Source organism: Balaenoptera physalus (assembly GCF_965194825.1).
Source record: "Balaenoptera physalus genome assembly, chromosome: 20".
Taxonomy (NCBI): domain Eukaryota; kingdom Metazoa; phylum Chordata; class Mammalia; order Artiodactyla; family Balaenopteridae; genus Balaenoptera; species Balaenoptera physalus.
Genome location: NC_138901.1, coordinates 19,752,852 through 19,824,389, shown reverse-complemented (window position 1 = coordinate 19,824,389; position 71,538 = coordinate 19,752,852). Strand labels below are relative to the sequence as shown.

Genomic DNA, 71,538 nt, shown 5'->3' with positions numbered 1-71,538 from the left:
AAATGGTCCACATCAAAAAAAAAGAAAATCTTAAAAAAAAAAAAAAAGAAAAAAAAGATCCAACAGAACATGCTCCCTCGCCTTTTGTCTGGTAGAGGAGATGTCTATACAAATGGTCAGAGCCCAGTGGGTGAGCACTTGCATCAATGAAAAACTTTGCAAAAATGTGCCCTGGAAATGCCTTTTCCCTGCAGAGCAGTGGATGGGGAGCTCCTTTTTGTGGGCACCTGAACATGGCAGGAACCGACTGGCAAGAGTCAGGCCCAGGAAAGGGGGGCGGCACAAAAGGGATCATTAGAGCCATTTGAACTCTGCTCTGAAGCTAGCCCACTTCCTCTGCCTGGCCCCCAAGGACTGACAGAGCCCAGAAAATTTCCAGCCAGAGGAGGCTGATTAAATAAATTATGATACTTAAGCTATTTTGTGAGTTAATGTTGGTAAGAAAGGATAAGTAGCAAGATGGGGCAATACATACACCCTCAGATTAGGTTCTTTCAAAAAGTGAATGTATATTGCTGGACTTCCCTGGTGGCACAGTGGTTAAGAATCCGCCTGCCAATGCAGGGGACGTGGGTTGGAGCCCTGGTCCAGAATGATCCCACATGCTGAGGACCACCTAAGCCCGAGTGCCACAGCTACTGATCCTGTGCTCTAGAGCCTGCGAGCCACAACTACTGAGCCCACGTGCCACAACTACTGAAGCCTGTACGCCTAGAGCCCGTGCTCCGCAACAAGAGAAGCCACCGCAATGAGAAGCCTGCGCACCGCAACGAAGAGTAGCCCACGCTCACCGCAACTAGAGAAAGCCGCGTGCAGCAACGAAGACCTAACGCAGCCAAAAATAAATAAATGTTTTTAAAAAGTAAATGTATATCGGGATCATACTCATGTATAATTAAATATGCATCCAGACAAAAACTGGAAGGGAAAACACAGAAACTGGATCCAGTGGGTTTGTGGTAAGATTAGGGGTGATCTTTTATCCCTCTCTTTGCAAAACTGGGTTTCCTATAGTTAAAACATTTTCAGGGCTTCCCTGGTGGCGCAGTGGTTGAGAATCTGCCTGCCAATGCAGGGGACACGGGTTCGAGCCTTGGTCTGGGAAGATCCCACATGCCGCGGAGCAACTGGGCCCGTGAGCCACAATTACTGAGCCTGCGCGTCTGGAGCCTGTGCTCCGCAACAAGAGAGGCCACTATAGTGAGAGGCCCGCGCACCACGATGAAGAGTGGCCCCCAGTTGCCGCAACTAGAGAAAGCCCTCGCACAGAAACGGAGACCCAACACAGCCATAAGTAAATAAATAAATTAATTTTAAAAAAAAAATTTTCATAATAAACAAGGAAAATATCTTTAGTGTTATAAAGTTCACATGGACTACATTCTAATGAAAAAAATATGGTTAAAAAACCCCAAAACAATGCTGCTATAAATTAGACCTGTTACAAAAGGAAAAAAAGAACAGTCCTGGATTAACACATCTGAAGTTACCCAGAAAGAGAAGAAATAAAAGTTTGTACAGGGGAATTAATTCTCCTTTCAACTCATGGGGCTTAATTATTTTGCCCATCTTCCCACCCGACTGGTGCCAGAGGTGGCGTCAGAATACCCAGGCCAGAAGCTAATCCAGCAGCCAAAGATGCCAGATTAGCTGAACAGCCTCCAGGCAAGCTGGGAGATGTAATAAGAGCTGGTGCGCTTCCAAGAGATGATCTGTGAAGGATAACAATTCCAGGCTGCCATCGAAATGAAGAGATGGAGACAGATTCAGCTGCCAGGCTGGGCTGAGCGGCGGCTTGCTATATAGCCTTGGGGGTGTGTGCAGATGACTAAGGAGGGACAGAGGCCACCAGGACAGGTTCCCAGCTGTGAGGGCCCAGCTCTCCAGTCCCAAGGAGAAGCATCCACCCAGCGTCCGGTCCGTCCCTCACAGCCCTCCACACGGCACCACAGACTCCAGCCACCCCTCCGTGGTACTTCAGAAAAGGCCTTAGATCGTTTAAGTTTTAAACAGGATGCTGCCTGTTCATCCAGTTTCAAGACTCCAGGGATGCAGTAAAATTTTCTAGTGAAAACTTATATGCAGGACAACAAAATGATGAAAGATATCCAGATACCAGATAATCCACCAGGAAGGCTTTTGTTTAGGAATTTGTTTCAAGAGGAACAAGGGATGAGGGAGAAAAATCAGTTTTATCCATCAGAGTCAGTAATGTAACATTGCCTATTAGGGTAAAAAGAAAATGTGAAGACGATTAGTGTACAAAGCATGTACCCAGATGGCTTAGGGGGGTCTGACACCAGCCTAAGAACAGGGATAGTTGAGCCCATTGTAAGTATCATTGAAAACAGACAGCGTGCCAGGCAGATGTCACAGAAGATGGACGAAGGACAGCGAGAAGGGGATCCAGAGATTTTGTTGACCTTCATGGGTTTACAGCCTCTGTCTCTAAACAAAGTATGGAAACAGTAGAGCTTTTATTTTGCTTTTGTTTTTCTTTTATTTTGTTTTGTTTTCCCCCCACTAAGTAGAAATGAGCATTCTTAGTCTGTTTCTGGCAATCTGTTAATTTATTAGGATAGTTGTCTTTCGTTTGCTTTCCAATAGGCATAGTAAATTTAGTTGAAGAGCACATCTGTATGCTACAACTTGATTACATCTTTTTTTTCTAGCTATTTTGCATTTTTTCTTTTACAATGTTTCAGTTTCTGCATGTAGAATTAAATAAGAAACAAAACTTGTAAAGTTGTAACATTTCACATGGAAATGCTGCCCGATCTTCACCAGCTTCAGAAATCTGACCTTTGCCGATGCTGCAATAAAGTGTTGTAATTAAAAAAAAAAAAAAAAAAAAAAGACTCCAGGGATGCCAACGAAGCCCCATCACATTAAATCTCCACCCAGCGCCTATCCCAGGACCCAAGACCTCCCCCTGGATTGAGGAGAAGGAAGTATAGATATTAGCTTGTAAGAAATTTGAATAGTGGTTGAATCAAGTCTGTCCCTGTGCTTTATCCATTTGGAAACATGGTTCTGGGGTCAAAGGGGGCCACCAGGGAAGTTGCCCAGCACCTTGGCTCCTTGCATTCACCCCGCTGTCTGTGCCCTAGAAAGCCATAATAAGCTGGAATACACCTGGGTAGAACCTCCTTGGCCTTACCTGGAAACTGCCTCCCCCACCACCCTCCCACACAAGCCCGGACCCTGTTGGTGAGGATTTCTGCCCCCTTCCTCCTGCCCAGATCAGCAAACAGCTCTGTCATTCTCAATCAACCTGCCTGGGTACACTTGACCCAAGCCCTGATGAGATTCCAGCCCTCCTAGATCCTGGGACAGAGGGTGGGGGGCAGGATTTGCTATGAATGTTTTTTTCCTGGCTCTCTCCCCAACCTCCTACACAGAACCAGATGAACAAACTGCCTCTTCTAAAGAAAAGAAGATGGTAGACAGAGGCGGAGGAGCCAGTGACGGATCTTCTCCATGGGTCCATTCAATGCTTACTGATAGTTTAATAGAGTCTTGTGATGGGACACACTCAGAGATGAGGATGGGCCTGGGCCCTCGGAGAAAGAGGAGAGAAATGTACTGACTGCCTCTGGCAGGAGCCAAATGCATGGTCCCTGGAGCTCGTGGTCCCACGAGCCAGAGGAGGGAAACAAACATTCCTGTTTGTTTCCAGGGAAGGCTTCAGAAGTGTGGTGTCTGAGCTGGCTCTGAAAAGGGCAGTGGGAGATGGAGAGAGGGCACTGTGGGAGGAAAGGAAGGCCCTGGTGGAAAATGCAGAGAGGAGATGGAAATGAGCAGCAATTGAAAGCGAGTCCCCCTAAAACTGAGTTCCTCTGCCGAGCTTATGATTAACCTCTCCATTCAAAACTTTACTCCCTTTCTTGTCCTGCACCTGTTTCCCCTCCAGATTGAGGAGTATCAAAGAAAAGGGGGGGATTATAATGGAGCAGGACTCTACGGGGTCTTCCCGGGACAGACCTCCCCACCCCCACCCCACACCCTGTTCTCCATCTGCCTCTTGTTTGTAGAAAAACTTCAGCCTCCTAGACCTTCCCCAAGTTCCAAAGAACAAATTTAATCAGAGAAGTGAGAAAATGCAGAAACCAAAGAAAACAGTCAAGCAGGACAAAATAATAATAGCTTAGCCATTGAACAAAGTCAAGGACATTTAGTTCCTCCTCAAGGGCTATTGATAATATTCTGAGCCATATCCTTGAGCTGTTTTGCAGATACTGAAACCCCCACCAGGTGGAAGAAGTTAACTGCATGCTGACCACAAGCACATAACCCCAGACCAGTTGGAACCAGAAGGTCGATGATGTTGACTCCTGATTACCTCACCACCAACCAATCAGAAGAATGTCCACGAGCTGATCATGTACCACGCCACACTCTCCCTCACCCTACCGTTAAAAACCTTTCCCTGAAAGCCATTGAGGAGTTTGGGTCTTTTGAGCATTAGCCACCTGTACTCCTTGCTTGGCACCCTGCAATAAACATCGCACTTTCCTTCACCACAACTCGGTATCAATAGATTGGCTTTACTGCTCACAGCAGACCCAAGTTTGCATTTGGTAACACAATAAGCCAGTTGCTTAAGTGGAGGGAGGATGCTCTTTGGAGGGTTCTGATTCCCAGCGCAGACTGAATCTCAGCCTCCACTCACTCCTCCTAGCTGGGAGGCATAGGAACGAGCTGTCATGGAAGACTATTAAAGCAACAGGAGAGGTTGAGACATGCCTACTGGACTCTGGGAAGACACCCCTCTCTCGGTAGCAGAGACCGCAATCGAAGCCTCTCAGAGGCCCTGGGCTTTGGGGTAGGGGATCCCCAGCGCCCAGGAGAGTCCCACGGCTGGGAGAGGTCAGCTGATGGTGGTTACTCAGCACTGGGGAAACCAGCGCCTCCATCTTCCTTGGCCGAAGGGCTCCAGCCAGAGGACTGTCGGCTCAGATGCCTGTTCACACGGACCTTTCCCCACCGGATATGGATCAGCGTCCACGGAGAAATTCAGAAACACCAAGCACCGCTCCAGAATGGCTCTGAAGAACTCGTCCTGGAATAGCCAGTCCCCAGCGCTCGCCTCCCACCCCAGGAGTGCATCCCGTCTGCAAATGAGAGCGAAATCAGGGCAGCTCAGAATCCTGCCTCCCACCTGGGGGAGCTCTGAGAACCAAATGAGGCAATCCATGGATGCAGACAAGCTATAGAAAGTACAAGGCTCTGTTCAAAACCCAGGGGGGTTTTGGTTGTTGTCTACAAGGTGAGAGGTGCTGTACGAAAATTCTCCCCCTGCTGTTTTCACTTCCTCTTCTCTCGCTTTACCCTGGGAAGGGGAAAATCCTGCAAAGGTTAGCAGCTGATGTGTAAAAGTACCAAAACAACATTCTTCTAGTGGCATTTTAATAGCATCTTCTGGTAGCAGCCACGTGACTGGGTTCTGACATTTCAGACACAAGTCCTGAAGAATGGCTAGATCAGAACAAACCAAGGGGGTAGAAAGGCCCACGGGTCCAATGTGCCACCATGTTGCCCTATCAGAGGGTCTCCAGCCTGGGCTTGGATGCCTCCAAATGAAGAGCAGGTGCTGTCACCGTATTAAGGCAGCCCTGCTGACACTGGCTCTGTGTTATGCTAAACGACGTGGGCCCACCATCCACTGGTCCTCGGTGGGGCCTGGTGGGATTTCTGTGGTACGGAGAACCCAGGGATGTCCTAACCCTGCCCAGCCTCCTCCCCCTCCTACAACAAGTTCCCAAGGGAGCCAGACCAATGAATAGCAGTTCAATGGGGGTCACAGTCCCCAAGCCATACCAGCACCAATAATGTCACCAAGCTCTGGGAACAGTTCTTACATTTACTGGGATGAATAATAACACACATCATAACCTATATGGGAAAACAATCTGAAAAAGAATAGATATATGTATATGTATAACTGAATCACTTTGCTATACACCTGAAACTAACACGACACTGTAAATCAACTATACTCCAACATAATGTAAAATTTTCAATAGATAAATAATAATAATAACACATCTGTACTGTACATTTGTTATGGAGCCAGACCCTGGGATGAGCCAAGCTGGGAGTGAACGATGAAGGACAAGAGAAAAGGAAAGACACTTTCAGTGGGTTTGTGTAGTGGGGAAGCTGGGAGTGAGGAGGTGTGGCTGGAGCATGGCCCCAGCATGACTTTGAGATGCCAGACCTTGACACATGCAGCCTGAATGCTCCCCCTGGCCCCACCCCAGCCTCACAAATGCCTACCCTGCCATCAAGACGAAGCCCACACATGCCGTCCTCTGAGAAGCTTTTCCCAGCACCTCTACTTCCAGATGGAGTGAGATGCTCCCCATCTGTGTCTCCTACCAAGAATGTGGTCCCAACCTGAGTCACCATGGTATTCCCAGAACCCCACTTGTGGGGGGTATTAAAGAATATTGATTAACATTCATCTTTGTACCCCAGTGACTATTACACAACACACTATACTGCCGAAGAGGGGCAGGTAAATGTTCCATGGAATGAATGAGTGAATGAATGAATACCAAGGGGTTATAGAGCTAGCGTACGGCCAGACCTCGGGACAGGCGCCCAACCTTACACCACTTTTGCTCCCCACAGGGCTTCAAGACAAAGCAACCACCTCATTGGAAGGACTAGCTCAACTCAACATTTGAGAATCACACATTTCACAAATATTTACTGAGCTCAGATGATGTGCCAGGCTCAGTTCTGGGTGCTGGGGACGCATCAGTGAACAAGACACAAAACCCTCTGCCCTCGAGAAATTTTCATTCAACAGGGAATGAGACACACTGTCCTTTGTGTCATAGACGCACTTATCCCTTCCCCTCACACCTCCTCCTTGCCCACCCAGGTCCCCCAACTTTAGCACTTTAAGGGACAAGTGATGCCCTACTTCCTTCCGAGAGAACCTGTGTTTTTGGGATGGCAACTCATGAAGCGTAACGAGAAGAGTGACATGGTGCCATCAGTGACAGATTCAGGAGAGGTGGCACTTTTGCTTCCTGGTCCCCAAATCTCACTCTGCATCCACTGGCAGTGACTTCCGCCCTGGGGTGGAACTGGCCCTCTTAACTAAAGTGAATTAAATAGAGTCAGCTTTTCATAACTGGATGACGCAGAAATGCTCTGATGGCCACTCTCGCCCTGGGCATCTTGCCAGCGTCGGACCTTTGGTGCATCACTGTCCTGGGCTTCCTCCTCAGGTGCATCACTTGCTTCCCTGGCCACCTGGTTTCCAGCAGAGAGTCTGTTAGACCCTGGCTCGTGCTGTTTTGCAGGCATTTGGAGAGGGGTTGCCAGCCTCAGGGATGACTGTCTGCTGAAATGTGGGTGTTTTTCCTAGGCAGAATTTCCCACTTTCCTGGGTGGCACGTCTCTCTCACTAGCACTGGAGGTGGGTGCTGAAAGACACACAAAACTCACTTGCACAGAATGAGGGGGCGGGTGACCACCTTGGAGACCTGGCGTGTGTGGTTTTCCTAAAGAGCTAGGCATGCAGTGCCATCTCAACGAAGACTCATCCTTGAAAAAAAAATAAGATATAAAATGCACGAGAAGAACCATCTATTTCAAGTCATCACATGGTGAATTGTTGCAAAGTGATCAGTCCTTTTTTATAGCAGATGATCTCAACTGGGTTTTCATGATGTGGATTTGGGAAAGGTTTGAAGTGAATTGCATCCTTCCTAGATTCACTTTTCCTACATCCTCGTTAATGTGGAGGGGCTGCCAGCTCCTAAAAGTAGCAATCATTTACATAACCCTTTTCACACCCACGGCACGAGGGAGGGGTGTCGGTATAATCCGTCACCAGAAGAAAACCTTACAATTTCAACGATCAAAGGAATTCAAAGGATGGCAAACAAAAAACAACGTACGCTCTGCATTGCACAGTTAATAAGTATTATCCTCTTTATTCTTTTCCTGTTTCTGCCAGTAAAACTGAGCTCAGTGGGCCTGCTTTCTTCCTTGTAATGCCAACTGATAAAGTCACCCCCAAAATGCAGGCCAGCATCACAAACACAACATCTTAGAAGGAACTGCAGACGATGGCCTCTCTGCCCTGAAGCTGGGAAGGGAGAGGTGCCACTCTATATCCAAACAATACTTCAAAGACTCAGATTTGATAAGGTGTCAGGTTGAAGATTTTCGCAAGAATATAAATCTTGTTCCCTGGGGTGATGTTCGGACTCGTGTGATTCTTCATCACTCTTTCAGGCTGGACTTGGTTAGAATAAGCATGTCCCTGGACACGTCCCATCAACAAAAGGGTCTGGTGAGATGCCTAAGGCTTGAGAAATGGTTGCCACATCCTACAAAAAGAGCCCCCAAAGATACCTGTAAGTCTGACTGGTTTTCTCACTTGAGGATGGGTTGTCTTAGCAATCACATTGGAGCCGACATCTCTGCCTCCCTCAGCTGTTCTGGGGGCTTTCTCTATCAAATCACAAGAAGGTCATTGGAACTTTCCTCTTCGCCCACTTGCACAAAAGAGCAAATGAAACCTAAGCATGTTTCCCCCCACTGAAGTGCCCTTTGGGTTATTTGAAATCCACAAGGGTGGCATCCTCTCCCTGCCTCTTCCCCCTGCCTCCTCTGTCCCCTAGAAGCCCTCCTGGTCCAACTTGAACTTCCCTTCTGGATCCTTCAGAGTCTTCAGTGTGAAACAAGACAAATAAATCTCTATCACTAACTAAGTCCCTGACTCTTGGCTTTGTTTTACAAAAGATTTCTCCTCATCGGGAATTCACAGTGCAGAAGGAAAGAGGGGACTGAGGGATGGGGAAAGTAATCATCACTAGTCCCTGAGTCACTTATAAAAAAGCAGCAACTCGATTAAAACGATTAAGTGTTCATCAAGTTCAGTCTCACACTGTAGAGTCAAATATTGAATTTCAGTTGCCCTGTAAGTTCTAACGGAGATTCTAATTAGTCAGATATAAATTGTACAGGTGGTTCATTCTTGGGACCCTTCAGGGCTTCTCAGAAGCAGCAGAGCCCTCCCACCCACAGTGTATCCCCACCAAAAAAAAAAGTATACGTTCTTACAAGTGTAATCTACCTGATTCCGAGAACTCTTTTGACTCAGTCTGCTGAAGTGTATGTAACCAACGACTATGCCCTTGGAGCTCATACCATTCCCTCCCATAAGGCTACTTCTTCTCTATCCCAATCTTGGCCAATCAAAATCCCACCACCCATTGGTTGACTACGTTGAATATATCCTTCGAATGGGCCACGACGCAGCCATTAAAAGTGATGTTGTGGAAGAATACTTAACGACAAGGAGGAAAGTTCATGAGATATTTGTCAAGTGAAAATTTCAGGTTACAAAACAACAGGTGCCATAAAGTAGAAGCCCATTTTGAAATGGGCTTATTATTATTTTTTTAATTGCACAGATATGGTCATCTCTTAGTGTTTTTATTTTCCTTCTTGTGCTTTTGTGCTTTTTTTTTTTTTTTTTTGGCAGCACCAAGCAGCATGCGGGATCCTAATTCCCCGACGAGGGATTGAACCTGTGCTCCCTGAAGTGGAAGCACGGACTCTTAACCTCTGGATGTCCAGGGAAGTCACCCTCCTTGTGCTTTTCAACACTTCACTACATTTTATGAGGGTTTTTTTTTTTTTTCTTTTTGGCCACACAGCATGTGGGATCTTAGTTCCCTGACCTGGGATCAAACCCGCACCTCCTGCAGTGGAAGTGCAGAGTCTTAACCACTGGACCACCAGCGAACTCCAAAAACATTCTACTTGTTATAGGCTAATTGTGTTCCACCTATCCCTGTTAATATGTTGAAGTCCTAGTCTCCAGACCTCAGAATGTATTTGGAGATAGGGCCTTTAAAGAGATAATTAAGGTCAGGGACTTCCCTGGTGGTCCAGTGGTTAAGAATCTGCCTTCCAATGCAGGGGACATGGGGTTCTATCCCTGGTCAGGGAACTAAGATCCCATATGCCATGGGGCAACTAAGTCTGCATGCCGCAAGTACTGAGCCCGCACGCCACAACAAAGAGCCTGTGTGCCACAACAAAGACCTGATGCAGCCAAATAAAAATTTTTTTTTAAATTTTTATAGAGATAATTAAGGTCAAATTAGGTCACATGAAGAGGCCCTATTCCAATATGACTAGTATCTCTATAAGAAGACGGTGTTAGAAATGAGAAATTGACAGTAACACAATAATAGTGGAGGACTTTAATACCCCACTTACACCAATGACAGATCATCCAGACAGAAAATAAGTGAGGAAACACAAGCTTTAAATGACACAATAGACCAGGTAGACTTAATTGATATTTTTAGGACATTCCACCAGAAAATGGAAGAATACACTTTCTTCTCAAGTGCACACAGAACATTCTCCAGAATAGGTCACACTTTGGGTCACAAATCAAACCTTGGAAAATTTAAGAAAATTGAAATCATATCAATCATCTTTTCCGACCACAATGCTATGAGATTAGAAATCAATTACAGGAAAAAAAAACCAGTAAAAAAAACACAAATACATGGAGGCCAAACAGTGAGCTGCTAAATAACCAAGAAATCACTGAAGAAATCAAAGAGAAAATCTAAAAATACCTAGAAACAAATGACAATGAAAACACAACAATCCAAAACCTATGGGATGCAGCAAAAGCAGTTCTAAGAGGGAAGATCATAGCAATTCAAGCTCACCTCAAGAAACAAGAAAAATCTCAAATAAACAATCTAACCCTACACCTAAAGCAACTAGAGAAAGAAGAACAAAGAAAACCGAAAATTAGTAGAAGGAAAGAAATCATAAAGGTCAGAGCAGAAATAAATGAAATAGAAACAAAGAAAACAATAGCAAAGATCAATAAAACTAAAAGCTGGTTCTTTGAGAAGATAAGCAAAATTGATAAACCATTAGCCAGACTCATCAAGTAAAAAAGGGAGAAGACTCAAATCAATGGAATTAGAAATGAAAAAGGAGAAGTAACAACTGACACTGCAGAAATACAAAGGATCATGAGACATTACTACAAGCAACTATATGCCAATAAAATGGACAACCTGGAAGAAATGGACAAATTCTTAGAAAAGCACAACGTTCTGAGACTGAACCAGGAAGAATTAGAGAATATAAACAGACCAAACACAGGTAATGAAATTGAAACTGTAATTAAAAATCTTCCAAAAAACAGAAGTCCAGGACCAGATGGCCTCATAGTAGAATTCTATCAAACATTTAGAGAAGAGTTAACACTTATCTTTCTCAAACTCTTCCAAAAAATTGCAGAGGGAGGAACACTCCCAAGTCATTCTACCAAAGTCGTTCTCCCAAAGCCACAATCACCCTGATACCAAAATGAGACAAAGATATCACAAAGAAGGAAAACTACAGGCCAATATCACTGATGAATATAGATGCAAAAATTCTCAACAAAATACTAGCAAACAGAATCTAACAACACATTAAAAGGTTCATACACCATGATCAAATGGGATTTATCCCAGGGATGCAAGGATTCTTCAATATACGCAAAACAATCAATGTGGTACACCATATTAACAAATTAAAGAATAAAAACCATATGATCATCTCAGTAGATGCAGAAAAAGCTTTTGACAAAATTCAACACACATTTATGATAAAAACTCTCCAGAAAGTGGGCATAGAGGGAACCTACCTCAACATAATAAAGGCCATATATGACAAACCCACAGCAAACATCATTCTTGATGGTGAAAAACTGAAAGCATTTCCTCTAAGATCAGGAACAAGACAAGGATGTCCACTATCGCCACTATTATTCAACATACTATTGGAAGTCCTAGCCACAGCAATCGGAGAAGAAAAAGAAATAAATGGAATACAAATTGGAAAAGAAGAAGTAAAATTGTCACTGTTTGCAGATGACATGATACTATACACAGAAAATCCTAAAGATGCCACCAGAAAACTACTAGAACTAATCAATGAATTTGGTAAGGTTGCAGGATACAAAATTAATGCACAGAAATTTCTTGCATTCCTATACACTAACAACGAAAAATCAGAAAGAGAAATTAAGGAAACAATCCCATTTACCATAGTAACAAAAAGAAGAAAATACCTAGGAATAAACGTACCTAAGGAGGCAAAAGACCTGTACTCAGAAAACTATAAAACACTGATGAAAGAAATCAAAGATAACAAACAGATGGAGAGATATACCATGCTCCGGGATTGGAAGAATCAATATTGTGAAAATGACTGTATTACCCAAAGCAATCTTCACATTCAGTGCAATCCCTATCAAATTACCAATGGCATTTTCCACAGAACTAAAACAAGAAATTTTACAATTTGTATGGAAACACAAAAGACCCCGAATAGCCAAAGCAATCTTGAGAAAGAAAAACGGAGCTGGAGGAATCAGGCTCCCTAACTTCAGACTATACTACAAAGCTACAGTAAACAAGACACTATGGTACTGGCACAAAAACAGAAATCTAGATCAATGGAACAGGATAGAAAGCCCAGAGATAAACCCACGCACATATGGTCACCTTATCTTTGATAAAGAAGGCAAGAATATACAATGGAGAAAAGACAGCCTCTTCAGTAAGTGCTGCTGGGAAAAATGGACAGCTACATGTAAAAGAATGAAATTAGAACACACCCTAACACCATACACAAAAATAAACTCAAAATGGATTAAAGACCTAAATGTAAGTCCAGACACTATCAAACTCTTAGAGGAAAACATAGGAAGAACACTCTTTGACATAAATCACAGCAAGATCTTTTTTGATCCACCTCCTAGAGAAATAGAAATAAAAACAAAAATAAACAAATGGGACCTAATGAAACTTAAAAGCTTTTGCACAGCACGGGAAACCATAAACAAGATGAAAAGATGAACCTCAGAATGGGAGAAAATATTTGCAACTGACAAAGGATAAATCTCCAAAATATACAAGCAGCTCATGAAGCTCAATATCAAAAAAACAAACAACCCAATCCTAAAATGGGCAGAAGACCTAAATAGACATTTCTCCAGAGAAGACATACAGATGGCCAACAAATGCATGAAAAGATGCTCAACATCACTTATCATTAGAGAAATGCAAATCAAAACCACAATGAGGTATCACCTCACACCGGTCAGAATGGCCATCATCAAAAAATCTACAAACAATAAATGCTGGAGAGGGGGTGGACAAAAGGGAACCCTCCTGCACTGTTGGTGGGAATGTAGATTGATACAGCCACTATGGAGAACAGTATGGAGGGTCCTTAAAAAACTAAAAATAGAACTACCATATGACCCAGCAATCCCACTACTGGGCATATACCCTGAGAAAACCATAATTCAAAAAGAGTCATGTTGGGCTTCCCTGGTGGTGCAGCGGTTGAGAATCTGCCTGCCAATGCAGGGGACATGGCTTCGAGCCCTGGTCTGGGAAGATCCCACATGCTGCGGAGCGACTAGGCCCGTGAGCCACAAGTGCTGAGCCTGCGCATCTGGAGCCTGTGCTCCACAACAAGAGAGGCCGCGATAGTGAGAGGCCCGCGCACTGCGATGAAGAGTGGCCCCCACTTGCCGCAACTAGAGAAAGCCCTCACATAGAAACGAAGACCCAACACAGCCAAAAATGAATAAATATTAAAAAAAAAAAAAGAGTCATGTACCAAAATGTTCATTGCAGCTCTATTTACAATAGCCAGGACATGGAAGCAACCTAAATGTCCATCGACAGATGAATGGATAAAAAAGATGTGGCACATATATACAATGGAATATTACTCAGCCATAAAAAGGAACAAAATTGAGTTATTTGTAGTGAGGCGGATGGACCTAGAATCTGTCATACAGAGTGAAGTAAGTCAGAAAGAGAAAAACAAATACCGTATGCTAGTGCATATATATGGGATTTTAAAAAGCGATACTGATGAACCTAGTGGCACGGCAGGAATAAAGACGCAGACGTAGAGAACAGACTTGAGGGCACAGCGGGAAGGGTAAGCTGGGACGAAGTGAGAGAGTGGCATGGACATATATACACTACCAAATGTAAAATGGATGGCTAGTGGGAAGCAGCCGCATAGCACAGGGAGATCAGCTCGGTGCTTTGTGACCACCTAGAGGGGTGGGATAGGGAGGATGGGAGGGAGGCTCAAGAGGGAGGGGATATATGTATACATATAGCTGATTCACTTTGTTGTACAGGAGAAACTAACACAACATTGTAAAGCATTTATACTCCAATAACGATGTGGAAAAAAAAAAAAAGAAAGTGGTGTTAGGATACAGACCAGGGGATGAACATGTGAGGACACAGCAAGAAGGCGTCCATCTGCAAGCCAAGGAGAGAGGTCTCTGAAGAAACGAATCCTGCCGAATCCTTGATCTCGGACCTCTAGCCTCTAGAACTGTGAAAAAAATAAATATCCATCGTGTACGTGACCCAATTTGTGGTATTTTGTTTTGGCAACCGGAGCAAACTAATACACTACCCATCCACCAAAGACCAGCCCCAAGGCCAGCCCTGCCATGAATCCACCTCTCACCCCCAAACTTCCCCTCCCTCTGCCTTTCCTTTGCTACTGCTTTCGTGTCACTTGGCCTTGTTTAGAATAACATTTGCTCACACTCCCCTGCTGCTGCATTGTAAGCTTCCTGAGGATGAAGTCCACGTGTCATTCATCTTTTTCTATCTCACCCCTGCTGTTTCAGAAGACCTGGGGGTTCTCAATGAATGGCCACTGAAATAACCAAAGAGCAAGGATGTCAGTGGGGGTCAGACCACCCAGATATTTCCTGGTGGTGCTGCTGTGTGTGTGTGTGTGTGTGTGTGTGTGTGTGTGTGTGTGTGTGTGTGTGTGTTCGGGTGGGTGTGGTTATTCCAGGAGGGCGCCACCTCTTACCAGCTGTGTGATCTTGGGGGCGGTCACACTTCACACCCAAACCTTAAGAGTTTACAAAGCATTTTCGTATGTCGCCTCTCATTTGGTTGTCATAACAATCCACCAAGATTGCCCATTATTTCCTCCTGTTCCCAGGCAAGGTAACCAAGCTCAACAAAGGCAGAAAAACAAAACATTTAGTTGTGAAAACTTACAATAATAGAGAGAATGTATTGAGTGCCTGGCACCGCACTAAACACTTTGTGTGGCTTGTCTCAGTTAATCCCCGTGAGGAGCCTGTCAGGGAGGAATTGTTACTAGAGCTATTTTACAGGGAGGGAAACTGAGGCTCAGAGGAGTTACCTGAGATCACACGCCACAGCTAAAAATGGTGGAACAGGACTCAAACTCAGGTTGTATAGCCACAGCCCACACTTAGAACCAATACTGCCTCCTCCCAACATAAATTAGTATATACAGGGTCCTAAATGAGAGGGGCAGACAGGAATTGCTTCAAAATTCAGAGACTGAGTTGGTCTAGAGAGTCGTTTTAAATAAGGTGAGATCCGAGCTAAGACTTTACAGACAGCTGTGTGGAGAGGATGGGGTGCGGCCCAGCTGCCTCACTTAGGCTGTTTACGCTCTGTATCACAAGTCAAATTAAACCACCCACCTCAACTCCCCACACTCCTCTGGAGCCCCCAAGATGTGCCGGCCAAGGGGCTGGGACGTGCAGGGATGTAGAGAGGATAAAGAAGAGGTCCGTGCCCATGAGGAGCTCAGTCTCCTGGGGAAGGCAGACTGTGCAGAATAATAGGACCCAAGAAGACGTGAATCAGTCACATTGCCATGGCTTCAAGGTTCTATCCAGGGCCTTGAGGGGAAAACCCTGGTCCAAATTCTGCCGCTAAATTTCTGTAAGACTTTAGGTAACTCCCAACCCATCTCATGGCTTCAACTTCTGCACCTGGAAACAGAATCACTGAACATGTATTAGAGAATGACTCCCATAGGCTAACTTCTATTATTTACATGCAGTTTCTCCTCTCTCTCTCTTCCTCTCTCTTTTTGTTAAAAATATGAGTTAATGTTAGAGAAAGAGGTCAAAGCAAAGACAACGTTTTGAAAGTAAACAACATACAGATAAAAGTCACCAGAGCCACTGGACACTCAAGAAAGATGTCTGTTAAACACAAGATTAATTAATCCATTCTCCCAGGCCCACCTCATAGTTCCACACAATCAAAAACTCTAACCCTGGCAATTAAACTTAGGAAAGGCAGCTATTTCTTGAAGAAGGGGATATAAACGGCGCCAATTGCAATTTACATCCCCCTGGGATGAAGGATGCTTTCAGAAGAGATGCTGTAAATGGATTAACCATTTCCTGGGGAAGCCAGAGAAAGAAGCTGGGGTCTACAGCAATACGTGATGCCAAGAGCAGCGCCCATCTGACTCCAGCGCTAGAACTTGTGGGGGCCTCTCCTAACTTCTGCCCCTTGTGCCTGAACCTCTCCCACCAGAATAGGCACCTCAGCAGTGGCGGCATATTTCTCATTGGCTTATTTCTTGTAAGACTCAAGAGACAAGAGGGATTCTTAAGGAGTTGTCTGGGCAACATTTTCTTATTAAGGACACAAGTTGAATAAATGGAAACAGGGCTTCCCTGGTGGCGCAGTGGTTGAGAGTCCGCCTGCCAATGCAGGGGACATGGGTTCGAGCCCTGGTTTGGGAAGATCCCACATGCCGCGGAGCAACTAGGCCCGTGAGCCACAACTGCTGAGCCCGCGCATCTGGAGCCTGTGCTCCGCAACGGGAGAGGCCGCGATAGTGAGAGGCCCGCGCACCGCGATGAAGAGTGGCACCCGCTTGCCACAACTAGAGAAAGCCCTCGCACAGAAACGAAGACCCAACGCAGCCATAAATAAATAAAATTTTAAAAAATAAAAATTGACAAAGCTAAATTATGAGGTTTAAAAATAAATAAATAAATAAAAATAAATGGAAACATTCCCCTGGTGGGTCCAGTTGACCAACACAAGGTCTCTTTGGATTCTTCTTTTTTATTTTATCGGAGTATAGTTGATTTACAACGTTGTGTTAGTTTCAGGTGTACAGCAAAGTGATTCAGTTATACATATACGTATATTCATTCTTTTTCAGATTCTTTTCCCGTATAGGTTATTACAGAATATTGAGTAGAGTTCCCGTGCTATACAGTAGGTCCTTGTTGGCTCTCTATTTTTTATATAGTAGTGTGTGTATGTGTGTGTTAATCCCAAGCTCCTAATTTATCCCTCCCCCAACCCCACATTTCCCCTTTGGTAACCATAAATTTGTTTTCGAAATATGAGTCTGTTTATATAGTATAGCTTTGTGCCATGCAGCATTTGAAGACTCAGTTTTTAAAATTGTTAACCTGTTGCTGACTTTATTGTGTTAATTTCCAGTTCAACAGCTATTTCCCTTAATTCAGGATACAACTTGTTGTGTATGACAGTTTTCCTTCACACACCATTTTTGTGGATGTTTATATATCTAACTTGGGGAGAATTGGGGGAAAAAACACAGCTTTTTAATTTGTTTAAAAGACACTTTCTACCTGTTACATTTTGTGCTCTTAACCAATTAAAGAAACCAATAGCATTTTTAGTTTTACCTTGACTATGTTTTCCACTAGTATATCCCTGTTGATTTGTTTGTGCCCTTTATTAACTGTCATTTTCTAAAATTTTTTTCAATAAAAGGAAAGAAGATGTGAAAAAAAGAAATCTATGAATCTGTTTCTGCTTTGTAAATAAGTTCATTTATATCATTTTTTTTGATTCCACATATGAGAGATATCACATATGAGTGATATCATATGATATTTGTCTTTCTCTGAGTCTCTTTAGATTCTTGAGCCCATTTAGCATCTTGGTGCATATTTGATTTCTTTCCTTTGTATTTTCTTTCTTACTTCTTTTTTAATGACAGGAGAAAAACTATCTGCAGAGCAAAATTCTTCCATGTGAGTTGAACCCTTCACCTTTTTCATCCCAGTTTTAAGAAATATCCACTACAGTAAGATGAGCCCTTCTCTGGAAGGTAAAGAAGAGAGGGGTCTCCCCCTTCCCTGGGTCCCCTCATTCTGCAATCCCGGGGCCACCTAAAGGGTAGTGGGTCCCTTCTGATTGCTCTCCAAGTTGGCTTTCTACAACTCACCCAGCGAATCAAGGGGTTGGGCTCTGTAAGAAAACCTCCCCTTCCTGAGCTGTTACAGAAGCTGAGAAGATATGGTGAAAATGAAAGATTTCCCAGTAACTGTGCCCACAGGGTTTCGGGGACTTCACAAGCTGAAGTCTGTGCCAGTGACTCCCGCCTGAGGGCCAAGTAGGACATGCCATCAGGGTGACCATTCATTTGGTGCATCAGAACATGCACCCGCGTCACCTTCATCCACTCATCTGATAGACATCAGTGTGCATCTGTCTGCCCAGCACCATATTCTATACTGGGGATACAAAAAGGAGAAGACAAAGCCCCTGTCTCCAGGAACTCAAGACCTAATGGGGGCACAAGGAGGCCTCCATGCTTGCTTTCTCACCCACTACCCCACCCCACAACCCTGATATCAGGAAGTGAGACAAGATGGGTTGAGTGAAGTTGGAAAAATTGTTGGGTTCGGCTGTTGACTACCATTTTGGCCAAGAGTCCAGTGGAATCTGAGATGTTTAGAATTTGCAGCAATCATGGCAGCTTCAGATGATCTTCCATGCAGCACTATTTGGGGGTGAAGGGTAATATTCTAGGCTCTGAGTAAGGGACAAGCCTACAAAAAAGAAGATAAAACAATCACAAAGCTGGACACACTGCCTGCTCCCCTGGAGAAAAGGAAATGATACAAGTAGTAAAAGATGGAGGCAGCAGAGATTTATGTTGAGGAAGGCAGCCAAGTGGGAAAAAGTATGAACCTATGTGTCAGGTAAATGCCCTAAAGCCTGGGTCCATGGCCTGGGGATGGAAAACTGTTACCATCTGCCCTGTTCTGATGGGGGTGGTGTGGCGTTTATGGAAGGTAAGTGGAGAGGTTGCTTAAGTAGACTAAACTATGCAAACCCCATCCCACCTGTCTCCCCACCAAAAATAAATTGGCGCCAAGAAGCTGGGTCTGGTTGAGTCTCTTTGGGTCTGATTGAGTCTGGTTGAGTCTGGTTGCAACTGGTTAGGTCTGGTTGAGTCCGGTTGAGTCTGGTTGGGTCTGGTTGGGCATGCAGCTAAAATACTGCCCGTGACCTCTATGGACCAGTGGTCAACACATAGATGTGAGTCCAAGTCCCAGAACTGCTCCTTGCTTGGAAAAGTCTCTGATTTCCTTTAAGCTTCAGCTTCCTCATGTGTAAACTGGGGGACCTGATCAGTACTTACCATGCTGTTGTTGTGAGGATTAAATGAGACAACTGTGTAAAGCACTTGAACAGTGCCCAGCAGAAGTGGAGCCTCAATACTTGTTAACTGTTGTTATCTGCTACACAGAGTCTTTCCTGATCCTTCCAGTAAAAATGGCCTCTGCCCCACCTTGAACTCATGTCACAGTCTGGCTTTATCTGTCATTTTCTGCCCTTGAAGGGAAGATCCCTGTTTGATTCATATCCACAACATCTAGTCAGAACTCAAATGGTGAGAATTTAGACAATTCTCATGTGAGAGGGAAGAAAAAAGAACATAGAAGAATGATGTCTATGGGCAGAAATATGCAACTACTGCCAACTACAAAAAAAAAAACAAAAAAACAGACTGAATTGTTGGAGCTTGGAATTCAGCTTCCTGGACGTTAAAGATAGACTTGCTATGACTCAAGATGTGGCCCATGGGGATCACCTGGGAGCTTGGGAGAAATGCAGACTCTCAGCCCTGTGCCAGGCCTGAATCTGAATTTTGACTCCCAAGCATGATACACTCGAGAAGCTGCATAGACCAGAGGTTCTTAAGCTTGTCTACACATTAGAATCATCTAAGGAGCTTTTAAAAATCCTGATGCCCAGGCTGTATCCCAGAATAATGAGAGTCTCATTTATTTTTGCAGCTCACCAGGTTATTCCATCATATAGCCTGAGTTGAGAACCATTGGTCTAGACCAACCCTACAGTTTACTGGTCAAGAAACTAAGGTCCAGAGGGGTAAACTGACCTGCCCAAGGTCACACGGCAAGTAAGTGCCAGCACTTGGGACTTGAGCCAAGTCCTCCAACCCCAGGGCTCTCTTCACTCTATTCACTTCCCTATGGCAGAGTCTAGGGAATGGGGGGAGGGGAAGGGAGCACCGGGCTTCCCCTTCTGGCTTGGCATCTTCATGGTTGAGTCCTGAAAGAGGAGTTTCCTGGACACAGGTGGCCTATGCATGGGAATTCCCTGACGGACCATGTCCGTCTCCATCCATCCGTTTCCCAGGAGGTAGGTCCCAGGAGCCAGGCCAGGGGGGATTCTGCTTCTAACCGGTGGCTAGTCTTAGGCTAAAACAGCCCCCAGGCTCTCAGCCAGCCAGCCTGACCCTGCCATTCCCACACACCTTGTCTTCCCAGAGACACGGAGCACTCAGGGACTGTCCCATCACCAGGCCGTACAGTTCTCAGAACGCAGGTGAGGTTTCTGAGCCCCCATGGCCTCAGCTCCCAGCTCCTCTCAGAACTGGCTGGGACAGGCCCCGTTCTCAAAGTCAGCAACCGCGACGGTCTCGAAACTAGAAGGTCTAGAAGCTCTCCCTTGACTTGTTTTTGCTCTCTTGTCAGGGTTTTCAGGGGGTGTGTGTGTCTCAAACCTCTGATTGTCTCTGCTCTCTGACTTTTTCTGGTGTGTTTTTGAAGTGGCTTTTTGTTATTCTGCCTCGGCTCACTCACCTTTCTCAGCAGCTGTGGAAAACACTCGGCCCCGCTCTGCTCTCCACTGAGCGCTTGGATTCCGTGTAAACAGCTCGCCTGCTGGCCTGCTCAGGAGGGCCTGGGCCTGTGGAGACTTTGAGAACAGTCATGTGGCAGAAAACCTCCCCATCCTCACGGAGGAGGATGGGGGAGACCTGACAAAGCAGAAGGAACTTTCTAGGCACACAGGTACCGATGGCCTAGGCAGATCTGGAGAGGACAAGGCTAGGGACCTCTCCTTTTACAAGCATCAGGGCTGCTAGAAGGAGGGTGCCAGGAACCTCTGCCAGGAACCTCTCCGGTCTCCTCTGCTGAAATTTGAGTAGATCTAGAACTGCGTTGCCCAAGATGGTAGCCACTCATCATATGTGGCTAGTGAGCACTTAAAATGTGGCTAGTGTGACTAAGGAACTGAATTTTAAATTTTACTTAATTTTATTTAATTTCAGTGAAATTTAAATAACTACATGTGGCTCGTGGCCGCTGTGTTAGATAGAGCACCTCACCAGCAGTGGTTCTCACAGTTGGCTGCACAGCAGAATCACCCAGGGAGATGTAACACTTGGATGCCTGCATCCAACCTGGTGATTCTGATTCACTGGCATAGGGTGTGGACTGAGCTGCAGAGTTTGGGAAGCTCCATGGGTGACTCCAGTGTGTAGCCAAATTTGAGAACCTCTGGCCCAAAGGACTCCCAACTGCTCTTCCAACCCCAACTCCCTATATTTTGATTTGATTTCCAGGGTTTTCAGAATTTGAGGACCACAAAGCAATGTGATACACCACATCAAAAAAAGAAAAAACAAAAACCATGTGATCATCTCAATAGATACAGAAAAAGCATTTGATATAATTCAGCATCCATTCATGATCAAAATGCTTATGAAAGCGGGTATAGAAGGAACACATCTCAACATAATAAAAGCTATTTATGACAAACCCACAGCCAATGTAATACTCAATGGTGAAAAGCTGAAAGCCTTCCCACTAAAATCAGGAACAAGACAAGGATGTCCACTCTCGCCACTTTTATTCAATGTAATATTGGAAGCCCTAGCCACAGCAATCAGACAAGAAGAAGAAGTAAAAAGTATCCAAATTGGTAAGGAAGAGGTAAAATTGTCATATAATGCAGAATTTTTTTAAATATCTTTATTGGAGTATAATTGCTTTACAATGGTGTGTTAGTTTCTGCTTTATAACAAAGTGAATCAGCTATACATATACATATATCCCCATATCTCCTCCCTCTTGCGTCTCCCTCCCACCCTCCCTACCCCACCCCTCTAGGTGGTCACAAAGCACCGAGCTGATCTCCCTGTGCTATGCGGCTGCTTCCCACTAGCTATCTATTTTACATTTGGTAGTGTATATATGTCCATGCCACTCTCTCACTTCATCCCAGCTTACCCTTCACCCTCCCCATGTCTCAAGTCCATTCTCTATGTTTGCGTCTTTATTCCTGTCCTGCTCCTAGGTTCTTCAGAAACTTTTTTTTTTTTAATATTCCATATATATGTGTTAGCATACGGTATTTGTTTTTCTCTTTCTGACTTACTTCACTCTGTATGACAGTCTATAGGTCCATCCACCTCACCTCACTACAAATAACTCAATTTCATTTCTTTCTATGGCTGAGTAATATTCCATTGTATATATGTGCCACATCTTCTTTATCCATTCATCTGTCAATGGACACTTAGGTTGCTTCCATTTCCTGGCTATTGTAAATAGAGCTGCAATGAATATTTTGGCACATGACTCTTTTTGAATTATGGTTTTCTCAGGGTATATGCCCAGTAGTGGGATTGCTGGGTCATATGCTAGTTCTATTTTTAGTTTTTTAAGGAACCTCCATACTGTTCTCCAGAGTGGCTGTATCAACTTACATTCCCACCAGCAGTGCAAGAGGGTTCCCTTTTCTCCACACCCTCTCCAGGATTTATTGTTTGTACATTTTTTGATAATGGCCATTCTGACCAGTGTGACGTGATACCTCATTATAGTTTTGACTTGCATTTCTCTAATGATTAGTGATGTTGAGCATCCTTTCATGTGTTTGTTGACAATCTGTATATCTTCTTTGGAAAAATGTCTGTTTAGGTCTTCTGCCCATTTTTGGATTGGCTTGTTTGATTTTTTGATATTGAGCTGCATGAGTTGCTTGTAAATTTTGGAGATTAATCATTTGTCAGTTGCTTCATTTGCAAATATTTTCTCCCATTCTGAGGGTTGTCTTTTCGTCTTCTTTATGGTTTCCTTTGCTGTGCAAAAGCTTTTAAGTTTCATTAGGTCCCATTTGTTTATTTTTGGTTTTATTTCCATTTCTCTAGGAGGTGGGTCAAAAAGGATCTTGCTGTGATTTACGTCATAGAGTGTTCTGCCTATGTTTTCCTCTAAGAGTTTGATAGTGTCTGGCCTTACATTTAGGTCTTTAATCCATTTTGAGTTTATTTTTGTGTATGGTGTTAGGGAGTGTTCTAATTTCATTCTTTTACATGTAGCTGCCCATTTTTCCCAGCACCACTTACTGAAGAGACTGTCTTTTCTCCATTGTATATTCTTGCCTCCTTTATCAAAAATAAGGTGACCATGTGTGCGTGGGTTTATCTCTGGGCTTTCTATCCTGTTCCATTGATCTATATTTCTATTTTTGTGCCAGTACCATACTATCTTGATTACTGCATCTTTGTAGTATAGTCTGAAGTCCAGGAGCCTGATTCCTCCAGCTCTATTTTCCTTTCTCAAGATCGCTTTGGCTATTTGGGGTCTTTTGTGTTTCCGTACAAATTGTGAAAGTTTTTGTTCTCGTTCTGTGAAAAATGCCATTGGTAGTTTGATAGGGATTGCACTGAATGTGTAGATTGCTTTGGGTAGTATAGTCATTTTCACAATGTTGATTCTTCCAATCCAAGAACATGGTATATCTCTCCATCTGTTTGTATCATCTTTAATTTCTTTTACAGTTCTTTTGTCTCCTTAGGTAGGTTTATTCCTAGGTATTTTATTCTTTTTGTTGCAATGGTAAATACGAGTGTTTCCTTAATTTCTCTTTCAGATTTTTCATCATTAGTGTATAGGAATGCAAGAGATTTCTGTGCATTAATTTTGTATCCTGCTACTCTACCAAATTCATTGATCAGCTCTAGTAGTTTTCTGGTAGCATCTTTAGGATTCTCTGTGTATAGTAGCATGTCATCTGCAAGCAATGACAGCTTTACTTCTTCTTTTCCGATTTGGATTCCTTTTGTTTCTTCTTCTTCTATGATTGCTGTGGCTAAAACTTCCAAAACTATGTTGAATAATAGTGTTGAGAGTGGACAACCTTGTCTTATTCCTGATCTTAGAGGAAATGGTTTCAATTTTTCACCATTGAGAATGATGTTGGCTGTGGGTTTGTCATATATGGCCTTTATTATGTTGAGGTAAGTTCCCTCTATGCCTAGTTTCTGAAATGGTTTCAGGTTTTCACCATTGAGAATGATGTTGGCTGTGGGTTTGTCATATATGGCCTTTATTATGTTGAGGTAAGTTCCCTCTATGCTTAGTTTCTGGAGGGTTTTTATCATAAATGGGTGTTGAATTTTGTCAAAAGCTTTTTCTACATCTATTGAGATGATCATATGGTTTTTCTCCTTCAATTTGTTAATATGGTTTATCACATTGATTGATTTGCATATATTGAAGAATTCTTGCATTCCTGGGATAAACCCCACTTGATCAAGGTGTATGATCCTTTTAATGTGCTGTTGGATTCTGTTTGCTAGTATTTTGTTGAGGATTTTTGCATCTATGTTCATCAGTGATATTGGCCTGTAGTTTCCTTTCTTTGTGACATCTTTGTCTGGTTTTGGTATCAGGGTGATGGTGGCCTCATAGAATGAGTTTGGGAGTGTTCCTCCCTCTGCTATATTTTGGAAGAGTTTGAGAAGGATAGGTGTTAGCTCTTCTCTAAATGTTTGATAGAATTCTACTGTGAAGCTATCTGGTCCTGGGCTTTTGTTTGTTGGAAGATTTTTAGTCACAGTCTCAATTTCAGTGCTTGTGTTTGGTCTGTTTATATTTTCTATTTCTTCCTGGTTCAGTCTCAGAAGGTTGTGCTTTTCTAAGAATTTGTCCATTTCTTCCAGGTTGTCCATTTTATTGGCATATAGTTGCTTGTAGTAATCTCTCGTGATCCTTTGTATTTCTGCAGTGTCAGCTGATACTTCTTCTTTTTCATTTCTAATTCTATTTATTTGAGTCTTCTCCTTTTTTTTCTTGATGAGTCTGGCTAATGGTTTACCAATTTTGTGTATCTTCTCAAAGAACCAGCTTTTAGTTATAATGCAGAAGTTGAGGACCAAGGAGTTTACTCAGAGAATCCACTCAAGACACTGAAAACTATTTTTCCATGTTCTAAACATAATACACATTCATGGTAGAAAACTGAGAAAATTCAGAGAAATAAAAAGAAAGTTAAAATGCCCTAAAATCCCACCACCCAAATAAAGGGTTAGAACGTTTAGGTATAAATCCTCCCAGACATTTTCCCATGGATATATCCTTCTGTTTTTTCAAAATTGGAATCATACCGTGAGTCCTGTTTTGTAATTAGCTTTTGTCACTGTGTTTATGTGATTAACAAATAATCATATATCATCAATTGTAATGGTTACACGGTATTTTATCATAAATATAAACTACAGTTTATTCAAATCCATATTAATTTTAACCCCATTTTTTGCTAGTGTTTTAAAAAACATTACTGTGAATATAACAATAGCAATACTTGATGAAAAGCCATTCAATAACCGCTTGGGAGGAGAGGAGAGGAAAGAAGAGGGATGGGAGGGGAAGGATGCGAAGGATGAAGAGAGAAAACAAAAATAATTAGGCCAAGAGGAATACAAAATTCTAAGCAATTCAAATTACTCCCCAGAAAAGTTGAACCAGTTTACACTCGTACCAACAGAGTGTGACAGTACCTATTTTTATGCATGCTGGCATTGCACAGAATGCATTTGATAAGCTTTATCAATTATGCTTGCCAAATTTAATGAGGTATAAAAAAAAAAACCACTACCCACAGGCAATAACTCATTGTTGTGAAGTTCAGCGTACATTTAATAAGCACTGACTCTGTGTGAGGTGCTGCCTTAGGTATGGGTGATAAAGATAAACAGAACCCATCCCTGCCCTCTGAGAGCTCAGGGAAGGGGGGAACTCAAGGGCTTGGCTGTAAGTCAGGGAGAACGACATGGGTGCTAAATAGAGGTACCAGAGTCACAGTGCTGAGTAGAAAAGAAAAGCCCATGATGCTTCACAGCAATGCTGGGAAGTCTGGGGGGTGGGGGAGGGTGCATTGGAGCTGGATCCCGAAGGATGAATACAGGCACTGGCGAGCATTAGGAGGTGGTGCTTTGGCCAACAGCAAAAGGTGCTAGAGGCTCAGCGGACTGGAAAGCTGTCCCTTCTATCTTCCAGAGGCTCCTGCATTTATCAATCCCCTGCAGTCAGGAAGCTTGCCTTGGATCTATCCCACAGCCTCTTTTTGCCACTTAACTCCCTTCTCTCTGGTTATTTGTGGTGGGAACAGGAGACAGCTTGGTCGCCTTCTCCATAAAGTCACCTTCAGAGACTTCTAGATCAGCGCAAATACCAGACATAGTACAGTATGTTCTTATTTGGATTATTCATTCCTTTTCTAAAAGACATTGACATACAATGTCAGTATGTCCATTTTTAAAAAAGAGTTGCAAGGAATTCCCTGGTGGTCCAGTGGTTAGGACTTGGCGCTTTCACTGCTGGGATCTGGGTTCAGTCCCTGGTCAGGGAACTAAGATCTCACAAGCTGCATGATGCGGCCAAGAAATAAATTAAAAAATAAAAATAAAAATATTTGAATAAATTAAAATTTAAAAGAGCTGCAGAAGTCAAGGTCATAGGGCAAATTTAGGGAGACTTGGATTCCCCAAGCCTCAGGTCCCAAGCCCAACTTGCACACCATTATTAGGATGGCCAATGCCAGACTTGTATAAAGAAGGAGGCAGCCAATTCAAGCCCTGGCTCTCCCACTTAGGACTTGTGGGGCAGTTTGCTTCATCTCACTGAGCCTATAAAACATGGATTGCAGGAATAGTGAAAAATTAGATTTGAAGGGTGGGAAAGCATTTTGTTAAAAGTAACAAGAATAAGAATAAGCCGTGACTCCCATCGATGTGGGCCATGGTCAGGTTAGCCAGTCTCTTGCTTTCCCTCTTCATGAGTCCGTTTCCCAAACACACACACACACACACACACACAGACGCACACACACACACACACACACACACACACACACCCTTTAAACCAAGACTCTGACGTACGTCTTAGCATTTCAGGAATAAGACAAGTCCCTAGAGATGGCCTTTCTTCAGAAGCTCACTGAAAATGAATCAAGGGACTTGCCCAACCGTGATTCGGAGCGTGATGTTGGAAGGGCATGACAGCCACGGGACCTTTGAGTGTCGGGTCCCCTTTTCCACCCATTGACCAACACGCCCCCTTCCCCCAGTCCTGCCCTATTACGTCAGGGACAGAATTAAATTCCCCCCCTTCCCTGCCTTCACCTCCCCGATCCTGCTCTGTGACACACATCCCTGGAGAGTCCCACACATCATCACAGAACAAAAACAAAACAACAGAGAAAAAAAACACCAAACCTTCCCCCTTGCCACCCACCCCTCCACTATGAGTCGCCCACACAGTAGGGGTTCTTTAACTTGGGTTTTAAATACTAGAAATGAAATAGCCTTTTTTTTTTTTTTTCACTTCTGCTATTTACACAGAAGTGCCTGCCAGGGCACGTCGGGCGCTAAACCCACCATAATTCAAATTTATTTTTAGGTTTCTCGGCTGTAGAAGTCTGCAAAATGCCACAATGGGCTCGTGTGATTCAGTCAAGGGAGGGGGGGTGAGCTAGGAGAACCTTTCCCGGCCAACCCACACCTTCCCCCCACCCCACCCCGTGCTTTACGATTCCACTTCGTTTCAGCCTCACGGAGACTCATAGAAGAAACCCATCTATTACTGATCTATTTTCGCAGGTATTGAAACTGAGGTTCTGGGTAGTTAAGCAACTTGGTCAAAATCAATTAGTCAGTACCGGGACCTGGATTTGAAACCAGAACTGACTCAGAAGCCAAAGCTCTTTGTGCTGAAACCCTCCCCCTCTGCCTTTCTTTTTCTCGCTCCCACAGCAAATTCACATGTACCTTCTTTACCTGAGTGTTTGCACGCTCCCTGCTCTAGCTACCTGCGCCTTGCCCTTTTCTGCTTTGGAATAAAAAGAAGGTTCACCAGAGAACGTTCTGGAAACTTAAGTTTTCCTTCATGCCCAAAGCAGTGGCATACGCTTCACTGCAACCCGTTTAAGTGACTGACTCCTTGTTCCCTGTGAATCCTGGTGGGGAGGGGAGCAGAGGCAAGTTGGAACTCTCTAATAGCAACATGGGAGGCTTCCGGATTTGGGCTACACAGATCTGGGTTGGAATCCCAGCTTGGACACTTAAGGCACTTAAATGTCACTAAGCCTGCACTTCCTCATCTAGAAATTGGCAATGATTTACGTACCCACCTAGCAGCGTAGTTGAGAGACCCAAATGAGATCATGAGAGGGAAAGGGCCCAGGTCAGATTCAGGCACAGAGCTGGCATCCAATAAATGTTTCCTTCTTGTCTTCGTTTCTCACCAACGCCAGAGAGGAGACCAGGGAGCCCGGCCTGCAGGAAGCTTTGGTAACTGTCTCTGAGGAAGCTCAAGAGATTAAGTAAACAAAAGGTCCTACTGTGTAGCACGGAGAACCATATTCATTTCATTTATCCTATGATAAACCATAATGGAAAAGAATATTTTAAAAAGAATATATAGGACTTCCCTGGTGGTGCAGTGGTTAAGAATCCGCCTGCCAATGCAGGGGACACGGGTTCGAGGCCTGATCCGGGAAGATCTCACATGCCATGGAGCAACTAGGCCCGTGCGCCACAACTACTGAGCCCACGAGCCACAACTACTGAAGCCCACACGCCTAGAGTCCGTGCTCCACAGCAAGAGAAGCCACCGCAATAAGAAGCCCACAAAACGCCACGAAGAGTAACCCCCGCTCGCCGCAACTAGAGAAAGCCTGCGAGCAGCAACAAAGACCCAACGCAGCCAAAAATAAATAAATAAATAAAACTATTTTTTTAAAAAAACAATGTATATATATGTATAACTGAATCACTTTGCTGTACAGCAGAAATTAACACAACACTGTAAATCAACTATACTTCAATTAAAAGAAAAAAAAAAGAGTTTTATTAAGGCCAGCCTCCAACATTTGCAGGGGCTGGGCAAGGGTACAGTAGAGGCCTACATACCACATGCCAGATATTTATGTCATATTGTACATCAAGCCAATAAACTGGTAAGTAAAATAGATTCTATCCCATTTTGAAAATATGTTTCCATAATGTAAAATATCTTTTATGATGACCTAAAAGGCCATGTTTAAATTTAGAATATTTTCAGACTCCTTGGAGAGTTTGCCACCAGCCACCGGCCTCCAGCCCCGGGACTGCAGCTCAGTCCCTTTTCCTTCCTACTCCCCGGCCTACCTAAACTCTGTGTACACCACCACCCCCATACACAGCCAGCTTCTGGCCAGCTCTTAACCTAGGGGATTCTGGATCCTGGGACCTGGAGGGTGACCAATAAGTGGGGACACAGAGCTGCTGTGGGCCCGTCTTTCATCTGACAGAGAGGAATGCAATCAGAAGGATATGCGGACAGCACTGCATCGGCCCGAGGTGCTCTTTGCCTGTCACTCTAAGTGGGAATCCATACAGCGAGCTGGGGCCGCAACGGTTACCTCGTCCTTCTTCCTGTGTTAAGCCCTAAACCTGACATTTGAAAGGAAATTGTATTTTTGATGATTTCAATCGCTTTGCAATAAACTTTGTCTTTCCCCACCCCTAGGACAGGGGCTAAGGCGGGGGAGCCTCTAACAAGTGTACACTGATATTTACATATAGACTCTCCTCAGCTCTATGTTTGTCCTTTGCTTTTAAAAGTCTTTGCTCCAGGGACTTCCCTGGTGGTCTAGTGGTTGAGACTTTGCCTTCCATGCAGGGGGTGCGGGTTCGATCCCTGCTCGGGGAGCTAAGATCCCACATGCCTCATAAAACCGAAGCAATATTGTAACAAATTCAGTAAAGATTAAAAAAATGGTCCACATCAAAAAAATCTTAAAAAAAAAAAAAGTCTTTGCTCCAGAAAGCCAGAAAGGATAGACAGAAACCAGATCTGTAGTTGCCAGGGGCTGGGGTGGAGAAAGGGTTTGACTACAAAGGGGTATGAGAGAATTTAGGAGGGTGATGAAACTGTTATATACTGTACCTTGCTTGTAGTAGAGGTTACACAACTGTATGCATTTGTAAACATCCCTAGAACCGTACACTAAAACAGGTGGATTTTACTGTATGTAAATTATATCTCAAAAAGTTATGTAATAAAAATTCTTCGAACCACATTCTAAGAAAGGAGTAAGATTTGAAAGAAGAATGTGTTCAGGCATCTAAAATAACTTCCTTCGGTGTGACATTTAGGGTGAGTCAGTGTAGAGGACATCTGTCACATTTGTAGCTGCCCATCTTCTTATGTGAATAGCCTTTCTTTCTGGAGGAAATTACCTTGTTATGGTCCTGCTTCCCCAGGTAGAAGTCAAGAACACAAACTCCCCACCTCCCTTGCAGCTAGGCATGGGCCTGTGACCTACTCTCCACCAATCAGAAGCATTCATAGAGACTTTGATTCAGTAGTAAATACTGTATGGACGAGGCTGCAGGGGGCTTCCATTTTTGCTGATGTGGCAACAGCAGAGGCAATTGACTTTGGTGCTTTCAGTGGTTGAGTTCCCAGTTACCAGCTCAAATTTGTGTAGGTCAGGGATGGAAGCGGAAGTTCCATTCATTGTTCTCTGCTACTAGCTCTGAGTCTCCTTTGGGAAAGCCCTTGATTTCTCTGAGTCTATATTTCCTCATCTGTAGAATGGGCATCACAGGGCTTACGTCGCAGAATTGCTGTGAAATTAAATAAAGTGATTCAGGGTCTGGCAGGCAGTAGGTGCTGAATAAGTATTAGCTCCCGTCCTCCCTGAAACAGTAGGTAAGATCCTGGAAATTGGTAACTTGCCTTAACAGCTTGAGAGCTTCCCCAGAGCTGGGACCCCAGGAGCTTTATTCAGAAGCCAAAGCTGACACTAACCTTTGAGGAGCTGGAGCAGGTAGCTGTGCAGGTAGTTAGAGACGTATGCCCAATAAGCTTCCCTCCTCTTCCCAGCTCCTCTCTGGCTTTACTAAGGAGTGGCCACTATTTCATGAGCTCTAGATTGAGCCTTTTGGGGGTTAAATCAACAAAAAATGCTTCAACCCAATGGTTGAGCACCAAGAATAAGCCAGGTGCTGTATTAAGCACCCAAGAAATAAATAAGGTGCCACTTACTTGCAACCTGAAGCAGGGAGAAAATGTATAGATGCCTATGATACAAATTAGACTGAGGGATGTTACAGCAGTGTGAACAGCATGCTGTGGGCTTGAGGCATCAGAAATTCTTCAGGGGACTTCCCTGGTGGTGCAGTGGTTAAGAATCTGCTTGCCAGTGCAGGGGACACGGGTTCGAGCCTTGATCCGGGAAGATCCCACATGCCGCGGAGCAACTAAGCCTGTGTGCCACAACTACTGAAGCCCGCGTGCCTAGAGCCCATGCTCCACAACAAGAGTAGCCCCCACTCGCCGCAACTACAGAAAGCCCACGCCCAGCAGTGAAAACCCAACGCAGCCGAAAGATGGAAGGAAGGAAGGAAGGAAGGAAGGAAGGAAGGAAGGAAGGAAGGAAGGAAGGAAGGGAGGGAGGGAGGGAGGAAGGGAGGGAGGGAGGAAGGGAGAAAGAAAGAAAGGAAGGAAGGAAGGAAGGAAGGAAGGAAGGAAGAAAGAAAGAAAGAAAGAAAGAAAGAAAGAAAGAAAGAAAGAAAGAAAGAAAGAAAGAAAGAAAGAAAGAAAGAAAGGAAGGAAGGAAGGAAGGAAGGAAGGAAGGAAGAAAGAAAGAAAGAAAGAAAGAAAGAAAGAAAGAAAGGAAGGAAGGAAGGAAGGAAGGAAGGAAGGAAGGAAGGAAGAAAGAAAGAAGGAAGAAAGAGAGAAAGAAGGAAGAAAGAGAGAAAGAAGAAAGAAATTCTTCAGGAGGCTAGGGCTCTTTGAGCAGGGTCTTGAATGATGAGTTAGAGTCTAACAGGGGAAGAAGGATCCAGAGGCATCTTAGCCTGAGAGAAAAGCATGTGGAAAAGCCCAAAAGAATGAAAGTGCATGGTGCTCTTGAGGGAATTCAAAGTTGGTCCAGAATGGTGGGAACACAAAGTGGGTACAGGTGGAAAGTCAGAGATTGAGGCCAGAGATGGCGACTGGGCCAGTTGAGAAGGGCTTTGAATGCTGTGAAGAGAGCACAAAAGGAGGATGAAACAGACATGGTCTCCGTCCCAGCGCCTCCAGGAGATGATCAACGGACTCCCCAAATGTGGAGGACCTGAGAGGACATCCAGGTTCATCTGGTTCAATCCCCAGATGAGGAAGCAGGAGATGAGGGGCTCCTGGAAGCTTGGCTGGCTGAGCCGAGACCAGAACCCCATACTTTTTTCCACCACAACAGGCAGTCTCGAGCTGAACAAGCATAAAGCCACCTGGGCTTTCTAATACCTACAGTGTACAAACTCAGCTGTGAAACATGCAGGACTGGCCCGATGGTGGGCCCAGTCTTGGGGGGTGGGGAGTGGGCACGCTGAATTTCTCACTCATCACTTGTCAGGAGACCAGACATCACTTCCCCGCCCCTGCTTTCACTGCATAGGTTATTTCAGTCCAAGTTTCTGGTCGCCCTCGCCACCTGCCAAGACAAGGATCACCACAAAAGTCAACACCGTGTTTCACTAAGGGACAAAAGGAACCACAGGGGATTCTTGGCAACTCTCAGCCACACACAGGGGCTCGGGCTTGGAGCTGTTGGGGCCAGTAGGACAGTGTGGCCAGCCCCACCCTCTAGGGGGCCGAAACTAGAATGGCACGAGGTTCCACTGAGCAATTCTGGAAGAATAAACTGCCCCCCTGCTTTCCCTTTCACCTGTCCCCACCCCTTCCCTCAGGGAACCTGGCGACGTGCAAAACACAGACCTATAAACCCTGCCTCTCGATGCCCAACAATGAACCACGCAGCAAAACAGGAAGCATCTTCTTGTCGTTGTGCTCTCTGTGTAGGCACATCCTGACAAGTGGCAGGAAACCACCACCGGGCCGTGGCAACAGGTGTCAGGGTGACCTGAGGCTTCCCGCCAGCCTCCGTCCCTTTTCTTCCTCCTGGAGAGAGGTCTCTTTCCTCCCTGCAGCCGGATAACCCCTCACCTCTCACCTGCTGGTCCTTTCCCTCTTGGTGGCCTGAGCCCTGATCACGACCTTCAAAGGCCCTCAACCCTAAAAAGATTATTGTCTCTCTCCAAATATAATTCCTGAGACTGGCCGGCCAACCAACACAAAATGTATACATATGCTGAAATTAAAAGAACTTCTTTTTTAGATTTTTCTGATTACAAACTTCTAGGTGAGGGCAAAGCAAAAACTCTCTCAAATTTGGGGGTGCCCCTTGTCTGGCTCTGGGGCTCTAAATCTATCCTAAATCTGCCTGTTGGGTTACCCAGCACTGGTGGAAACTCACACTCCTTGGCTTCACATGGGGACAGACTGTTTCCAAGTGAAATAAAACAGAGATGAGGGCAGGAGTATAAGGGGTATGATCTTGGACTTTGCCCATTGAATTACAAGCCCAGAGGGACCGGAAACTGTAGGACACTCTGGGTTGGGCCAAGAAATTGGTACTTGGACCAGGGCTCCATCTGCACCATAGGCTACGTCAGTGGACTCTGGGTCTGCTTCTTTCTCTTGGGTCTCTCCAGATTAGACCTCCTACAGGAGATCTCTGTTCTTCCTTGCCCTGTTCAAGACTTACCCTGTTCTTTCTTATGATAACAGCGGGGCTGAGGTTATGGTAGGCTAAGTTTTTCTTTATCCTCAAGGTCACCAGGTCATCTGTGGATGGATGGAGTGAATGACTATAAAAGTTTCTTCCAGGTCCTGTTCCCTGCTCCTTCTCAGAAACCTTTGCTCATGGGCAGGACTTCCCCAAAGGCAGTGCGCACATTCTCAGAGAACAGGGCAGTGGGCAGGAAGCCTGGTCAGAGAACATTTTTTCCAAGAGTGGCCCGAGCCCTTTATGTCATGCCTCATGTTAGCCTGGCATGGTGGGAAAAACCCCTTAGCTTGGAGTCAAAGATCAAGACACTTCTTCTCTTTGAAGTCTCAGTTTCCTCTGTCAGAAAATTGAAACCTACCAAACTGAGAAACCCTGAGAGTTGAATGTCATAAGATATAAGAAAGTGCTTGGAAACGTGAAAGCCCCACACAAATGTGGAGACATTGTCTTCCATTAATTGACACATTCTTTGGTCATTAACTGACCATGGTTTATTGGGTCTTCAAAGTCCTAGCACTTGACCCAATACCTGGCAGAGTAGATACTCAGTAAATGGATACTGGATGAATGGATGGACCAGTGAATGGACAGGTGGACAAATGAAAAGGTAGAGTAGTGGGGAGTAGTCAACTATGGGAAAAACATTGCACACCATCTGTCTCACATGTCACGATAGCAGAGAGAGATTCACTCCAAAGACACAGCCAAAGCAAAACATACCTCGTGTGCCAAACACAAACAGACCACACTGCACAAGTAACAAAGGTCAGAAACCTGGCCCACAGGCAGCATCTCCCCTGCAAGGAGGCCAAGTTACACATTGCGACTCTCCCCATTCCTGAACTCCCAAATTGAATGATTCTGAAAAAGTGAACATCCTGTTCAAAGTGTGCCAGGCAAGACTTCTGGCCTTGGCACTTGCCGCTGACCTCTCACCGTTACTTTCCTCCCTCTGTCTGAGCCACCCCTGCTCCCCTCAGATGCCACTTTTTCCATAGCCTTCCTGACTCCCTTCTATGTGCTCCCATGGCATGTTGGGCTTGCCACTCCCCACCCCACCCCCATTAGTTAGCTCTTACTATATTGTACTATAATTTTGTCTTCTGTTATTTTTTAAATATTATGAAATATTGACTTCATAAAGGTATAAAGAACAATACAATGAGACGTTTGTCCACCACAAGCCAGACATTACCAACGCAGCTCAAGCTCCTGAAAATCCCTCTCCACCTGCACCCTCTTCCTTCCCATCTTGAATTTAGTGTATACATTTCCATGCCTGTTGTTATACTTTTAATGCTTATGGGTAATCGCCTCTTTATTTTTCCATCTCCCCCACTGTTATGGAGTGAATGTTTCCCCCCAATGGGGTTTGAATCCCCGTTCAGATTCATATGTTGAAGCCCTAACCCTCAGTGTGGTTGCATTTGGAGATGGGGCCTCTAAGGAAATAAATAGGTTAAATAAACTCCTAAGAGTGGGGCCATAACCCAATAGGGTTAATGTCCATATAAGAAGAGATACCAGAAATCTTTCTCTCTCTGTGTCTGTCTCTCTGTGTCTGTCTCTCTGTCTCTGTCTCTGTCTCTCTCTCTTTCCCTCCCTGCCTTGTACACTCTGAGAAGAGGCCATGTAAGGACATAGTGAGAAGATACCCATCTGCAAGCAAGGAAGAGATGCTGACCCTGTGGGACCTTGATCTGCGATTTCTAGGCTCTAGAACTGTGAGAACCACAGCTACCCAGCCTGTGGTATTTTACTGTGGCAGCTCGAGCTGACTGATACACCCATTCACATGCTCCATGTGAGCTTGACAAGGTCAGGGACCACGGGTGTTCATCTTTGTATCTGTAGAGTCCAGTACCGTGCCTGGAACGTAAGTGTTCATCAAATACTTGTTGTTTGTATGAATGAATGAATGAAGCAAAGTCAGAAGCAAAACAAGGGTCCTAGGGTCTATTCGCTGGGAGCAAGTTATTCTCCGCTCTGCCATGATACAGGTCTTATTCAAGCTGGTGCTGAGACCAGGATCTGCAGTCAGCTCCTAACAATGTAAATTTAAAAAGAAAAAAGGAATCCCCAAGAGAGAGGTGGAGGAAGTAGTGTCATCTTAGGAAAAGGTTGACGTCACATCATCAATCAATCAAATGTTCCTTAAGCATCTGATTGTTAGGTATTCAGTGGAACAGGCTCCATCTCTGTAAGACAATCAGTCTTTGGAAGACCAAAGACCAAGTGGTCCAAAGATGCCCCAGATATAAGCAAGCACAATGCATTTGCTTTGTGGACGGGTCCTTTGTACAGACACCAGCCCCTGAGCATCGGTAAGGGGCTTCACTTCTAAAGTCCCTGCTTTGACTTTTAAGATTTTTCAGACAATAAAAAAATTTTTTAATAAAAAATTTTTTTAAAAGATTCTCCAGAGGGAAAGAGGCAGCAGTCTCAAGTCTCTTGCTAGGCATGCAACACATGCTCTTAACAAGTGGGATGAGACAAGGGATATCACCTATGGGACCCATTATTGAACTAGACCAAACGACATTAAAAATATATTTTTAAAAGCACAGCACTGTTTGAGGCAACGCAAAGACTAACCAAAAAAGTACACAGCACAATCTTGTTTCCAAGAAGCACAAAGTCTCTTCTAGAATAGAAAACAGTTCCCATGCTGTTGTTATAAATGCCAATTTGAATGTCCCTGAAGTTAAGTGCTATGAGAGTTCAGAGGAGGGAGGGCAGTGAAGGTGGGCCTGCCTGGGCCTCGAAGGGTGGGATGCAATTTGGAAAATGATACTGGGTTCCTCCTATACCGTCCCTCTCAGAGAGATGCATTGGCTGTGAATAGTTACTAACTGCACGCTGACATGCAGAGGGTAAGCTCACAGTGTTGAGAGATACTAGGGAATCCCCACTGTCCTGCTCAGAGACCAGCTAAGAAACTGAAACTGAAGGCCTCCAGCCCAAAGTGTGCAATGTCCACACAGCCAGTGTTGGAGGGATAAAGAAGGACAGTGAGAGGAGGAAAAGGGTCTGGGGTGGGCACCACGGCTTAGCAACAGGGCGAGGCTGCTGAGGGGATCAGAGTCAGGATGCTCCCTTTCTCTCCTAAGAGCGTGGCGCGTCTACCGCAAAGCTCTCCAGTCCTGCCCTGTATTCTGTGGACTCTCTTGATCTGGGACCTTCTATGGGGCCTATACTAGGTAGAAAACCAAGAAAATCCCTGAGGATAGCAAGGATTATCCTGAGAAGGGAGCCTGGAAATTATGTGGTCCAATCCCATTACTTTTCAGGTGGGCATCCAAGAATCAGAGAGAGGAATTGACTTGCCTGAGGTCACATAGTCAGTTCTAGCAGAGGCAAGAGTGGGACACATGTCTTCTGCCTCTAAGCTCAATTTTTCTTAGAAGCATCTGGCACATGGAAAAGGGCTTCAGGAGGAAGCTTCTGGAATAGTTCCAAACTGAAGTTGCCCTGCCCTTCCTTACCAGCGCCCTACCCAGATGGAACCCCCCAAGAGTCTTTTCCACCTAGTTCAAGAGATTGCCTGTATCCCTAAAAGTAAGCAGGCCCCAAGTGCCAATGATGGGAGCAGCCAAAACCTTTAGAATGGAAGGAAAGTTCCAGTTCCATGAGGGCTTCCCATGCCTCCATTTGGGGAATTTGGAATAACAGAGAGTGGTTAAGCAGTAGACAGGATGCCGCAAGAAAGTTCTGCACTTCAGAGTCTCAGATGCCAAAGCTTAGGTATCTCCTAGGCAATCCAATATCCTCACTTCATACTTGAGAAAACTGCAGCCCAGAGTGGGGAAGTAACTTACCCAAGATCATACAGGGAGCTGGTTAAGAGCGAGGCTCACTGCACTACATCCCAACTGAATGTTCTTCAAATCTCTGGGGTGAAGAAAAACTATTCTATCTACTTGTCCATCTGTCTTCCAGCCCTATTCAATCATGGATTTCCTCTCCTTGTTTTAGGTAAAGCGTCACATCATGCTTGGTCTTGGTCATAACTGTAGGCAACAGGTATATAATCTAGTCTTAACTTCTTCTGTACAGTAGTCCCCCCTTATCTGTGGGGAATATATTCCAAGACCCCCAGTGGATGCCTGAAACCATGGATATTACCAAACTCATATATCATACATACTATTTTTTTTCCTATACATACATACCTATGATAAAGTTTAATTCATAAATTAAGCATGGTAAGAGATCAATAACAATAACTAATAATAAAATAGAACAATTATAGCAATATACTGTAATAAAAGTTATGTGAAAGTGGCCTCTCTCTCTCTTTCTCTCTCTCAAAATATCTTATTGCAGTGTACTTACCCTCCCTCTTATGATGTGAGATGAAAAAATGCCTACGTGATGAGATGAAGCGGAATGACACAGGCATTGTAACATAGTGTTAGACTGCTATTGAGGTATCATCAGAATGAGGATCATCTGCTTCAGGTGATCCTGGATCATCGAGCCATAGTAATGTCAATGGTTGGGAATCCCAGGTGGGACGGAGCAGGATAGTGCAAGATTTCATCACACCACTCAAAGTTGTATGCAATTTAAAACTTATGAATTGTTTATTTCTGGAATTTTCTATTTAATATCTTCAGACCATGGTTGACCATGAATAAATGTAACCACAGAAAGCAAAACCATGGATAAGGGGGACTACTGTACCTTAAACTCCTTGGGAACAGGAATCACCTTCTATCAGTCAGGGTGGAAGCAAAAAAGACCCACTCTAGATATTTCAGACAAAAGGAATTTAACATAGGGAGCCAGTTATACAAGTGATAGAAGAGCTGAAAAGTCAAACAAGGGATGGTGAGGCCACCAGAGATTAACAACAGCAAGAAGTGGCCACCATCCCTAGAGCTGGAGAGACACAGGGAGAAGGTAGTGCTACCAGAGCCCAGAAACTAGGGCAGGAGTTGGAGCCAAGGTGGGGGTTACTCATCAGATGCTGGCACCACAGAGGTAGGGGCCGGCTGATGGACTCTGGTATCAGAAACACGTAGCCATGGCTGGAGATGCCACTGGAAGCAAAGAGAGGAAAGAAATACCCTAGTGATGAAAAATATATGCAAACAGAACCCACCCCAAAAATATTGGAAAGGCTATGCTGAAGAAAAAATAGACTTTAAGACAGAAATTTTTTATAGAGACAAAGGATATGTTATAATGATAAAAGGGTCAATCTATCCAGAAGTCATAACAAATAAACATATATGCATCTAAACAACAGAGACCAAAAATACATGAAGCAAACATTGACAGAAATGAAGAGAGAAATACACAGTTGAACAATCATAGTCAGAGACTTAATACCCTACCTTCAAATAATGGATACAACAACTAGGCAGTAGATCAATAAGAAAATAGAAGAATATTATGAACCAACTGGACCTATCAGCTATCTATAGAATATTCACCCAACAACAGCAGAATACACATTCTTCTTGGGTGCACATGGAACATTTTCCAGGATAGACCATATGTTAGGACATAAAACAAATCTCAATAAATTTTTAAAAATTGAGATCATACAAAATACATTCTCTAACCACAATCAAAAACAGAAGGAAATTTGAGGAATTCACAAGTATGTGGAAATTAAACAAAACACTCCTAAATAACCAATGGGTCAAAGAATAATTTACAAGGGAAGTTGGAAAATACTTTGAGATGAAGGAAAATGAAAACACAGCATATAAAAACCTATGGGATGAAGCTGAAGCAGTGCTTAGAGAGAAATTTACAGCTATAATAAGCCTATACTAGAAAAAAGGAGAACGATCTCAAGTAAAGAACCTAACCTTTTACCTTAAGAAATCAGGACAAAAGGAGAAAACTAAACCTAAATCAAGCAGAAGGAAGGAAATAACAAACAGTAGAATGGAAATAAGTGAAATAGAGAATAGGAAAAAAATAGAGAAAATCAATAAAACCAGAAGTTGGTACATTGAAAAGATCTACAAAATTGACAAACCTTCAACTAGAGTTACCCTGATACCAAAACCACAATAATCACAAGAAAATAAAGCTATAGACCAATATCCACACTGAATATAGATTCAAAAATCCTCGCCAAATCCAGCGACATATAAAAAAAGATTATACACCATGACCAAGTGATTTATCCCAGGAATTTAAGGTTGGTTCAACATACAAAACTCAATCTCTGTTATACACCATATTTAATAGAATAAAGGACGAAAATGATCATTTCATTGGACATAGAAAAGGCATTTAACAAAATCCAACAAACTAGGAATAGAAGGGAATATGCACGATACTCAAAATGAATCAAAGCTAAATGTCAGAGATAAAACTCTTAGAAGAAAACATAAGAATAAATCTTCATGAACATGAATTAAGCAATGGTTAAATATGACACAAAAAAGCACAAGTGACAAAAGAAAAATAATTTGACCTCAAAATTTTAAAGTTTTGTGCTTCAGAGGTCACCATCAATAAAGTGAAGGCAATCCACAGAATTGGAGAAAATATTTACAAATCATATATCTGATAAAGGACTTGTATCCAGAATATATAAAAAACTCTTACAACTCAACAATAAAAAAAAAACCAATTTAAAAATGGACAAAGGATTTAAATAGACATTTCTCCAAAGAAAATTTATAAATGGTCAATAAGCACATGAAAAGGTACTCATTATCATTAGTCATTAGGATAATGCAAATTAAAACCACTTAACACCAACTAGGATGGCTAGAATCAAAAGAAAAAGAAAACCAGACAATAACAAATGTTGTTGAGGATGTGGAAACTTCATACATTGCTGATGGGAATGTAAAATGGTGACACCATTTTGGGAAAAGTTTGACAGTTCCTCAAAATGTTAAACATGTAGTTACCATATGACCTGGCAATTTTCTCCTAGGTGTGTATTCTAGAGAAAAAGAAGCATATGTCCACACAAAAACTTGTATATGAATGCTCCTAGCCACATTATTCATCATAGCCAAAAAGTGGAAACAACCCAAATATCTAACTGATGATGGATAAACAAATGGAGTTTTGTTTGTATGGATATCATACAATGGAATGTATGGATATCATACAATGGAACATTATTGGACCATAAAAAGGAATGAAATATTGATATATACTACAACATGGAAGAACCTTGAAAACATTATGCTAAGTGAAAGAAGCCAGACACAAAGGCCACATATAGTATAATTCTATTTATGTGAAGTGTCCAGAATAGGCAAATCTATAAAGACAGAAAGTAGATTTGTTGTTACCAGGGGCTGGGGGTGGGGTTGGAGGGGATATGGGGAGTCGTTGCTAATGAAGAGGAGGGGGTTACAAGGGGTAGTGATTTTAAATGTTCTAGGGGCTTCCCTGGTGGTCCAGTGGGTAAGACTCCACACTCCCAATGCAGGGGACCTGGGTTCGATCCCAGGTTGGGGAACTAGATCCCGCATGCCACAACTAAGAGTCTGCATGCTGCAACTAAAAGTCCACATGCCACAACTAAAAAAAATCCCGCATGCCACGACAAAGATCCCACGTGTCGCAACTAAGACCCAGCACAACCTAAATAAATAAATAAATATTTTTTAAAAACTAAAAAAATAAATAAATAAAATAAAATAAAATGTTCTAAAATTGATTTTGGTGACAGCTGCACAACTCTGTGAATATACAACACCCCCCAAAAAAAACTGACTGGTACACCTTAAAAGGTTGAGTTTATTTGTGAATTATAACTCAATAAAGTTGTCATTAAAAAAGGAAAGGAAAAACAAACTTATGGTTACCAAAGGGGAAAGGTGGAGGCAGGGGGAGGGATAAACTAGGAGTTAGGGATTAACATATACATACTACTATATACAAAATAGATAATCAACAAGGACCTACTGTATAGCACAGGAAACTCAACTCAATCTTCTGTAATAACTTATCTGGGAAAAGAATCTGAAAAAGAATGGACGTATGTATACGTATAACTGAATCATCTGCTGTATACCTGAAACTAACACAACATTGTAAATCAACTATACTCCAATATAAAATTAAAACTAAATTTAAAAAAAAAGAAAACAAAATAAAAAAAAAAAAAGGAAAGGAAGAGAAGAGGTGAGGGAAGAGAAAAGAAAGAAGGAGAAAAGAAACATCCTGGCACATCCCTCCCCTTCTACCTTCCATCATCTCTCAGTGCCTCCCATTGACCAAGCCTACCCAAAACCCAGAGGGCAAAGTAGTTTGGCAAATGTAGTCCCTTGTAACACTGAGCAGGGAGAAGGAAGGATGGGGGTACATCTCTCACTTATCTCTGACTCCCTGGCACATGGTACTAAGCTACAAACATTTGTCGAATCAGTAAATGGCCCCTGTTCCCCTGCCTTGGGCTGGGCCCCTAGCCTGCACAGGGGGCTTTCTGAATGTCAGTGACCCGATGATTCATGATCCTATGGCCGGTGAGTGGGCCGTCACTCTCTGTCACCTTCTCATACCCCTCATACCCCTTTGGTCCCAGGAGGCACCTGAGTCCAGACCCTTAGTGAAGCCGGATTGGAGGGAGGAGCAGGGGTGGGAGGGGCAGGGAAGAGGGTGGTTCCTCTCACAGCTTAAAAGGGGCTTGTACCACTTCCTCCCCAGACAGAGGCCGGGCACAATCTTCCTGTGTGGTTTCAGCCGCCGAGAGTGTCATGGACCCGGGTGAGTGAGCCTCCCCTGTGTGAGAGAGAGAAGTACCAGCGTCACTTGGATACCCAGACAGACTTTGTGGGATGGGGATGGAGGATGCGGGTGGAAGGCCTAGGGGAGCCTCCCAGAGAGATGAGGTGGCTTTGCTGGGAATCAATGGCTGCTCCCAGAGATTGCCACCCTGTTCTCCCAGGCACGGAGAGTGCACCTTTCAGACCTGGGGAAGGGGCTAACCATTGGTTCCAGGAAAGATAAAGGGGGTCACATCTTTCAAGAACAGTAGGGACTGCAGAAGGCGGCAGGGCTGGGGTTGGTGGAAATCTGGACAGCACCTGTTCTGTCTCAGCCTGGGGTGATGGGGGAGGCTCTCAGGGACCTGTTTCATCAGGGAAAATTCTCCTTGGAGGGCTCAGGACCCTCCACTCGCCCTCCGATTCCCATCTTTCTCCCAGGCTAAACAGGGATGAGAATGTCTGCTCTTTTAAGGTTATAACAAGGAGCAGATTAAAGGCGAGCGCCTTGTGTAAATGACGCTACGCACAACGCAATGCAAGCTGTGCTTATTCTCTCTGCTGCACATCCCACGGGCAAGCTGTTGCCTCCTGCTGGTTAAATGTTGGGTGGGCAACACTAAACGAGACCACAAGGAGCCTTCAGCTGGGAGAAGTCACAGCCAGGGCCTCCAGCACAGCCCCCAGCCTCACTTAATCACTTTTTCTACCCAGGAAGATGATTCACCCCTTTCAAAAGTCCATCCTCTGGTCTAATCTCGGTCTTAACCAGAGGGAGTCCAAGGGAAGCCCCGAGCAGGTTCTGGGGGTGTTTATCTAGCTCCAAGACACCCCATTTACAAATCTCAGCTGAGGAGTCAGACCCGGCTGAGGCTACGAAGGCCAGGTTCCTGGACTGCTCGTTCTCACCAGCAAACAAAGCACCACGGCAGCCTCAAAGCCACAAGGGGTTGGCTTTAAAAAGTGAAGGTTCCCGTTCACCCTCTGCTGTCCTCACAACCCGACCCACCACACCACAGCCTCTTGCCTTCATGTCTGCTTTTTCCACCCACCCGGAACCCTGGGTGGACCCAGCAAACAGCTGTTAAGGGCTAAAGTGGCCGTCCCACACACCGACTGAGAACTCCTGGAAGCCAGGGTCTGATTCTTGCACCTCTGATTCCCAGGTGCTTTGGGGGTATGAGCAGAAAATGTTTGTGGAGTGAATGAGTGAGTGAATGAATGGCATCAAGAACTCTGATTTCAGTTTTTAAAAATCTCTTCCAACTTCCCCTCCTCCCAGCAGCCTGCCCTCTAATCCCACTCCCCAGACAAGCAGCCCCACTAACCACAGTCCCAGAATGCAGCCATCATCTCCTGGAGACCCCAGTCCTGCCTCTCGGTTTGATCTCTGTGAAGGAAACCAAGCAGGTCCCCGTGCTGCGCTGGTAAAGGCTAGAGAACCGGCTCCCCGGAGCAGACTCTGATGTGTACTGCTCGCCAATTTCCATAGTGTAAATTCTTCCACCATAGCTGACTTCAAGCCGTCAGCCGATTTCAAGCCATGAAATGACTGAGCACAGAGTCGGAGAGAGATGTACACCACTGGCTCGATGAGCCCGTGAGAGCAGCCCCAGCACAGCACGGGGCAGGGGGGTCTCCTCCCAGGACTAGGTTTGGGGGTGCTAGACTCGCAGGCGTTAATGCAGGGAGGGAGGTCCCTTTAATGCAGGAAACCTCCGGTGCAGGAAAAGGGATGTTCTTACTGCTTCACTCAATTCAAGAAAGCCCCAACGGCTAGCCAAGCCCTAAATACTGGTAGGAGGGGACACCACTGAGACAATTTGCTCAGATCAGACTCCGGGGCCGTTGGTAGGACGGGTGGGCCACGAAGGATCTGTTTCTCTCTCTTTGTCAGCCTGGCAGGGAGCCCAAGGTGGGTGAGGGGCAAAGTTTCTGTTACACAAAATGAAAACGCCGAACCCGGGCTGAGTTGGCCTTTTTCATGATTTGAATGAGCAGCCCCAAGACACCTTCCCCATCTTCAAGAAATGGGGCCTAAGACTTCGGTTAGAATTTTCCAAAGCAGAGAAGAGAAAAATGAGCTGTTAAGATACTCATCTCTCACAGCTCGGCCAGAGATGGCGGCAGATGGGGATGCTAAAGAAATTCAGGGCCAATCCCTCCTGGCCTTTGGGGAGCCTGGCTGGGGAGGAGGGGAACCCTGCAGCGTCGGGGAGCTGTTGGGAAATCTCTCCTCTTTGCTTGGTACTTTCGGTCAACTGCCATTTATGGAGGAATTCAGGCAGGACCAGTCTGGTGGGGGAGAGACACATATGTCAATAAGCCACTGCAAGAAAGGGAGAGAGAGTGCTGATGGGCTAAGAGCAGGGCGATTGTGAAATCTAAAGAAACGAACAATGAATGTGAGTCGGGGAGCATTTAAGTTGGGTTTTGAAGGACGTGTAGGAGTTATCAAACCAGAAAACGAGGAGCAAGGGGCCCAGGATGTGTCAGGGATAGCAAACTCAATGGCTCAATTGTAAATGAGAGAATGGGAGTAGATGTAGTAAGTGGAGGGCAGTGAAGTGATTCAGAAGGGTACAAGCCCCACCTAAAGGTATCCAAATCGAATTTTTTGCAAACTCCATGTAGCCAAACAGAACATCCTGGGGACTCAGCCTGCAGGCTCCCAGCTGGTCAGCTCTGACAAAAGCTAATAGAGACAAGAAAGAAGCAAGTTGAGGAGGGTGTAAAGAACCTGGCCGTGCCAAGGAGGAAGGGAGAAAGGGAGGCAGGAGGGACAGGCAAGGGCCAATCTTTAAGATTCCATGTGGGACTGCTAAAAATTTGGGCTTTTTGCTGAAGGCAATGGGGAGCCAGTGAAGATTTTTCTTTTTCAATTATGTGAGTTAAATAACGTGATCTGTGTTTCAGAGGAGCTCCGTGGCAGCAAAGCCTTATGTTGGGGTAGAAGGGGGGCCAGATCTGAGATGTTAGGAAATGGAAGCAGCAGAACTGGGTGACCAATCCTCACTCTCTTCCAGTGGGATGGAGATTAGAGGCTCCAGCAGCCTCAACAGAAATGAAGTAATGAGAGCTCATTTGAAAATCTCAGATCCATCTCTTAGCAGCTGTGTGACCCCAGACAAGTGGCTTAACCTCTCTGAGCCTCTATTTTCTGGACTATGGAATGAGACTCACAAGGGGTAACTCACAGGATGTTAGGAGGGAGAGGAACATAAAGCCTGAGAGGCAGCATGGAAGAGTATTTAGGAGTGTGGTTTCTGAAATTAGATGGATTCAGAGCCCAGCTCCACTACCAGATGGTTGTGTGACTCTGGGAAAGTTACTAATCTCTAGTTTCTCTCACTGGGAGCTAAGGTTGGAGTTCTAGGGAATTTCCTTTTCGTTGTGATCATTACTAGAAACTCAAGAACTCAGAAAATACCCAACACATAAGTCAACCACTCCTCAGCCCCTGAGATTCCCAACTTCTCTGGTCCCACTCAAGCTGCTGCCCAAGGCGAGTTACTTTATGACTTTGTAACAGATAGAAGTAAATTGAGTCAAGGCTGTTGACCAGGCCGCCTCTGCCACACACCTGAGTTCCCCTAAGGTCCTGCTTGGTCACCTTTCTTGAAAACGACCTACTCTGGTCCTAGAAGATCCCTGCTCGACGACCCTCTCCAACACACCTGGAAGGAGACCTCACCTACACACATCCTCCAGCCACCCTCCTTACCCCTCCCCCAGCCAGTGGCAAAAGGACTGAGACGGGGCCAGGAAAGGGAGTTGATGGAGTGAACTAGAAACACAACTCGTGCTCCTCGTATTTCACCGTTGTGACATCAAAACCTTGAGGTTTCTCAGTTCTCACTGACAGTCAGAGCGGGCTTTCTCTAGAGTAACCGAAAGACGTGTATGTGTTTAAAGAAACCTCGAGCGCTTCACATCAAGATGAGTCAATGGAGGATGGGCAGCTCATTGGACTACGAAGAGAGTGTGCTTAAGGGTAGAGATGTGGACTCAAGCTCAGGGGCTCACGGGTTAATTTGGCAAGGAAGGGGGATGAGAGAGGGGAGCCGTGATGTTGTACAGAGATCCATTCCCACCCAGGACTGCAAATACTCAGGTGCAAGCTGGGGACGATGGGACAGTGGATGCCTGTCCCCAGAAATAGAAGACACAGCTAGAAAGGCAGGTCCAAGTAGACAGTGGAGGGCTTGACTGCCACTCTGAGCATCAGGGCGTCATCCTTAGGGCTGGGTAGAGAGGTCCTTAGGGCTGGGTAGAGAGGTCCTTAGGGCTGGGTAGAGAGGTCCTAATTTAGGAAAAGGGCAGAGTGGGGGTTGGCATCAGAGCTATGCCTTAGGAAGACGCAGCTAGCAGTAGCGTTCAGTATAACTTGGGAGAAATGCCTGTTTATTTATGTGGCTCGATGTCCTTCTTCGTTCCGCTAAGACACCCCCAAGCCCAGAAGCCCTGCCCTAGGCACGCTCCCTGGAGCACGATGGCAATTTGGGTGTCGTGCCAGAAAATTTCCAGCAGGTGGCGCTGTGGCCAAGCACACAGACTCGCTGGGCCTGTGATGTTGCATCTAGGAAGCAGAACCCCTTGTTTGCTGGAGGGAGGCCCCCAGCCTCCAGAAGGTGCTAGAAGCAGGGTCCCAAGCATTTGTCTACCGACCCTCCTGAGACTGGAGGTGCGGTGGGCCAACAAGTCCTGCCTTGTATTCGTTCCTGGCATCACAGTTACTGACTCTCTCCTGTGGTCTGGTCCAGTTAGGGGAAGGGGGGGCTACAAAGGTGAAGAGGGCACAGCTCCCGGACTGTTCAGTGAGATACGACTTCTATATAAATCACCCTGTGAACTGTCCCCCCTGCTCAGCCTTTGGAGAAAATAAGTTCCAGGTCCAGCCCTCGGCTCAGCCACGAAGCAAGACTGAGCAGCCAGGGCCCACATCAGGCCTTGGGAGAGCCTGGGGCCTCAGCCTGCCATTCAGCCTTGAGGGGTGGTCTGGGCCAGGATGGACTTTCCAATTCCAGAAGAGGCCCTGAAGAGCCAGGAAGAGGGGAGGGGCTGCCCTGCATTCCGATCCCGCTCCTTTCCGGGACCCCTTATGCAGGGGAGGAGGAAGAGGAGGAAGAGGAGGTAAGGACAGTGAGGCTGGGCAGCCGGCCAGGTGTTCCAAGGCACAATCTGGTTCTCATGTTCTCAAACATGGTGTCTGGAGAATGTGATGAAAGTCCCCTGGCTCTGTGGCTATTTGTCATAACAAAGAGCCATCCCTGCCAAGCAATAACTTTCTCACCTTGTCTCCTGCAGGGAAGCCAATGAAGAACGTGCTGGTGGTGGCCCTCCTCGTCATTTTCCAGGTAGGTGTCCCACCAAGGAAAGCTCCGTTCCCTCTCCCATACGCCCCTCCCCAAGCCTGGTCCTTCCGACGCCCAAGCCCTGGGTTCTGGTGGAGACGCTGGGCATATGCTGGAAAGAAATAGACCCGGACACAAATCTGTCATTCATTAAACTGATGGCCACCTCCCCCCCCCTCCATCTGCTGAGTGACCCTAGAAAGCCAAGGATGTTCTCCGACATTCCTTTACTCCATTTCAATTAAAACATGGGAGAAAGCAAGTTACCCCACCTTCCCCACCCCACTTCCAATATCCCCATCCGGGAGACAGAAAAGTGGACTCCTGAGTTCTTGGAGAGAGTTCTTTGCTTTGCAAAAAGCAAAGGCTGTGAGGTTACTGGGTTTTGCACATATGTGTCCACACCCACACATGTAAAGCTTCATATGTGAGCTGAGAAAAGAACCTGTGGCTTGGTGGCTGGTAACTATCCTATCGCCCCAAACCTGTCTCCCTCCCCCACCCTTCGGCCAAAGGCTCCCCTCGAAGCCCCAGTTCCCTTCTGTGAAATAAAGAGACTGGCCTGAGCCTCACTGGGGGGAGGGAGGATGGGAGCACATCCTTTAGAGGCGCCCATAACTCTGTAGGAGCAAAGATCCCCAGTTTACAGGTTTCAGCGTCTCAATCCCAGCTGTGGAGACAGAAAATCTGCCCCAACCAAGTGCCAGAGTTAGAAGAAACTAACTCGTGAAGTCGACTCTCCCCCATTTGCTGGGGTTGCGAGCTCTCTTGGAGGGGGCGGGGGCGGCTGAGGTAGGAGCTGGAGAGGCAGCGCTTCAGAATTTGGCTCTTCCCCAGGTCTGGAGGCCAAAGGGGCAGCTTTCCAGGAGCTCCGGCCAGAGGCAGGCCCCAAGTTGGGCACTGTTCCCAAAACCCCATCCCAGAGGCCCCCTGGAGCTTGGGCTGTAGCCCACAGCTTGGCGCCCTTCCCCAGCACCACTCCCTCCCCTCTCTCTCCCCTGTTTCCAGGACTCCGGAGGGGCTGGAAGGCTGGGGAGGGGATAAGGGACAGCTGGGCTCATTCTTCTCTTTACCTGGGGGGATGGGGTTGGCTCAGATGGGGCAGGATGTGGTGGGGCTTTGGGCCGCAGAGACACATCAAGCCTGGTGGCCCCTGGTACAGGGGGCGGATACTAAGCAGGGAAAGAGAAGGCAGAATGGGGTGGTGGGAAGCACAGGTCACAGAGGCTGGGTATACTGCCCTCCAAGGCCCAGAGCCCCCCTTATGTCCAGGAACCCCAGACCTGAGGCCTTGGGCATTATCCTGGGCGGCCAAGGGCAGCCAGCCTCTTCCAGGCCTCCCAGGCTGCAATCGTGCCCAGAAAAGAGAAAAGTGGTTGCCACTGACTTTTCTTCTCGAGATAGCAATGCCCAAAAAAAACCTCCTGGACATGATTTGGTCCTCACCGTGTCCCCAAGCAGAATAGCGATGAATCCAGAATTTGGAAGTGAGAAAGAGACAGGATACAGGGAAGTCAGGAGACTGGGTTTCCCTTCTGGCTGAGCAACCTTGAACAAGCCACATCGCTTCTCCAAGAGCCCCCCTTTCCTCATCTCTACACTCCCTCCAGTTCCCCAATTGCACGAAAATCCATCATGTCGAGCTGCCCAGGGCCCCATTCCCAGAGGAGGGACCAGGAGCTTCCTGAGGCAGTCTTCCAGCCCAGCTCCCAGCCCTGCACAGCTTAGCCAGCCCGAGTGCCCTCGTTCATTGATAAAATCACAGCAGGCTGCCTGAACCTTCACCCTGCCCTGCAGATAGGCTAAGAAAAGCCCTGAGCAGCTGAGCCCTGCTGATTGGGATCTGCCAGAAGATACAGCAAGGAAGATAGAGGAGAGAGGTGGGGGGAGAGGGTGGGGGGATGGAGGGAGGGTGGAGACAGGGCTGTGCTTCCTTCCTGGGCCCGAGAGGACTCAGTCACAGCCGAGGCCGTGGCCCCGCCATCCACTTGGGCCTGCATCCCCTGAGCTTCTGCCTCATGCTGGGTGCTGTGCCCTGGGCCACAGGAATCCATAAGTCTTCAGGTCACCCACCACCCACGATCACGGCAGCTTGCCCCAGACCAGGGCTTTCTGGCCTCTTAATGGAGCTTTGCCTTCCTCTCTTCTCACTCCGGGCCCTCCTCAACCTTAGCCCAAGTGGATTTTCCCTCAAAAACTGGGGTATTTTTGTAGGCCCCCTCCCCTGGAAAGTTCTTTCTACCAGGTTCCAAAGGAGGCTCAAAAAGAAAGACACATGATCCCACTTTCCTGGAGTTTCCAACAGGCAAAATAAAACCTCCATGGAGACGAAATGATGCCAGAATCGAGTTAGGACCCTCACAACAACCATGTGGAGGAGATAGTATTCATCTCCATTTCACAGATGAGAAAACTGAGGCTTAGGGAGAATGAAGTGTATTTAACAAGCCCAAGGCTCATTTGGCCCCAAAGCCCAGACTATTTCCAGTCCACTGTTAACACCTGTAAGGTCAAGTCTCTCAGAAGAGTTGGCAAAATCAGACACTTGCTCCTTATGAGAAAGGCAGAATCCCAGGCTCCACCCCGGCCTACTAAATCATCTGAACAAGATCCCCGAGTTCATGTGCATGTTAAAATATGAGAAGCACCGATTTCAAATGAAAGAATCACCTGGAAAGTTTAGAAAAACAGATTCCTGGGCCCCAGCCCCTGAGATTCTGGTTCAGTGGGTCTCAGATGGGGTCCGAGAATTTGCAGGTGATGCCACCTGCACCTTGAAACCACTGCTCTGGCCAGTCCCACAGCAGTGAGATTTAGACCCACTCAGCTAAGCTGGCTCGTGTTCCTTCCCCACAGGTATGCCTGTGCCAGGATGAGGTCACGGACGACTACATCGGAGACAACACCACAGTGGACTACACGCTGTACGAGTCCGTGTGCTTCAAGAAGGACGTGCGGAACTTTAAAGCCTGGTTCCTCCCGGTCATGTACTCCATCATTTGCTTCATGGGCCTGCTGGGCAACGGGCTGGTCATGCTGACCTACATCTACTTCAAGAGGCTCAAGACCATGACCGATACCTACCTGCTCAACCTGGCCGTGGCGGACATCCTCTTCCTCCTGACCCTTCCCTTCTGGGCGTACAGCGCGGCCAAGTCCTGGGTCTTCGGGGTCCACGTTTGTAAGCTCATCTTTGGCATCTACAAGATAAGCTTCTTCAGCGGCATGCTCCTGCTCCTGTGCATCAGCATTGACCGCTACGTCGCCATCGTCCAGGCCGTCTCGGCCCACCGCCACCGTGCCCGCGTCCTTCTCATCAGCAAGCTCTCCTGCGTGGGTATCTGGGTGCTGGCCGTGGTGTTCTCCACCCCGGAGCTGCTGTACAGCGGCATCCAGAAGAGCAGCAGTGAGCAAGCGCTGCGGTGCTCCCTCATCACCGAGCACGTGGAGGCCCTGATCACCATCCAGGTGGCCCAGATGGTGGTAGGCTTTCTGATCCCCCTGGTGGCCATGAGCTTCTGCTACCTCCTCATTGTCCGCACCCTGCTCCAGGCCCGCAACTTCGAGCGCAACAAGGCCATCAAGGTGATCATTGCCGTGGTCGTGGTCTTCGTAGCCTTCCAGCTGCCCTACAACGGGGTGGTCCTGGCCCAGACGGTGGCCAACTTCAACATCACCAGCGGCACCAGCTGCGAACTCAGCAAGCAGCTCAACATCGCCTACGATGTCACCTACAGCCTGGCCTGCATCCGCTGCTGCGTCAACCCTTTCCTGTACGCCTTCATCGGCGTCAAGTTCCGCAGCGACCTCTTCAAGCTCTTCAAGGACCTAGGCTGCCTCAGCCAGGAGCGGCTCCGGCAGTGGTCCGCCTGCCGGCACGCCCGGCGGTCCTCCATGAGCGTGGAGGCTGAGACCACCACCACCTTCTCCCCGTAGGAGGCTTCTCTGCCTGGACTAAAGGGTCCTCTCCCAGGGCCCCGCAGACTGGGGACAGATGACCCCGCAGCTGCTGAGGGAAAGGCCATTCTGGCCATTGAGGTTTATCTCATGGTGAAAACCCGAGCCACAGAAGACAGATGAAGCCCAACCCTAGCTAGCTACCTCAACCAAGGTTGCAAAGAGACGTGGTTGATAAGCTATCCCAGATCCTGCAACACTCCAAAACCGAGGCCGTTGTCCCCCAAACCCCAAACGAGAGGTGAAAGTCAAGAAACGGTTCACACCTCCTGGAGTGAAAGGGCAGGCATCGGTGAGATCTAGGGTGGTGGAAGGGGCCTGGCCATTGTTCCCATCAATCTTCTAGAAAGAAGTCCTCCCTGAGACTCAGGGTGAGGGCTTCCAGAAAGCAAGGCTTTGTCCCCAAGACCAGAGACAGTGGGGCAACTTCTCACCTGGCAGGGGAAGGGGAATGCCAGGGGGTCAAACTAACGCTCTGAATCCCTCCCTCCATCTCTCTTTTTTCCTGTCATCCGAGCCAGCAAGAAACTGCAGCCTCCATGGCCCCTCACCAGCCAACTCTCCTCAGGCTCTCCACGCTGGAGGGGTGTGGTGTTTCCCGCAGGCCAGGCCTGGCCACAGCCATTTTCCCAGCCAGGGCTCTGGGGCAGGGATGACGCGTGGCTGGCCCTTCTCAGGTCTCAGCTCTGCTAGGAAGGGGGGAGAAGGCAGGGAGAAAGTTTAGGGGCCAGGGGTGGGGACGACGCCAGCTGCCGCCAGCCAATGAGCTCCTTCTTTGTTCTTTGCCACGGGGACAAAAATCTCTCATCCTGTTCTGCTTTCAATTCATTAAGAGAGCACATTTTACTCATACACAAATAAAAGTTTTCCCTTGAGGAAACAACAGCTTGAAAAGAAAGGGAAAAAAACTTCTTGGTAAATGGCAAATGCGTGTGTTCTTGTTTTGCAAACCCCACGCCCCACCTGACCACCCCCCATCCCTTTCCTCCCTCCCCGGCTTCATTGTTCAGAGATGCTGAGAGCCACGGGGTCTGCTGAGCTATGCTCTGAGCGCTTCCAGTGACACAGGCCCACGAGGCTGAACAAGGCAGGAGGAGAAGAAGGGCAGGGTGTCCAGCTTGCAAACACCCTTCCGGAGCTCACAGGACGGGACCCAAGCCTGTGAGGTCAGCAGTGACCCAGAGACACGGTCTGAGCTGAGCTTTGGAAAGAACCAAGTTGTGTCTTTAACCTCTGTGGCCGGGAACTCTCCCTGACCCTTAGCAGCATTTACACACTGTCCTGTTCATCTGTCCCAACTCAGTCTGGAACTGGAGCCCCCTGACCCTTGGTCAGTCCCCCTGGGCTCCCAAAACTGGTGTTTAGAGGGAGGGCCTCTCCCTGACACCCATCTACCACGGCATCCTGGATCCAGGGGGCTTGGGATGGGACCTGTGTGATAGGCTGCACCCTTTGCTGGATGCTTAAGAGCCAGGTCTGCCCTTGACCCTCCCTGGCCACTATGGCAGCAATGGCCTTCCGTGGTGTGGACACCCATCCCGGAGGGGCAGGGATGGAGGAACAGCCACTGTCCCCAGCACAGGCCCAGGATCCATGTCACTGGGTGCCCTGATGCCTGCCCAGTCCCCGACTTGTCCCAGCCAGAGAGGTTAGTCCAACCTGTGATGTAAGAGGAGGTTTCTGAAGGGCCCAGCACTGCAATAGCTCAGGGTCTGGAGGTGGGAGGGAGCTGAGACACTCATGAAAAGGTGATTCCATCCATTTTCTGAAGTGAAAAGAGCCTCACTGAAAATGGAGCCCGCCTGGAAATGAAGCCCATTCTCTCATCTCATAAGCACGTTGCATTACCCTCCTCCCCAGGATGCGCTGGGCTCAAGCAGGGAACCAGCGCCCTGAGAAGGATGAGGCTGGCATGTGGAGGAGCGGCACCTGCAGCCACTTTAATATTAATAGGTGCAGCTGCTCTGGGGGGCGTGCGCGAGCCGTGGGGCGTGAGGGGCGACCCCAGCATGACTGGGGCCCTGAGGGGAACGTGCCCGGTGTGTGTGGGTATGGGGGCCACTGGTATGCACATCCTAATGAGCTTACAGATGGGAAGACGATCTTCCTCCGTTCCTGAAGGGAGGAATGTAACAGAGCAGTCATGAACAGGAAGCCAGGCCAACCGCACAAACATGCCACCTCAGCTTCAAATACATTTTTCTATAATAATTGGACACCTCCAGGTATTTACAAAACCCCCAGAAATGTTCATTCCCCAAAGTGCTGTATCTCAGAAGCTCTGACCTCGGCTCACTGCTGGCCTGGTCCTTGCTCCCTTGCCCAATGCTGTCACATGCCTACCCTGAGCTTGGGGGGGCCCTGGGAAGAAGGAAGAGACTCACTGGGGAGCCCCCAGGGCCTCTCTCTCTCTCTCTCTCTCTCTCGCTCTCTCATCTGCCTCATACAACTGGCCCACCTTCCCGGGTTCATGGCCCCATGGCCCCTCCGAATTTCCCCTTCTTTCCATCACCAGCCCCTCGTCCCCTCTTCCTCCCCAGGCTATAACCTCAGGCTACAAATCTGCCCTTGTAGCCAAAAGGCCCACATCTCTCGAATCATAGACTAGTGGAGCTGCAAGGAACCTCAAAGATCAGCTGGTCCAACCCCCGACTCATTCTCTAGTTGGGGAAACTGAGGTCCAGGGATAGGAACTGACTTGCCTAAAGAGACATTGCAACATGGGGATAATGGATAAACTTGCTTTGGGGGCCTAAGGATCTGGCAGGACTGCAGGAGGCGGGCGGGGGAGAGCAGAGGCTCTGGAGCCCGGCCGACTTGGAATCTCATCTCTGCTGCTTCCCAGCTGTGTGACCTTCAGCTGTTGCTCAACTGCTCTGAGTCTCAGATTTCTCAACTGCAAAACGGAGATGATCTGGCAAACATTTAGCACAATGCCTGGAATGTTGAGTGCAGTGTGAGGGGCACAGATTCTGCAGGCAGACTGCCTGGTTTGAATCTCAGCTGCACTACCTGGGCTGGTTACTTAGTCTCTCTGTGCCTCGGTTTCCTAATCTGTATAATGGCGATGATCATAGTACCTACCTCCTAGGATTGCTGTGAGGAGTAAATGAATTCCTATGTGCAAAATGCTTAGAAATCCTTACAAAAGTGTTGTTGGTAATCATTAAGATGTTTAATAAATGGTAGCCTTTAAAAAGTTGTTAACCGCAAGGAAACCAAATTCATTTCCATCCCCATACAATTTTTTTTTATTGGAATATAATTGCTTTACAATGTTGTGTTAGATTCTGCTGTACAATGAAGTGAATCAGCTCTATGTATACATATATCACCTCCCTCCTGGACCTCCCTCCCACCTCCCCCCCCCACCAATCCCACCCATCTAGGTCATCACAGAGCACTGAGCTGAGCTTCCTGTGTTTTAAGCTGGAGGGCAACTTTTAAATTAGTCTCTGCTTCCCTCCCATTGTACAGGTGAGTCAACTGAGGCTCGGAGAGGGAAATGACTTGCCTGAGGTCTCCCACGAGCTCTAGGCAATGCTAAAGCTTGAACCCTGGTTCCCGAGCTTCCATCCAGAACTCTTGTCCCAACCCCCCCACACTCACTTGCACACATCCACCCTGGCACACACCAGCCTCATCCCAGACCATCCAGCTCTTCTCTGGCAGGCACTGTCCCCCTTGTCCTTGTTCTCCTTAAAGAGAACCTTCCCTCCCCACCTTCAGTAGTTCCCGTCCTTGACATTGGGCCGGGGAGAATGACATGCGAAAGAAATATGGTAGCAGGTCCAAAGGAAATCAGGCAACTGATCTTTTTTAAGAAAGGATCCTCTCTGGGAGTTAGGTTCTCAGTTGCATTTCTGTGTTGAGGGTGAACAGTTGCAGGGAGAAAAACTGGCTTCTGGGGGTGAGGGTTAAGGCCCATGAGATGGGGAGGGAGCAACTCTGAGTGGTGAGTAGAAGGCAGGGGAAGGAGGGGAGGGGTGGGTCCTAAGGATGACACAGCTGGGGGCCAGACTTGGAGAGTATTCTCAGTGTGTAGAAAGATGTCCCCACCTACACACACACACACACGCACACACACACACACACACAACGCGCCCACATTTCCTTCCCCGGGGTCTCCCAATCTCAGGTGGGGAGGAAGGGGCTATATTACTCTTAGAGACAGGGGGGCCCACGGCCTTCTTTGCCAGGAGAGGGTAGAAATGGCCCAGTTTCCATGGTCTGAGTCTGTAGAAAAACCCCGGGGAGAAAAGGAGGGGGGATCACTCCCTTAGCTCAAAAGGGCAACCCTGTCAGCCCTCCTAGACCCCATCCCATGGGAGAGGCACTGCAGGAGGTAGAAGCCTCATCTCACACACACACACACAAGCACGCACAGACACACAAGCCACACACACACCCCAACCCCACACCATCACCACCACCCTGTCATTTGTCATTTGTCTCGTCTCAGGCCCAGAAAGAGACACAGACACGGGGTCTGCTGCAGAGAAGAGCCACAGTCCTCGCTCAGCAGCCAGAGCAGCTTTAAACTAACGAATAAATCAAACTGGTCTCATCCAAACTGAGACATGAGGGGATGAGAATTCTCCCTCGGGCTCTTCTGTGTGCGTGCGAGCGTCCGTGCGTGTGTCTCAGTTCAGACTTCTCGGTGGCTGTCAGTTCTCTCCCTCCCACATTCACTTTGAAGGTGGATAAAACCTTAGTTTTGTCTATTGTTCATCAACCCCAGGGAATTCACTTGCTGGGCTGTTCTATGCGTCACAGTGACCACTACACAGTGTGGCCTCTGGGTTCTCATCTCTGGGTAAATAAACATCTCCCTTCAGGGCAGGGTGGGGGTAGGCCTTGCCCGGTGCTGAGGGCCCCCTTCCCTCTCGGGCCAGTAGGTCCCAAGGTCAGACAGCAAGAGGGCAAGAGGGCAGGTGAGGAAACACATCTGGTCCCAGAGTCCTCCCTAGCCTGGGTCAGAACTTGCTTAGGACAGAAAAGCTGATCACTGTTCTAAGTAAATATCTGACATTGTGAAGTTCAACAGATGCCGCAGATGAAATGCCCCCAAACTCTTTCCCAATGTTTACAAAGAGGCCTGGGAACGCGTGCACATTTATCTTGTATGGTTTATGCAAACCTCACTCGGTGCCAAGCAGGAACACGATCACATGCAAAGGCTGAAGGGTGCATTCTTCTTCCCCCGCTGGGGGTGTTAGGGGGGTGTGGCCAAAGGCCTGTGGTCAAGCCGGGCACCAAGAGTCACCCACAGTGGCACCGCCACTGCCTCCTGCCCATCCTCCCTGACAGCTGACTCCCCAGGGACCGCCCCTCTTTCCACCTGCTCTGCTCACCTCCGTTTCAGGGATGCTCACCCGCCCATGCAGTGCTGCTGGCAACCTCTGGACTCGGGGAGTCCAGGGAAAGGGGAGCAGGGAGAAGGACGGGGCCTGGGCGGTTCACAGACACATCCCTCTGCCCGCACCTCCCCGAGCAAGACCCACCTGGAATCCTCCAATCCCGTCAAGGGCAGAACTCAGATAGTTGTCCAAGAGCTACACCTGCTCCGCCCCCAGCAGCCCTCTTAGTTACCCCACCTCCACCCAGGTCCCCTTACCCCCAAACCTGGGGAGGCCATGGGCTACTTGGAGCTCGTGACTCTGGGAGACTCAGACAGAGCCTGGGTGACAGTGGGTGGAGGAGGGGAGGGTCATGCAAGGGATTGCAGGAAACACGGAGCCTCGGGGTGGAAGAGACCTCGAGGAAGGGGAGGGGGCCCTGACATGGGAGGGGAGACGGGCTCACATGTACTGTGTGCCTATGATGTGCCAGGACTGTGCTAGGTATACCGCCTCCTGCTGAATCCTTATGACAACAGGTGAGGAAACTGAGGCTTAGAGAAGTTGTGTAACTTACCCGAGGTAATGCAGCTAGCAAGAATAACTACAACCTTATGAGGATTTTATCATATGCTACACACTGTACTAAGCATCACATCTTATCCCATTTAATCCTCACCACAACCCTACTCGAGTCCCATTTTACAGAAGAGGAAACTGAGGCTCAGAGAGGTTAAGTAACTTTGTCAATGTCACACAGCTACCATGTGATAAAGCTACTAAGTGAATTCAACCAGTTCTAGCTGGCCTTCCAAGCCCGCACTCTTGCCACTCCACTATACTGACCAACTAAATAGCTCTTTATTCGTCATCATATATATACAGAGCCCCTACTTTGTGCCAGTCATTGTGCTGAGTACCTCCAACACAGTGGATGCAGAGCACTGACCCAGGAAGAGGGAGAATCACATGACAAAGACACAGCCCACTCTGCCCAAAGGGATGTAACCCCACAGCCGGGCAGCAGCCAGGTCTTTGCTGCTCCCTGTGACCTTTGTCTCCCCTTGTCCGCTCCGGGCCCTGCTTTCCCCACAGACTTCCTCCACAGGCTAATCCTGCAGGGCTGTATGCTTGGGAAGCTCACTGGGCGACACTGGCGGGTCGTCTCCCCTCTCTGGGCGTCCATCTCCTTCGCTGTGAGATGAGGGAGCCGGACTAAATGGGCGGGGTCAGCCAGCAGGGCTCTGGGCACGCTGATGCCTGGAAGAGGCGCAGAGTGGGTGGGTGAGGGGGCTGAGGAAGCTGCCCCACCCCCAGCTGTGGTTTCTGGTGGGGCCACCTTGGCAGCAGGTGGAGGGAAGTGCTTGTCACCCATCCAACAAAGACAGTAAAACAAAAGCCTCCCGGGGCACTGTGGGAGCAGGAGGCCAAAGCGCCAAAAATAAAACACACACCTTTCCTTTGATAGACCCCAGCTGAGGAGGGGCCTGGCCTGGGGGTTGCAAAGAAAGAGCTCAGATTTCATGCCCAGCCCACACCCCCCAACCCTTAACACCGTCACCACCACCATCAACCCCCTCCCCGGCCGCCCGCCCGGCGCATGCGCACACACACACACAAACAGCACACTCATATACACGACCAGCTTCATGGGTCTGAGACCCGTGCAACCCACAGGGCATGCACGCAGGAGGACCCACACCTGGTTTAATGCTCAACTGTCTCTGTCTTGAAATTCTTAATAATTTTTGAACAAGAGGCCCAGCATTTTCATTTCGGGCTGGGCCCTGCAAGCTCTGTAGCTGGTCCTTCGGGTATGCATTCATAAGTACGTGCATTCACCAAATGTTTAAGAAGCACACCAACATTTACATCGGAGAGTACATACACTGCACGCATACACACAGGAGTACAAATGCACGCACACACACACCCACATCCAGCAACAGCCCCCTCATCCCTCATGCACACTCACTGCAGCGCACACACATGACCCAGAGCGCCACGGACACTCACAAGTGACGCTCAGACACCTGCAGCCCCGTTGGCACAGTTTGATCGACTTTAACATTGGGGGCAATAGAACAAAGCACTAGGAAAGGGGCCCGGGGGGAAAAGAGATTTATTTCCTCTACGCCCCAACATTCCCAACAGCTACAGCTGGCTGCTCTCATCAGCCTGGGACCAAAAGAAAGGAAGAGCATGGAAAGTGGAGGGATCGATGGGGAGCGGGCAGGGCATGGGGGGAGAGGGAGAGAGAACAGCAGGGCAGGAGCCGAGTCTCCCGGCAAGTGAGCCCGAGCGGTGGTCCCGTAAGAGGTTAGAAGGTCTTGGACCCAAAGAAGTAAGAACAATGACCCTGACCTTCCCGAAAGTACAGCACCCCTCACCCCACCCCAGAAGAGAGGCAGTCCTGAGATCCCCACCTCTTCTTCTTACCAGCCACAGGGCCTTGGGCAAGGCACTTAACTTCCCAGCCTCAGCCCCCTCCTCATGTCCTCACTGCAGGGTTGTCAGGTAGGCACGGATACTACGGCCTCGCCTCCTGGATTCTCCCCAGCGCTGGACATCCGGTCTGCTCATCAGGACTTGCAATCTCATCCTGGGTTCAGAAACTCCAGACCCGTCTGTCCCTTCCCAGCCGGATACAAACATTAGAAGTGGACCTAGCCCAGCATCCTCTCGGGTACCGTCAGCATCCCTAGGTTCCTTTTGAGCCCACTGCCCCTCCCCCCCCCCAAGCCAAGAGGACCCCAAGACCTGGAACTTTTTTCTTCCTCTTCTACTTTCCACCCCCAAACCTAACCTTCCCTACTTAAAACTGTTCCAGGCTCTACCCCTTCCCTGAGAGCCCAATAATCTATTAGGTGGTACCAGACACCAAGGAGTTAATCGGGAAACGAATCAGTTCTAAGGGGGGGGTCTACCATGCCATTGTGCCCCGTCCCCATTGCAGTCACCCACGTGGAGAGAAGAATAGCCACCCAAGTGGCCACCAAAAGAACCTTGATTTCACTGGAATTCTTACAAGGCCGTAGGTCGCTCAGACCGCATCCCCCCGCCACCCCACCCCCCGCCAACATACCCCCTCGATTTAGTGAGAAGGAAACGGAGGCATTGAAGAGTAAAAGGATGTGGGCAAGCAGCACAGTTGGGGTCTGTGGTCTTTCTGATCTGCAGCCCCTAGGAGACCAGACACAGAGCGGTCCCTCCCCGCCACCCAGCCTCTCCAGCGCACAGCAAGCTCCTATTCCCCAGGCCAGCCAGGGCAGGGGTCTGGTCATCAGAGGCCCCTTGACAGGGAGGAGGGAGCAAAGCAAAGCCTCTGGCATCCGATTCTCATACCAGCTTCACCATTTACCTTCTGTGTAACATCAACAGTACCCTCTCCTCCCCAGCCTCAGTTTCCCCATCTGAAAACGGGCGCAATGTGGTCCTAATAACTTTCCTAAAGCTGTTGGGAGAATTCCATTCAATGAGATCATGGATGGAGGAGCTCTCTGTGACCGCAAAGTGATAGGAAAAAACTCTTTTTTGTATGGGCTCGCTTAATGATTCTAACTGGGAAATTAACACACAACAAGGGCCGCATCTTGGTGGTGACCAGACATGAAAGCCTCCAGCCTAGACATCGGTCTTTGGGGATGGTAAAGATAGACACGCTTCCCACAACAATCAGTCACTGGAATAATCCCCTCTCAAGGCGTGGGTGCCAGCTTTGACCTCGTAAGGGTAATTTTTTCCCCCGAGATGTAGGAGTTAGCTCCCCTGCTGCCCTGACACATGAGAACAGAAGTCACTTGCTTTGGCTGCAGGGTGAGGGGAGCGGCATTGCTGCACCTATGTGCTCCAATAGCATGTGGTCTCCAACAAGTCCCCGCTGTGCCCCTTTTTGACCACAGTTCCTTCCAGGAAAGGAGGTTTCAACTACCAAACTTCGCAGGTACATACCAACTCCTGATTGGCCGGCCTAGCCCAGTGCCTGGCACAGAATAGGTCAAAAACGTTTGTGGAGTCAATGTAAGAATAGCGAATTTGGGGTCTTCCCACACCTTTGACTCATAAGTTTTCAATCTACCCAAAAGCCCCTGCATTGCAGAGATATGCCTGGGGCCAACGAGTCCCGCTATGGGAAAAGTGCTGGTCAAGGGCAAAGGTAAGGGCGCACTTTCAGACTTGCTGTCCTGGGAGAGTCCCGGGCAGTAAATAGATGACCCTGACCTCCAACGCCCACCCCCGCCCCACACAAGCACCCGGTCAGAGCCGTCCAGCTCTGACGCGGGCTCCTTTGCAAATAGATGCCGTTTCCATGGGAACTGAAACCCCTGGGGTTTTTTTCCCTCTAAGACACTCTGTAATTTCCAGCACGGTCTATGCAACGTCAGTATCGTAACCTCGTGGCGAGCTGGTCCTCCGTGTGTGTGTATCCCGAGCAGGGCAGCTGAGCTGACCCGGAGAGGTCACGACAAGGCTCCCCCCTCCACCACACAAGAAGGGCCTCTGGTGGCCCTGGTCCCCAGCCCCCGCTCACCTCCCCAAGAGGCTCACAGAGCAGGCAAAGCCAGAGATGAGTCCTTGAACCTTCCCGAGGGAGGCCTGGCCGTGGTGGGGGGTTGGAGGGGGAGCGCTGAGGGGGACTCATTTCCAGTAAAAAGTGGGAGGGAAGCAAAAGGTCTCAGTCTGGCAGCCTGGGCCCCAGCAATGGGTAACAGATGATTTCTGGCTACAGGGGGAGGGGAGGTTGTGCTCTCAGCGGTTGGATCATCAGCTTCTATTGTCTGAGCCTCTGAGGAAACAGCACGGAAGCAAAAGCAGAGCGGAGAGGGGGGACTTGGGGCGCTGGGGGGGCGGGAGTGATTGGTGGACGAAGGAGTGGTGAACTTAAAGCGCAGGATGAGAAGAGGGTGAAGGGGCTGCCCTTCCCGGAAGACCCTCTGCTCTCTGTCCCTTATCCCATTCAGGCTCAGGGCCTGGGGAGGCAGGTCCTTCCCCAGTCGAGCCCTGAGAACACAGCCTTGGCCGCAGCCTGCGGGAGGCCCAGAGCCAAAGGACCCCGCTGAGCCTGCTCGGATTCCCCTGGCGGCCGTGGCCCTGTCTTCTTACATCCGCAAGGGCAACAGGGAAAGATCTCTCTTCGGGCCCCCGGGGTAGAAGGGCCCAGGCCCTCGGGGGCCCCAGGAAGGGAGTGTGAGCCGGGGTTGGAGTCTAGATGCCTTTGAACTAGGCTCTTGACCTCACTCTCACTCAGGGCACCGTCGTCAGCAAATGGGGCACGACAGTAACGCTCACTCTCTCCCCTTCCAAGGCTGTGTTGTGGGCGAGGTGAGGAAACCGGTGTGAAAGTGCTCGGCGCCCGGAGCCCTTGTTCCTGTTGTTATTATTACCTGTGCGGAGAGTTCCACCCCACCCGGTATAACCCCAGGCTCCACACTGCCAACCCCTTCCTGCGGAGCCCCCAGCCCCAAGCCAGGGCGCTCAGGCCCTGTTCCCCAATTACGCGACAGGGTCCACCAGGGAGGCTTCAGACCCGGCCAGCAGGAGCGGGAGAGGAATGCTGCAAGGGAAACAGGGTGCGGCTGGCCATGTCCTGTCCTCAGATTGGCAGCTGCTTTCGGGGGACCCCGTGGCTGGAGAGCCAAGCGGTGGGGGGCCTGGTGGCCCCTGACCCCAGCCCTCACCCTCCTGCCCTCGTCCATCAGCACTTGCTGAGGCCGTGCCAGCTCAGGCCACCTCCCCACTGCACCGTGCGGCCAGCAACAGCAGTCAAACCACTGACCTGATTTTCTGCAAAAGGGAAAAGATAATAGGGCACTTCCACGTGGGCGGCACACACACACACACACACACACACACACACACACACACACACACACACACACACACACACACACACACACACACAATGGAAACTTTGTCTCCTTGACAGGAACCCAGCCCTGAGAGAGAGAGGGAGAGGCTGAGGCATCTGTGCTGGGAGCTTCCTGGGGTACAAAGCTAGGTGTTTACCTGCGGTGGGAGGCCTGAGTTTCCGGAGCCCTCCTGCCAGGGGACAGTGCCTCTAAAGCGATCTGAGTCTCTGTGAGGCATCTGCTTTCCCACAAGGGTGATAAGCTCCCACAGGGTAGGGCCGTGGACCAGGCCCCTGCAGACCCCCCAGCTCTGGCACTGCGCTGGGCACCCACAGAGGGATTCGTAAGAGCTTCAACCCCCCTCCCCAAAGGACCAGAGAGGTCCTGGGTGGAAATGTTTGCTAAATAAACAAATGTCTCTCATTCCTGCACTTTCTCTAAACCCCGGGGTCCCACGGGCCTCAAAAATATCTTGGGGCCAGATTCTGCCATCTGTAAGGGTTGAGGTCTCCTCACAGTAAGTTCTCACGGATGGGTAACTGTCTTATTATCAATCACCCACAAAGGCAGCCACCTTCCTCTGGGCCTGGGACAGCACGCAGAGGAGCAGCGGAGGGGATGAACTCAGCACTGGCCACCCACCAACACGTGGTGTTAGAGACGCACAGCAACAGAGCAGCAGGGACACCGGAGGTCACAGGCCAGCTCCTTAGGGACATGCCTAAGGCCTGGAGAGTCCTTAGTCCCCACTCCCAGTTACCCACCCTCGCTACTCAAGCTGCTGGTCCTGAACCAGCAGCGCCAGCCGCAGCTGGGAGCTTATAAGAAATGCAGATGCTCAGGCCCCAGACCTTCAGACTCAGGATCTGCCTTTTGACAAGATCCCTAGCTGATTCCTCAGCTCAGGCCTAGGCCTCCTAGGAGCTACGTTCTGCCCAGAGCTGCAGAGCCGTGGCCAAGAGAGGTTGCAGCCAGCCCACCTGAGTCACCACTGCTTTCCTCTCCCAACCAAGAGAGTCAGATGAGGCTGACGTGGTTATAACCTCAGAGGGTCCCAGCTGCCCGTGTGAAAGGTGGGCAGGATGCAACAGCCCCCTCCTGGGCGTGGAGAAGCTGCAGGCCCTCTCCTGCCTCTCACCTCACCTCCTTCCACCTTCTAGACTTTGCCCTTCTTAAATCAAAGGGCAGTGGTGGGCAGTGGGCCACATGCAAGGTCTCATCTGGTCTGACCTAAACTTTTAAGGCCTTCTAGCTCACCCACTCTCTAGCAGCTGATGGTCACAAAGGTTCCAGTTCTGCCTGCCCGTGACCCTTGGCTTGTGTCCCTTGGTTAGCCCTATTCCAGACCCCAGATTAGAGCCCAAACTTGGGCCTCCGCTCCCGGCAGGCAATCAGCACTCCAGCTGAGCCCTAGCCGGCTTCAGGGAGGAGAGCTGTGTTGGTAAGAAGGCAGTTTGGCTGAACCGGAAAGCCATTAACAGCTATCAACACCTCTAGCGTGTGAATATCATTGATTCATTTATTGCTATAACATCCTAGTGCAAATTAACTGCTGGCTCTTTTTCAATTGGCTGGCAGAGAGTGGGATGGGACATCTGGACTGTCAAGTTTTGATAGAGGAAGCTGGCCTCAGGAAGGAGAAAGCACAGGTCCAGCTCGTTTCCATCCCTCCCGCCCTACTCCAGCTGGCCCCTTGGCTTGTCTCAGCCCCACTCTGTCCTAGGGCAATGATGCAGGAGGAGTCTCCACCCCAGAGGTCTGCACCTGTGGGTGAAATTACCAGTTTCCTGTTTTCTCCAGTCTCCTGGCCTGGGATTCTGAGGGTTCTGTGGAAAGGGGTGTTGCCTCCATCTACCTATGGGTCACCCGTCTTTTTGAGGGGCTCAATATGTGTCAGTCATATGCTAACTGTGTAACCATTAGGTCATTCAGTTCATTAGGTCAACTCACAACACTGTGAGTTGGTACTGTTATTATTCCCATTTTACAGTCAATGAAACTGAGACCGGAAGAGGTTAATAATGTGCCCAGGGTCACCCAGCTAATAAGCGGCTGAGCCACAATTAGAACCAAGATCTGTCCATCTCTCCCACCAGCTGCCAGGTCCAGAGAGGTGAGGCCGTGAGTCTGTCTGCTCTTCCTCCGAGACCAGAGGAAGGAGGCGGGGGCTCTAACGCCTCCCTCCTCGTGGACTCTGGACGAACACTGGCAAACTGAGCTTTCATCCTGAAGGCTCCCTCCTACCGTCTCTCCTCCTGGAGAAAGTTAACAAAGGGAAAGGGAGATGGCAAGCCAGACTGTGTAGCACGGTCTGGTGACCTGGATTCCTGGCCCTTTTCTGGACCCAGTGGCTGTGCCAGCATCGGCCAGGGGCCCAAGGATGCCTGAGCCCCCTGCATTCTCATTCTCGGCCTGTCACTCCCTCTAGGATGGTCACTCCCCGGGGCCCACGTGCCTCTGGCGCTCCCTCGGGCCTGATGTGACACTGGCCAGCATGGCACAGACCCCGGGGCTGGTGGAGGAGCCAGCTGGGCCTGGGAAGGGGCCAGGGCTCCCCCCAGCCAGGGTGGGCACAGGACGAGAAGGAACAGGGGCGGCCTCTCCAGACTGAGCTGTCAGCACCACCGAATAGCTGATCCTCTCCCCCTCCCCTGACCTGTGCCAATCCCAATATTTAAGAAACTAATATTTACTGAATGTGTGGTTACCACAGTTGACCATGAGTGGTAGGTGCTGTTATTCCACATCACTTCGAGGAAACTGAGGCCCAGAGAGGTTTACCCACGCACTCAAAGTCCCGCAGCGGGGTTGTGGGGCAGTTACTGAAGCTAAGGGGCAAGTCCAGGCCTCTCTGCTCCCCCCTCCCTCTGGCCTGATGCCAGGACCACAGTCCTTTAAAAGTGAGCCTGACTTGATTCCAGAGATCAGAAGCAGATTCTCTGTGCTCCCAAGTCCTCCGGACCCTTGACTGTGGTCAGTGTCACCCTGAAGGCTGGAGGATCTCATCGCAGGGCAAGGGCAGCTGGGAAGTTGTGTCCCACATAAAAAGCAGGCTGCCAGCTACCTTAGTATCCTTCCTCTGCTCAAAAACTTCTCAAGGCTGCCCACCACCTGCTCAATGACGCACACTTCCCATACAAGCCCTCCTCCATCCATTGACCCCCCCCAATTACCTACCCAGTCTCAGCGCCCCCGCGGCTTCCTACCACTCCTCTTGTTTCAGCTAAACTGGACAGTTCTGTGTTCCCCCGATGAGACCTGTGTTTCCCTCTCCCTCCACCTTTGCACGTGCCCTTTCTTCCCCCTGAAGTCCCCTCCCAGACATTGTCACCTGTTTAGAATCCCATGTCTCCTTTGTGATCCATTACAGATGCCGCTTCCTCCAAGTACCCTTTTCATTTGAACATGTCCCCTTCACAGGGTTTATAGTTCTCTAAAGAACATCTCATTCCCCCAGTCGACTATGAGCTCCTGAGTGCAGAGTCCTGTCTTGTTCCTCCGTGTGTCTCTCATGGCGCCGGCTCGGGGCAGGTGGCTAGCAGGCCTGCTGGAACGGAATCACCAGAGCATCTCTCTGAGGCAGGTCTTGCACCTAGAGCGCTGGGGTGGCTCAAAAGAGCCTCGGATTTCCTGGGGTGTGGGGTTTTCTTAAGCAAGGCTCTACCCCTCTCCCGAGCTGCTTAGAGGTACCAGCTCTGTCACCAGGAATCAGGAGAAATCTGGGAACAGTGAGCAAAGCCAAGGAATGTCCCACCCATGGCATCTGGAGCCACTTCCTTCCTGGAAGGAGAAGAAAGGAGAAAGGGGAGACCCAACCTTCCCCTCCAGGGAGGGTGTGAAAAGCTGGGCTCCAGGTGGACAGACCTGTGGGAAAGGAGGCTGCCTGGTGACAATCAGGGGCCCTGGGGGACCCCTTCTCCCCTTCTCCTCTGCTCCTTCCAGCCTCTCCTCTGTGAGCCCCAGACTTTTGTCGCCCACCCCTTTTCTCTCTCCTTCCTCTCCTCCTCCTCCCCCATCTCTCACTCCTTTACCACCATGAGCAACACTCCCCTGGACTCCACTGCAGAAAGACCACGCATGACGCTGAATTTCTGCCCCTTATCTTGCCATTCCAGGCCTTCCTAGTGGGTGCCAATGCCTCTCCACCCCTTCCTGCCGCCGACTCTCCCCCTCCCTGAGCTTCCCCACTTCTTGACTCTGTTCCTGTGATTCCCTCAGCCCACAATGACCTTCCTGCCCTGCTCTCTCCATCTCACCCTGTACAAGTCCTGCCTCTCTTCCAAGGCACTGCCCGACCCCCCCTCCCCGGTCAGAATACATCCCTCCCTTTCCTAGGCTCCCACCATGCTTTCACCTCCCAGCCGGCGCTTACCATACTCTGCCCTGGATAGAAATAGTATTATTACAATAAAAGTAATAAAAGTCTTTGTTTACCACGTCCTCTTCCCCTTCCATAGTATAGAGGTGACCCTGGGAAGTGGATCCCCACTGGGGGAATTTCTTTCCCAGCCTCCGTGGCACTAAGATGGGGCCATGCAATTAGTTCTCACCAATAGAATGTGAGCAGAAGAGGCACTCAAGAAGCTGGTGCGCCTTCTCCACTCTCTCTTCCCCATCCACTGCTTGGATGCCAATGGCCAAAACGATCTGGAAGCCACATATTAAAAAGGGCAAAGCTCTCAGCAGCCTGGTCTCTGGATGAGCACCACTGCCAGTCTGGCATTTCCTAAGACCATTCCAAGAACAAGAAACAAATTTCTATCATCTCTAACCCATTATACATTCTGGGCTATTTGTTACACCAGTTAGCGTATCCTGACCAATACAAGTAGCTGCCAATTTACCGAGCACTTACAATATGCCAGGAAAAATATTAAGTGCTTTTACATCCATTATCTCAGTTAATACTCACAGCACTTCTAGGAGGGAGCTACTGTTAAGTTCCCATTTTATAGATGAGAAAACTGAGGCTTAGAAAGGTTAAGGAACTTGACCAAAGTTCTCCAGTCAATAAGCTGCATTGTCACTGGAACCAGAGTGCAGAGCCACCGATGGTGAGTTTGGTACACGTCTGATATCCTGCCCTCGATTACTGTCACTGGGAAGGTCCAAGTGGTGTTATGGTCACACCTTTCCCCCCTGCAGAGACAAGGGTCTGACCCACACCAGATATTTTTTAATGTGATTGCTTTGTAGCTCCCATCTTCTGAAACTGCTAGGTCCTACAGAGAATGGAGGGCATGTCACAGATGTCACTCGGATCATCCCAGAAGCCCCGCCGGGTGGGTATTTTGCTGATCTGGAAACAGACTCTGGGAAGCTAAGGGACCTGCCCAAGTAGCCCAGGGAAGGAGCGAGGTCTGTTGAGCCCTCACCTCCGTCCTCCATCCCACGCCTCCGCCTTGTCGGGTCCTTTCTGACCGGAAAGACAGCGGCAGCGTGGGGTTGGGGGCTTCCAGCAGGACTGCCGTGAGGGTGCAGAAGCGCATGCGTGAAGTGCGTGCACGCGCGTGAAGTGCGTGCACGCGCATGTCCTGCGTGTATCAATGTTCCTCCGCTTTCCATCGCTCAGTCTGGTTTTCACTTCTTCAGGGAAGGGGGTGGAGTATGACAGAAGAGTGGCAGGAGAGAGAATTCCTCAGGCTGACGGAATAAAAGATCAGAAAACATCAGAGTCCATAGGAACTATAGGTGTCGTGGCCAACCCACTGGCTTCACCCAGGAGGAAAGGGGCCCAAAGAAACAAACTTGCTCAGTGAGTTGGGGTTAAAACCTGCACTTCTAAAGCCCCCACCAGTGCTCTTTGCACCAGCCACTCTGCCCCAAAGCAGGGAAGAGCCACAGCACCCACTGTTACATGGCTCAGCTCAGGGGTCACCTCCTCCAGGCAGCATTCCTTGGCATCTCTACAACTCCCCTGCACCTCAGTGGTTTACTCACCCATGAGACTGGGAGAGGGCAGAAACGATTCTGCCTTTGGCACTGGTGCCTTCCCCGACCTCAGGAGACCTGGCACATGGTAGGCACTCGATAAATGTCTGTGGAACTCAATATCCAAATGAGTGCATGGATAAACCACATGATTATACACAATAATGGCCTCACACCCTCACAGTGCTTTCATTTATCAAGCCATACAGTCTCAGTGGAGCCCCGTAAGACCCCTATGACAAGAAGAGTAGCATCAAGTATACGCACACGTGTGCACGTACACACACACAAACCAGCACGTGCAGCTCCAACCTGTGTATGTGTGTAAGTGTATAGAGACTCACAGACCCATCCCCTTCCTAGCCAGCAAGGAGGATGCCATGACATGCCATTTCCTGTTTTATCTACAGAGACAGAGGCCTCCCCGACCCCGAGACACACACACACACACACACACACACACACACACACACACACCTGGTCCTTCGCAAGTGTAGGGCCAGTTTTCCTTTTTAGCTGGGGGTTAGCAGAAGAAAGCCAGCTGTCCACAAGAGGGCATCCAGAGACCATCGACTCCTTGTACTACTTACTTGGCCTCAGAGAGAAGAGAAGAGCCACAGGAAAAACAGAGGAGCCTGGCTGGGGTCTCGTGCAGGAGCCCAGAAGAGATGGTCAACCACTGGAGTAACAGGACAGAGAGATGGAAACAGAGGCTCAGTCACTAAGGAATAGAAACGCTGATAATGGTTGCTCTTAATACTTATTCAAGGTTTGCCGGATCAATGTTTGCACTGTCCCATGTGCTGTAATCACTTAACGTGTAATAACTCATTTCATCTGCATCTCACCTCACAAGGTGCAATATTACTATAGTTCCTGTTTTATAGATGATAGAAACAAATGACTCAGAAAGATTAAGTAACAAAGTCAGAATTCGCACTCAGGACCTGTTGGCCATCACGGACTCTGATAACCGCTCTCTCTGCTCCCTTGGCGCTGGCGGGACTTCAGACTTCCTACTTCTAACCCAGTACTCCTCACTGGACCCCTCTCTCTGAGCTCTTTCTGGTAGTTTTCGAAGGGCCTGGAAGCTGATTTCATAGGCATGAATAACTTGTTGCCCTGAAGCTACCCCCTCATACGCTCTAAACTGTCGATGTTGAGTTGGCATAGCTCCTTCGAAAGAAATAGAGCAATTCCTAGCAACACTCATAAAGCCGTTCCTCCCCCTTGGACCCAATCATCTCATTCCTGGGAATTTATTCCAAGGAAATAATTCAAACGGAAGCCAAGTGTTATCTGCATAAATACATGCACTGGAGTCTTTCTTTAAAGGTCAAAAACTGGGAACCAGACTGGGGAAGTGGTTTAGTAAACTGGGACGTCCACACAATGGGCAATCAGGCCTGGAAAACCGCAGCTGTATGACTGTGATGGGAACGGGGAAAAGGCTTTTACTATACAGTGCGTCACCATCGTGCTACCCCCGAACTAGCTAATTCAACAAATCATGCTTATCGGAGAGGGAGAGAGAGGGAGAAATCTCTGTTCCTGTTCAAAATAGATCCTCAGCCTCCACTGCCCCCAGAGAAACGGAAGAGAAGCTGAAGTACAACACCAACATCAAATTAAACAATCCTTGGCTTTGGAGTTTCCAAGGCCCCAGCTCCTGACAATCTACAGGATTTTCTGAGAGCAATTTTCATGATTGGTTATTAGTGACTTTCACCTTTCACACTGTACTGTGATGCAATTCTTCATATTAAATTCTGTAAAGATAACTGATGTGGGTTTTGTTTTCTGACTGGACCCTGATGGACACATACACAGTCCGTGGACCCTGAAGGATGATATCTCTCCCACATTGATAAGGAAAAAAGAGAACTTGAAAATTAGAGTGCCCGCCATGATTTCAACCTACGTGAATATATGTATTAGGATCTTGACAGGTATGGCTGGCCTTTTCCAAATTAAACTAAGTGTTCGTTACCTATTGCTGCAAACTATCCTACAGCTTAAGTGCTGAAGGTCAGGAATCCAGGTGCAGCTTAGCCGAGTTCTCTATTTCAGGGTCCCTCGCAGGCGACAATCAAGGTGCTGTCCGGGCTTGCAGTCATCTCAAGGCTCCACTGGGGAGGGGTCCACTTCCAAACTCATCCACGTGGCTGTTGGCAGGATCCAGTTCCTGGTGGGTTGCTGGACTGAAGGCCTCGATTTCCTTGCAGCCTGTTGGCCGGAAGCCGCCCTCAGTTCCTTGGCACACGGGCCTCTCCGTTGAGCAGCACCATCGTGGCAGCTGGCTTGGTCAGAGCAAATGAGAGAGTCGTGAGAGTGAGTGTGAGCAAGACGGAAGGCACAGTCTTCAGTGGCCCAATCTCAAGACTGTCATCCTCTCACTTTTGCCGTATTCTATGCATTAGTAACAAGTCCCTGGGTCCAACCCACCCTCAGAAGGAGGGGACCATACAGGACATGTGGTATGCCTACCACATACTTCAACATTTATAGCATTTTCCCAATAACAAAAATAGTATTTTCCA

General features: G+C 48.0%; 1 protein-coding gene and 2 long non-coding RNA genes across 4 annotated transcripts; 1 reads left to right on the top strand and 2 right to left on the bottom strand.

The window, feature by feature from the left end:
• Nucleotides 1-24,788: 24,788 nt before the first annotated feature.
• Nucleotides 24,789-51,139, bottom strand: LOC309650794. 2 transcript variants are annotated; one of them, XR_014257736.1, is made up of 4 exons: nucleotides 51,007-51,139; nucleotides 47,862-48,034; nucleotides 25,185-25,228; nucleotides 24,789-24,828 (listed from the first exon to the last, which is right to left on the bottom strand). It is a non-coding gene; the product is annotated as an uncharacterized lncRNA (long non-coding RNA). The 2 variants fall into 2 exon arrangements; XR_014257737.1 differs by lacking the exon at nucleotides 51,007-51,139 and having other exon boundaries at nucleotides 47,862-48,872.
• On the top strand, nucleotides 32,941-54,221 carry CCR7 (C-C motif chemokine receptor 7). Its single transcript, XM_082442525.1, has 3 exons — nucleotides 32,941-42,569; nucleotides 47,876-47,925; nucleotides 50,779-54,221. Exons 1-3 carry the CDS (start codon nucleotides 42,560-42,562, stop codon nucleotides 51,856-51,858), a joined length of 1,140 nt encoding a protein of 379 aa, XP_082298651.1. The 5' UTR covers nucleotides 32,941-42,559; the 3' UTR covers nucleotides 51,859-54,221.
• Nucleotides 54,222-68,228: 14,007 nt separating this feature from the next.
• Nucleotides 68,229-71,292, bottom strand: LOC309650792. Its single transcript, XR_014257734.1, has 2 exons — nucleotides 69,589-71,292; nucleotides 68,229-68,710 (listed from the first exon to the last, which is right to left on the bottom strand). It is a non-coding gene; the product is annotated as an uncharacterized lncRNA (long non-coding RNA).
• Nucleotides 71,293-71,538: the final 246 nt, after the last annotated feature.

Excerpts from the sequence above, each read along its gene's own strand:
- CCR7 (XM_082442525.1), top strand. Across the intron at positions 47,926-50,778 it reads CCCTCCTCGTCATTTTCCAG|GTATGCCTGTGCCAGGATGA; the intron begins GTAGGTGTCCCA and ends CCTTCCCCACAG.